We start from the raw sequence: 72,089 nt of genomic DNA, 5'->3' as shown, positions 1-72,089 counted from the left end.
ACCTCACGGTTAAATGCTATCTGAGGTTTGGCTTTATCAAAACATGTTGTGTAAGGTGTCATACGCTTTGGAATACTACCCCCTCGCCAGTCCTGGTGACGGGGGTAGCATTCCACCCTTCTAGAGGGAGAAGACATGTTACTTTCCTTAAACGCGGTTAAAATCAACCTGAGCCTTAGCATCATAAAATGGATGCTGCTGCCACAGACACAAGTCTGGCCTCCTGCTGCTGACCGAAACTCAAGCAGGGGAGGCCTGGACAAAAGGTTTCCTATCACAGGTAGGTGCTAGCACCACCCCAGACAGGAGATAGTGGATTGGGGCAGGGAGGCCTGAATGAAACTAGACACTGCCTGGGGCACACAAGGTGTCCCATGCATAGCCCAGTTCAAACCGTTGCTGGGGCGCTCCAGCCCCAGCTCTGGTGCGAAGCTGGACAAAGGGAAAGGGGTGTAACCACCCCCTTCCTGGGTCCCACCCATAGGATTGACCTAACAGGTGATCCAGCCCCTTGATTTGGAATAAAGGTAGGCGCTGTGCCCTTAGACTTTAGATCATCCTGACTGAAACTTTGATACAAAACTCTGGACCCTTCGACATCCTACTTGACGTAGAAGACTAAAGAATCTCCCTGGTGGTCAAGGAGTGACCACCCTGCACAAGCAGGCACCATCAGCGCTCAAAGGCTTTCTTTGTTGTTGCTCCTGCCAGAGCTCGAACGAAAGAGACCAACAAGAACTGGACTCCCAGACATCCAACACTCCGTTCCACAGCCCCAGCAAAGCTGAGACCCGTGGAGGCGACGTGAGACGTGGGACCGGCCATCTTGGAAAGCCAGCAAAGTGCATCCTGTACAGCTCCAGAGGCACCCTCGAAGCTGTGCATAGGGGATTGAGAAGCTCCAGCCCGAGCAGCTTTTGCACTGAAGATCACCTCTCCATACTCACCGAGTGCTGCGTGGGGCCCTTTTGCATTTTTCTGCTTGACACGTCTGTCCGGTCACTTGCCCATTGGCTAGTGGCCTCTGTGACGACAAACCTATATATTTTCACTGCTAGTCTGGTTGCTCCAGACTGGCCCTTTCTCCCCTGAAAAGGAGCATCCCATCAGACCTTGCTGGTCTAATCCAGAAGCCATCTCCGATTCCTGCATGGGTTGCATTTGCCAAGGCCTGTTGACTCCGATTTGAGAACCGACACCGCCAACAGCGAGAGCCTTTATGAGACAGTCCATGTCCACCTCCTGGTTGTCGTCGATACTTCCTGGTCCAAGTGGCAGCGGAGACAAACTTCACAACATCACCTGATTGCAACCCAACATCCCCTGGTTCCTTCCTGGTTCCTTCCTGGTCACTGGCTAGTGACCCAGACTCTGTCCTCTCTGCTTTCAGGTACTCTACATCTTCGATCCACCCTTGGATCCAACGGACTCTTCTCTCCTGGTCACCTGCAGCATCTTTTCACCAAGGCTCCATAGAACTCCATTACGAAATCCAATGCACTTTGACACCTATGCACCCGCTTCCTGTGGGTGAGGTAATGAGAGTACTATGGTGCTCCTGTAGAGATTTACATCCCTAGTGTCCTAGCTTTAGGTGGTTAAGTTCTAGTCCAGTCGGAAGACTTCCAAATCTGCAACTTTCTAACTTTTACGCACCATTGACTTCTATTGGTGCACGCATGTGCCTATAGACACTGCAATCGCATCCTGTGGGCCTCCCCCGTCCTAACTTCTGTTATTCCAGTGTAGCCCCAGTGATTCTCAAGGCCCTAGGCCTTACCATTGTTCGTGACGAGGTTCTTATAACACTACTTTAGTATATGGTTTGAGTGACCACCAGGGCCTATCCATATTTGTGCAACTTTTGTATGTTATATGAAGTTCTTTGTTTAACGCTTGTGCTTCTGCCCTCATAAAGAGTACAGAGGATTATTCTAGTAATAAATACATATATTTTATAATATATAACTTGTGTGGTGTCCTTACATTTGGTATTAAAAGGATTGCATATGGTAAAACAGCTGGCTTCACATGCCCTTTTGAGTTTAGCCTAAGACTGCTTTTGTCCATGCTACCAATAGGATAGCTGGTCTATAAGGTTGACTTACAACCAATCACCATAGGGGTTGTTTGGACTGGTGCAAGGTGCTCACTAGAATAGTCTATACTGATGCTTGGTTAACAAAAAGATTTGCCACCAGAGCAAAGAAGATTTATCAAAGCTAGGATGTGCTTATAAGTAGGCTTTTATTCGAATATCTTAGTCAAAAACACAAGGGTATATTTGTATCAATCATATACAATTTGAACAAAAGCAACATACACTAAAGAAATTGTGGACAAAAAAACTCAATGGAATGTTAAAATTCAACATACATTCTAAACCCAGTCATATCACAATCATACCTTGTCAGTCATACACAAAACACATATGAAAACAAATACACCCACGGCTAGATAGAAATAAATAGTCGTGTGATGTATTAGGTCTGCTACAATCTATACAGTTCTATATATACAATTATATTTACAAGTGTAACTCAAAAAATAAATCAACAGAGTTAAATGTCAAATCAACAACACTATATACATCGATTTTTTGTAAGCCAGTAATGTGTCACTCTATTCACACTACAGGACAACACAAATGTGAAAGAAGCAGACACTGAACATGGGACGGCCTACGCGTTTCGAATCCCCAGGGTTTGACAGGGATTTTCGTCAGGGCCAAAAGTTTCTAAAGAAAGAGAGAGAAAAAGAAATTTCTGTCGTGTGACTTTAAAAACTATATGTAATAAAAAATCAAGATGCTCCAAAGCATTACCACCCAATAAGCCTTTAGCTTACCACTATGGAGAATATCCGAAGAAAGGAACAGCCTGTGTGATGAAAAAACAACATACAAAGTGCTACATAAGTAAGGTGAATAAATCAAACAGGGGGGGTTTTGCTGGCCACTGTCCAGGGTTAAATTTACCTTAATAATGTCTGTAAGGGTTGCGTGTTCAAGTAAGAATGGAGTGGCGAGCCTGTAAGAGAACAGCGTCTATTAAGTATGCTGGCGAGACCGGGGTTGATGATAAAGCATGGGCATAGGGCGTAGGGTCTCTTACCAGATGGTCGTGCCACAGTGCGTCTTTAGACAGGAACGGAGATGTAAGGAAAAAGATCCAACACACTTTTTTTAGGAAACAGCCTCTGTTGAACAAAAACGGGTAGAAGGCTTGTTTAACCCAAGTGCCTAACGTTTAAAGGCATGTATAACAAAACATACAGGTCCTCCCCGCGCTTACTCGTTTTGGGCTCCGCTGGTTTCAATGGGTCGGCGTCCCCGCTTGCACTAATCTCCCGCGTATGCGTGGAGTGTGATGTAGCTGGCAGGCTCCTCAGTAAATAGAATTATAGTGCGCATGCGTCACACATAGACAGGCCACGGAAAGGCTCCCTTGGCTTGATTCCGAACGGGCGTCTGTACTGATCTACCGCGCATGTGTGGTGTATGATGTAACTTACAAGCTCTTCAGTAAATAGAGCTCTAGTGCACTAGCGCGTCTGTCACATTAAACACCACAATTGTGTAACCAGGTGGCATAATGAAAGGCAGGCAACTTTCCTGAATTAAAGTTTATAACTTTCCGATATCTCGTTTAATCCTTTGACTGCTGTATCAAATTTTACAATTAGGTAGGCTTCTCTTTTGGATAATTTCTGATCCATATCTCCACCTCGGGCGTCCTTTTCGACACGCGAGATCACAGTCCATTTGAGATCACTTAGCAAGTGGTTACAGCGTTTCCAGTGATTAACCAGTGGGGCGGTGTCAATCCCATTTTTTATTCTGGATTTATGTTGGGTAATTCGCGTCCGAATTTCCTGGTTGGTTTTTCCGATGTAGAGTAACCCACACGGGCAGGTAATGCCATAGACGACATATTTGGTTCTGCAATTACTAAAACTGTCATGTTTCCATGAGATTCCATGGTGCTGAAAAAGTGATCCCTCGATAGTTAGTTCGCAGCATAGACAAGTGCCACATTTGTGGTGGCCTGTGACGGGTGGTAATCCCATCATCTGTCTTAGCGATGGCTGTTTGTCTTTTTTTATTCCTGCTCTTATCACATGATTAGCCACGCTGCTTTCCTTTTTGAATGCGAATAACGGTGGAACTTGCAAGCTGTTATCCAAGTTTTTCACGAGATGCCAATTTTGTAGGATGATTTTTTTGAGATTATTGGCATTAGGACAGTAGGTGGTTACTGTCCTAATCGGAGGGGGACCCCACATCAATTAGGGCAGGTCGATGGGGAAAGCAACAATCAAAAACTGGGAGGGGACCTGCCCGCAGTATTTTTAGTAAATGGCCTTGGAGAGGTCCTTTGTATTATAAAAATTGCCCTGAACCCAAGCACATCATATAACACATTGGATTTTATCAAAATTTATTTTTTTATTTTTATGAATTCATTTTCATTGTATATGGATATAAATAGTTTAGCATCAAAATAAATAAGCATCTTCACAACAATTAAATAGTGGTTCTAACTCCATACTTGCATACCCTTAACACTCATACAAAAAAACATTCACACTTCATACATCATACAACACTAGGCAGAGATGAATTTAGATGACAAGGGGACCGATGATCAAATGTCCGGGTTGGTTCAGTGGGTTCCTAAATAGGAACAGACGCCAACGCGCGTTTCGGTGTGTAGCCCCGTCCGGGGCAGCACCTTCATCAGGGCAAAGTGGGGTAGAGAAGGAGGAACCACAAGTGTACAAAAATTCTGTATGGGGAAACATATTAAAAACATATATTTTAGAAAGCATACTTGCGTGGGTTCAAGGCATAATAAGGCATAATTACTTAGATACTCATACAAATAATGACACACAGTTTGTCCCGACTTGACTAGGCCCAGAGACAACAATTATACAGTGAGAGCACCACATCAATATATAGACCTTTTAGATGAAAAAGGAAAAGGACAAACACTTAAACGCATGAAAGGGGATATCGACAAGAGGCACCTCCAATGGATAAGTACAAAAAGAATTTAGCCCGACATAACAGTTGTGCTGTATTGAATTTTACCTATTAGTAGCAAATGAGGCTGGTGTAAGATAAACGCAGTAGATGGCGATTTGATAGTGCCAAGAGGAGATCGCGTTGCCTTAGGAAGTATCTGATCCCAGTTGTACGTGGCGGAATCCACCCCGAGGGGGGTAGCGCATGGATGGTTAAAAATGAGTATCCCTGAGGTGGAAAAAAGGCACATCAGTATACTTATCTTGCCAGGGACTAGTCTTGCCTAAGGGTGGAAGGGCAGGGTAAAGGATCACAGTTTTAGAGGGCATACCTTCAGATCAAGGGGGAGATACCATAGAGGACTCTAGATCGATGCTGACCTTGTTTGTTATCAGTACAAAATGAATAAACCTGAAACGTAGGAAATAGCGGCTTAGTTAAGCGGTAGCTGCAAGTATCGTCCTGACTCAGTACAAAAATACATTATAATAACATAGGGAATTATTCCGGGGGTACCTTTTCAATGGTGGAGAGAGAGCCACGATTGGATTCTGATCAGTGCTGGGGCCGCCGGCTGGGGGTATAAGTGATGCTAATCTACAACGGGAAAAAGAGGGGTGATAGGATGAATGGAAGTTTAGGCTGTAGAAAAAGCCGGCTAAAAGAGAACATCAAGAAGGGGAACTTCCTACCAATGAAGATGTCTTTGGTAGATTGGTCAGTTCTGCCGTTGTGTAGTTTTCAAATTTGGTAGGGTCCCTCCTGGAAGGAACCTAGTGGGCGACAGACGTACATTACCGAAATGCGGGAAACGTGCAGAAATGGTAGTTATAGGCTAGAAATGAGAGGGCTCGATTTAGTCTGCAGAGTTGGCTTACCTGGCGTATTAGGAGGGAGCAGTCTCCAGTCGGCGGTCCGGCTCGCACGCACGGGAACAGGCAATGCGTACTGTGTTAGAACCGTCTATATATCTTGAAAGCGGGTGCTATTATTAGATTCAGGTGTGGAGGCGCGGGGGAATCCTAGCGTCTAAGCGACATAAAAGACGGGTTTCAAAAGGTGCTAATCTCTGCATTGAAATAGCGGCGGCCATCTTATAATGGGGACCCATCATTGAACAACAAAGGTTAGAGGTGGGATCTCATAGAGAATAACGAGACTTAATGAGATGGTCGTCCAGGGGTACGATAATCAAACTAAGGGTATTATTTCTAAGTAGAATCCAGCTATTAGCATAAAGATACGGTCAAAAGATACGGCCGCGTCCCGAATTACTGTAAGTGGTGGCAATGGTATACTTAACCTGCGCTGTATATGGAGATAGAGCCCCCCTGCGATATGTTAATAGTGGAAGGGCAGGGCAAATATTAAAAGCGGAGAGGGGAAAATGAATAAAAGGGAAAATAGAAAGATGAAATAATAAAGAATTTTGAATGCTTTAAAGCGATCGGCAGACCAGAAGGGTACAAAGGGCAGAGAGCGGGGCTCAACGTTACCGAAATTTACAATAAGGCATTAGCCCATGGGCATTCCTCATTCAGGCCCTTCTCCATGCTGTTGAGAAAGAAGATCCAGAAGACCTCACGTTTTTTTCTCAGCGATGTGGGATCAGTGCCTGCCGGGGTTTGAATCTTTTCCAATATGGACCATCTGAGGTCGATTTCGGAATGCCCCTTAGATACCCAATGCTCAACTAGAGGGGCTCCTCTTTTGCCAGTGCGGATGTTTGATTTATGCTCTCCAATGCGCAGCCTAATCTCCCTTCCTGTTTCACCAACATATGGTATTTTGCATGGGCATATGATGATGTAAATACAGTTGGAGGACCTACAGTTGCTCATTTTAGAGAGGTAGATGGTACGGGTAGGAGTCACTATTTCCTTTCCCACTATTGCATTCGGGCATGCCTGGCATTTCCCGCATTTATGGTTGCCCGTCACCGGACCCGTCCCAGTGATGGAGCTCTGTATTAAGGGTTCCGGTCCTCGCATTTTACCTCTCACTAAGTGATTTTTGAGATTTTTGTTGCGTTTAAATGCAAAGATGGGTTTAGGTAGTGCACTTTGGTCCTGGTTCAAGTTGAGCAAAAACCAGCTGGAGTTGATGGCTTGTCTTAGTTGGTTGTTGATGGTCGAGTGTCGGGTGATACAGACAATGGATTCTCTGGGGTTGGGATCCCTAGGTTCGAACATGGCTTCTCGGTTATAATAACGGGCCCGCTTGAAGCTATCCTTAACCAGCCGGTAAGGGTACCCCCGTTGCAGCAACTTCTCCTTAAGTATATCTCCCTCAGTTAAGAAGTCTTTGATATCTGTGCAGTTCCTTCTAATTCTAAGGAATTGACTGAAGGGGATGTTGTCACGTTGGCAACGGGGGTGGTAACTTCCATATTGCAGTATGGTGTTTCGGGCAGTAGGTTTAGTAAAAAGAGACACAGTGATCTCCTGGTTGCTATGTTCGACCCATAGGTCCAAGAATTCAATCTTGTCTTGATTGAAATGGCTAGTGAACCTCAAATTGGGGTCCGCTAAATTGAGCCAAGCAATGTATTCAGTTAGGGTGATGTCATCCCCCTCCCAAATGAAGAAAACGTCGTCGATGAAACGAGACCAAGCTCGTACGTTCTCATAGAATGGCGACATCTCGTTGTAGATATTGATGCGTTCGAATTCGCCCATGTACAGGCAGGCAATGCTAGGGGCGCAGGCGGCGCCCATGCTTACTCCGCCTACCTGGTGGTAAAAGTTGTTGTTGAACTCGAAATAGTTCTCCTTCAGCACTATTTTTAGGCAGTCCATGATAAAATTGGAATTTTGTATCTGGGGGTTAGATGTTAGGATGTCTTGCACTACCGATAGGGCACCTTCCTGGGGGATGTTGGAGTACAAGGACTCCACATCCAAAGTCACCAGGAGTTCCCTGTTGTGATGGTATGGGGTTCCCTCAACCTTAGAAATGAAATGGCCGGTATCTTTGATAAAGGAGTCTAGAGCTCCGACCAGAGGTTGGAGAAATTGGTCAATATATTTTGATAGGGGCTCCAAGGCTGATCCTATCATGGATACAATGGGCCTTAGGGGTGGATCAAGTTGGTTTTTATGGGTTTTAGGGACCCCATAGATGATCGGTATCCTGGTAAATGAAGGAGTAAGAAACTCAGCTTCCTGTTCACAGATGTCGCCATTAATGACTCCTCTTTCGGTCATTTGCAGGATGCGACGTTTGAGGGCGGGTTCCGGATTTCTGGTGATTTTGACATAGTATTCATGGGCAGACAGAAGGATGTTCATCTTCTCTATGTAGGTGGGTGTGTCAAAAATGACGATGCCCCCACCCTTATCACAGGGTTTTATAGTGAGGGAGTCGTTTGTTTCAAGGGACTTTAGGGTTTCTTCCTCTATGCTACTTAGATTTCTGGGTCCCTTAGGGACAAATTTCAGAATTTTGTTAATTTTGAGAGTAACCGTTTTTTCAAATGTTCCTACCTCATGGCCAATTTCTTCCAAGCTAGGGGTGAACGTAGATGGGGGTTTGAGACCTGATTTGTTATCGGAGTCAACCAAAATTGGACGACTTGAAAAAAAATTTTTGAGGCGTATTTTTCTAAAGAAAGAATATAGGTCCCTCAGAAATTCAAATTTATTGAAGTGAGTAGTAGGCACAAAGGATAGACCCCTGGTGAGTAGTCCCACTGTCTCAGGGGTCATGTGCTTATTGGACAGGTTAAATACCGGAATGGTTTTCACCTTGTCCAGTATTGTTGATGTCGGGTTTGTACATATGGCTGAGGAGGACCCTGATGGTAATTCCCTCTGTGGGGGTTCCGATTTCTCGGTCTGTAATTCCCCCGGCGGTTCCCTAAAAAACGATTGGGTCGTGGGGTTCGATCTGTATTGTCCTGTCTACTTGTCTGAGGGTAGTTGGTGTCATAATTGGGGTCATAGTTGGAGTTATGTCCGTCGTCACCATCGGAATCCGTGGTGTCGGAAAAAGTGGTTATTCGTTGATTGCCCCATCTTTGATAACCGCTCTGCTGGTCGGTGCTGCTTTGAGTGTTGTAGAAATTGCTGGTAAGGAACGGATAAGCTCTCTCTTGGGTGAATAAACGGATGTCCTTGCGGAACTTATCCGTTTTCCTTTTTAATAAATACTCAGAGAATGAGTCCAATTCTGCTTCAATCTCCTCAAGTTTCTTTTTTCCTAGGTCTACGGCATCTTCAGATTTTAATTTAGCTTCCAATGTCTCGATTTCTTTGGCCAGGAGATCTAAAACCTGCCGGGCGGTCTCTATGATGAGCATCATCCAGTCCCTGGAGCAACGGTTCGAGATAAGAGCCCATTTCTCCAGGAACTGTCTGATCTCAACAAAGAGACCCGGGATATTTCTTACTCTCAGGCCAATGGGGATTGTGCCTGCCTTGAGGTAGTCTAGGATGAACTTGGCATGCAATTCTGTGCGTTTGGATTTTTTACGGAGATTGAGGAGTTTAGACCAATCCCCTTGTAATCCTTTGGGTAAGGGGAACGCAGATTCGTTACTAGATGTGGCTCCGACCATTTTGGCGAAGTCCTCGTCAGAGAAGCCAAAAGATTTGATACTTTCCATCTTGGAGTATCTGAGAAGGAGTAACTGGGTAATGAAAGAACAGAGATCCAAAAGATTAGAAATAAAAGAGTGAAATTAAATATGAATTAGGCAAAGACCTTGAAGGTAAGAGAGACACAAGGTCTAAACAAAAGCTGAATATTCAGAAGGCCTAGACAGGGAGTCGGATACAATACTGAGGTCATACATCAACAATAAAACAAACAAACCCCCACAGCAAAGGCTGTGAAGAAACTTCAAATCGGAGGGGGACCCCACATCAATTAGGGCAGGTCGATGGGGAAAGCAACAATCAAAAACTGGGAGGGGACCTGCCCGCAGTATTTTTAGTAAATGGCCTTGGAGAGGTCCTTTGTATTATAAAAATTGCCCTGAACCCAAGCACATCATATAACACATTGGATTTTATCAAAATTTATTTTTTTATTTTTATGAATTCATTTTCATTGTATATGGATATAAATAGTTTAGCATCAAAATAAATAAGCATCTTCACAACAATTAAATAGTGGTTCTAACTCCATACTTGCATACCCTTAACACTCATACAAAAAAACATTCACACTTCATACATCATACAACACTAGGCAGAGATGAATTTAGATGACAAGGGGACCGATGATCAAATGTCCGGGTTGGTTCAGTGGGTACCTAAATAGGAACAGACGCCAACGCGCGTTTCGGTGTGTAGCCCCGTCCGGGGCAGCACCTTCATCAGGGCAAAGTGGGGTAGAGAAGGAGGAACCACAAGTGTACAAAAATTCTGTATGGGGAAACATATTAAAAACATATATTTTAGAAAGCATACTTGCGTGGGTTCAAGGCATAATTACTTAGATACTCATACAAATAATGACACACAGTTTGTCCCGACTTGACTAGGCCCAGAGACAACAATTATACAGTGAGAGCACCACATCAATATATAGACCTTTTAGATGAAAAAGGAAAAGGACAAACACTTAAACGCATGAAAGGGGATATCGACAAGAGGCACCTCCAATGGATAAGTACAAAAAGAATTTAGCCCGACATAACAGTTGTGCTGTATTGAATTTTACCTATTAGTAGCAAATGAGGCTGGTGTAAGATAAACGCAGTAGATGGCGATTTGATAGTGCCAAGAGGAGATCGCGTTGCCTTAGGAAGTATCTGATCCCAGTTGTACGTGGCGGAATCCACCCCGAGGGGGGTAGCGCATGGATGGTTAAAAATGAGTATCCCTGAGGTGGAAAAAAGGCACATCAGTATACTTATCTTGCCAGGGACTAGTCTTGCCTAAGGGTGGAAGGGCAGGGTAAAGGATCACAGTTTTAGAGGGCATACCTTCAGATCAAGGGGGAGATACCATAGAGGACTCTAGATCGATGCTGACCTTGTTTGTTATCAGTACAAAATGAATAAACCTGAAACGTAGGAAATAGCGGCTTAGTTAAGCGGTAGCTGCAAGTATCGTCCTGACTCAGTACAAAAATACATTATAATAACATAGGGAATTATTCCGGGGGTACCTTTTCAATGGTGGAGAGAGAGCCACGATTGGATTCTGATCAGTGCTGGGGCCGCCGGCTGGGGGTATAAGTGATGCTAATCTACAACGGGAAAAAGAGGGGTGATAGGATGAATGGAAGTTTAGGCTGTAGAAAAAGCCGGCTAAAAGAGAACATCAAGAAGGGGAACTTCCTACCAATGAAGATGTCTTTGGTAGATTGGTCAGTTCTGCCGTTGTGTAGTTTTCAAATTTGGTAGGGTCCCTCCTGGAAGGAACCTAGTGGGCGACAGACGTACATTACCGAAATGCGGGAAACGTGCAGAAATGGTAGTTATAGGCTAGAAATGAGAGGGCTCGATTTAGTCTGCAGAGTTGGCTTACCTGGCGTATTAGGAGGGAGCAGTCTCCAGTCGGCGGTCCGGCTCGCACGCACGGGAACAGGCAATGCGTACTGTGTTAGAACCGTCTATATATCTTGAAAGCGGGTGCTATTATTAGATTCAGGTGTGGAGGCGCGGGGGAATCCTAGCGTCTAAGCGACATAAAAGACGGGTTTCAAAAGGTGCTAATCTCTGCATTGAAATAGCGGCGGCCATCTTATAATGGGGACCCATCATTGAACAACAAAGGTTAGAGGTGGGATCTCATAGAGAATAACGAGACTTAATGAGATGGTCGTCCAGGGGTACGATAATCAAACTAAGGGTATTATTTCTAAGTAGAATCCAGCTATTAGCATAAAGATACGGTCAAAAGATACGGCCGCGTCCCGAATTACTGTAAGTGGTGGCAATGGTATACTTAACCTGCGCTGTATATGGAGATAGAGCCCCCCTGCGATATGTTAATAGTGGAAGGGCAGGGCAAATATTAAAAGCGGAGAGGGGAAAATGAATAAAAGGGAAAATAGAAAGATGAAATAATAAAGAATTTTGAATGCTTTAAAGCGATCGGCAGACCAGAAGGGTACAAAGGGCAGAGAGCGGGGCTCAACGTTACCGAAATTTACAATAAGGCATTAGCCCATGGGCATTCCTCATTCAGGCCCTTCTCCATGCTGTTGAGAAAGAAGATCCAGAAGACCTCACGTTTTTTTCTCAGCGATGTGGGATCAGTGCCTGCCGGGGTTTGAATCTTTTCCAATATGGACCATCTGAGGTCGATTTCGGAATGCCCCTTAGATACCCAATGCTCAACTAGAGGGGCTCCTCTTTTGCCAGTGCGGATGTTTGATTTATGCTCTCCAATGCGCAGCCTAATCTCCCTTCCTGTTTCACCAACATATGGTATTTTGCATGGGCATATGATGATGTAAATACAGTTGGAGGACCTACAGTTGCTCATTTTAGAGAGGTAGATGGTACGGGTAGGAGTCACTATTTCCTTTCCCACTATTGCATTCGGGCATGCCTGGCATTTCCCGCATTTATGGTTGCCCGTCACCGGACCCGTCCCAGTGATGGAGCTCTGTATTAAGGGTTCCGGTCCTCGCATTTTACCTCTCACTAAGTGATTTTTGAGATTTTTGTTGCGTTTAAATGCAAAGATGGGTTTAGGTAGTGCACTTTGGTCCTGGTTCAAGTTGAGCAAAAACCAGCTGGAGTTGATGGCTTGTCTTAGTTGGTTGTTGATGGTCGAGTGTCGGGTGATACAGACAATGGATTCTCTGGGGTTGGGATCCCTAGGTTCGAACATGGCTTCTCGGTTATAATAACGGGCCCGCTTGAAGCTATCCTTAACCAGCCGGTAAGGGTACCCCGTTAGCATCACTTATACCCCCAGCCTTCGGCCCCAGCACTGATCAGAATCCAATCGTGGCTCTCTCTCCACCATTGAAAAGGTACCCCCGGAATAATTCCCTATGTTATTATAATGTATTTTTGTACTGAGTCAGGACGATACTTGCAGCTACCGCTTAACTAAGCCGCTATTTCCTACGTTTCAGGTTTATTCATTTTGTACTGATAACAAACAAGGTCAGCATCGATCTAGAGTCCTCTATGGTATCTCCCCCTTGATCTGAAGGTATGCCCTCTAAAACTGTGATCCTTTACCCTGCCCTTCCACCCTTAGGCAAGACTAGTCCCTGGCAAGATAAGTATACTGATGTGCCTTTTTTCCACCTCAGGGATACTCATTTTTAACCATCCATGCGCTACCCCCCTCGGGGTGGATTCCGCCACGTACAACTGGGATCAGATACTTCCTAAGGCAACGCGATCTCCTCTTGGCACTATCAAATCGCCATCTACTGCGTTTATCTTACACCAGCCTCATTTGCTACTAATAGGTAAAATTCAATACAGCACAACTGTTATGTCGGGCTAAATTCTTTTTGTACTTATCCATTGGAGGTGCCTCTTGTCGATATCCCCTTTCATGCGTTTAAGTGTTTGTCCTTTTCCTTTTTCATCTAAAAGGTCTATATATTGATGTGGTGCTCTCACTGTATAATTGTTGTCTCTGGGCCTAGTCAAGTCGGGACAAACTGTGTGTCATTATTTGTATGAGTATCTAAGTAATTATGCCTTATTATGCCTTGAACCCACGCAAGTATGCTTTCTAAAATATATGTTTTTAATATGTTTCCCCATACAGAATTTTTGTACACTTGTGGTTCCTCCTTCTCTACCCCACTTTGCCCTGATGAAGGTGCTGCCCCGGACGGGGCTACACACCGAAACGCGCGTTGGCGTCTGTTCCTATTTAGGAACCCACTGAACCAACCCGGACATTTGATCATCGGTCCCCTTGTCATCTAAATTCATCTCTGCCTAGTGTTGTATGATGTATGAAGTGTGAATGTTTTTTTGTATGAGTGTTAAGGGTATGCAAGTATGGAGTTAGAACCACTATTTAATTGTTGTGAAGATGCTTATTTATTTTGATGCTAAACTATTTATATCCATATACAATGAAAATGAATTCATAAAAATAAAAAAATAAATTTTGATAAAATCCAATGTGTTATATGATGTGCTTGGGTTCAGGGCAATTTTTATAATACAAAGGACCTCTCCAAGGCCATTTACTAAAAATACTGCGGGCAGGTCCCCTCCCAGTTTTTGATGGTTACTGTCCTAATGCCAAGGATCACTTTTTCAGCACCATGGAATCTCATGGAAACATGACAGTTTTAGTAATTGCAGAACCAAATATGTCGTCTATGGCATTACCTGCCCGTGTGGGTTACTCTACATCGGAAAAACCAACCAGGAAATTCGGACGCGAATTACCCAACATAAATCCAGAATAAAAAATGGGATTGACACCGCCCCACTGGTTAATCACTGGAAACGCTGTAACCACTTGCTAAGTGATCTCAAATGGACTGTGATCTCGCGTGTCGAAAAGGACGCCCGAGGTGGAGATATGGATCAGAAATTATCCAAAAGAGAAGCCTACCTAATTGTAAAATTTGATACAGCAGTCAAAGGATTAAACGAGATATCGGAAATTTATAAACTTTAATTCAGGAAAGTTGCCTGCCTTTCATTATGCCACCTGGTTACACAATTGTGGTGTTTAATGTGACAGACGCGCTAGTGCACTAGAGCTCTATTTACTGAAGAGCTTGTAAGTTACATCATACACCACGCATGCGCGGGAGATCAGTACAGACGCCCGTTCGGAATCAAGCCAAGGGAGCCTTTCCGTGGCCTGTCTATGTGTGACGCATGCGCACTATAATTCTATTTACTGAGGAGCCTGCCAGCTACATCACACTCCACGCATGCGCGGGAGATAAGTGCAAGCGGGGACGCCGACCCATTGAAACCAGCGGAGCCCAAAACGAGTAAGCGCAGGGAGGACCTGTATGTTTTGTTATACATGCCTTTAAACGTTAGGCACTTGGGTTAAACAAGCCTTCTACCCGTTTTTGTTCAACAGAGGCTGTTTCCTAAAAAAAGTGTGTTGGATCTTTTTCCTTACATCTCCATTCCTGTCTAAAGACGCACTGTGGCACGACCATCTGGTAAGAGACCCTACGCCCTATGCCCATGCTTTATCATCGACCCCGGTCTCGCCAGCATACTTAATAGACGCTGTTCTCTTACAGGCTCGCCACTCCATTCTTACTTGAACACGCAACCCTTACAGACATTATTAAGGTAAATTTAACCCTGGACAGTGGCCAGCAACCCCCCCCTGTTTGATTTATTCACCTTACTTATGTAGCACTTTGTATGTTGTTTTTTCATCACACAGGCTCTTCCTTTCTTCGGATATTCTCCATAGTGGTAAGCTAAAGGCTTATTGGGTGGTAATGCTTTGGAGCATCTTGATTTTTTATTACATATAGTTTTTAAAGTCACACGACAGAAATTTCTTTTTCTCTCTCTTTCTTTAGAAACTTTTGGCCCTGACGAAAATCCCTGTCAAACCCTGGGGATTCGAAACGCGTAGGCCGTCCCATGTTCAGTGTCTGCTTCTTTCACATTTGTGTTGTCCTGTAGTGTGAATAGAGTGACACATTACTGGCTTACAAAAAATCGATGTATATAGTGTTGTTGATTTGACATTTAACTCTGTTGATTTATTTTTTTGAGTTACACTTGTAAATATAATTGTATATATAGAACTGTATAGATTGTAGCAGACCTAATACATCACACGACTATTTATTTCTATCTAGCCGTGGGTGTATTTGTTTTCATATGTGTTTTGTGTATGACTGACAAGGTATGATTGTGATATGACTGGGTTTAGAATGTATGTTGAATTTTAACATTCCATTGAGTTTTTTTGTCCACAATTTCTTTAGTGTATGTTGCTTTTGTTCAAATTGTATATGATTGATACAAATATACCCTTGTGTTTTTGACTAAGATATTCGAATAAAAGGCTACTTATAAGCACATCCTAGCTTTGATAAATCTTCTTTGCTCTGGTGGCAAATCTTTTTGTTAACCAAACATCAGTATAGGCAATTCTCTTTGTTGTTATAGAATTGTGGCTTAGCCTTGCTGATTAAGAGCCGACCCTAGTTGTTCTTAGGCACTAGAATAGTCAACATCTTATACCAGGCCAACTTCTCACAGTCACCCCCCCCCCCGGGGCTAAAAAAAAGAAATGGTGGGCGGAGGGGTCCAAGGTCCCCAAAGCCGCCGGGACCACCACCCCTGGGGCTTTATGTATTGTGGGAGGGGGACTGTGTGGCCCCCCTCCTGGAGCACTTGAGGGCCGGTCATCCCAGGGGGGTTGCAAGGTCTCCAAAGCCCCGGGGAACACCACTTTATGTATTGTGGGAGGGCCGGCTCCTGCAGTTAACCGGGGTGTCCATCCTGCCGTCCCATAGCAAGGAAATCTGTTCTCTCTTTTAAATTCTAAATCAGATTGCTTTTTCACATGGTGAGCTGCATGGTAGTAGCTCCCCATGTGGAAAAGCAATGCCGGCTCCCAAATGCTTAAAAGTTGTCCACCAAAGGTGCTGGAGTCATGTACCCTACAGATTATGAGTCGTGCATCCAGTGCGTGCACACCAGGGGACCGCACTGAGCGCTGCGCTGGGTTTGCGACTCTTTAATTTTACCATAAAAAAATAGCCCCGCCGTGGGGGGAGCCACAATGCCCCCACGTTCCCGCTGGCTCCCCGTGTCTTTCGGGAGCCAGCATTGCTTTTCCACATGGGGAGATGCTAACTTGTATGTGGAAAAGCCATCTGGTTTGGATTTTGAAAGTGACAACAGATTTCACTGCTCTGTGTTTTAAAATCCAAACCAAGGGGCATATTATCAAGCAGGGCGATAAAAATTATCGCAGTTTTAAAGGGCTTTATAATATGGCCTTGTGAATTCCAATAGAAACCCATGTTCTGGTGTGAACATGGGCTTCTATTGGAAAGTGTTGCAAGGATGTTGTAAATCTGGTTTGGATTTTGAAAGAGAGAGCAGGGTGCATCTGTAGGGTAAGTGCAGGTTAGTGTAGGGGTAACAATTAGTATTCTAACTCCATGGGGGTGCATCTGTAGGGTAAGTGCATGTTAGTGTAGGGGTAACAATTACTATTCTAACTCCTGGGGTGCATCTGTACGGTATGTGCTGGATAGTGTATCAGTAAAAAAAATATATTACAACCCCAAGGTGGTGCATCTGTAGGGTATGTGCTGGATAGTGTATGAGTAACAATTACTATTGCAAATCCAGGGGGTTGCATCTGTGGGGTATTTGATGGATAGTGTATGAGTAACAATTATTATGAAAAAGAAAGGAGTTAAAGAAGAAGGAGACACGCACTTTCATGGTCAACCTGGACGAACAGAAAGTGACGAGAGATGATTTCCGACGTGTTTAGCCTTGAGAGCCTGGTTAATCATTAAATGGGGTCTGGCACATAAGTGCGTACTTATTCTGAAAGAAGCCTTTCTGGGTCTTGCGGAAGCAAGACATCCTAAATAATTTGCATCACATTACACTTGTTATGAAAATGTCTCACATGTTCTTTTTAACTTTGCAAGTAAAGTAAGGAGCGGCAGACAGTGGTGAAACGTAAGTCATGTGATTGATTGCTAATGCAGCGATAATGTTAACGCCATGACTGACAATTTTCCCGTTCATTTTTTAAAGATTGTTGATTATACTTCACCTCGTAAACTTTATTTAATCAAACACGCGTGTGTTTTATTCCAAAGCGTTCTTTTAAACCACCCTTTTTTATTGTTATTATTTATTGTAAGCAACAATTGCCTCCCCCTGCATGCACTTGCAAGGTCATCTGATTTGCTCGTATGTTAAAAACTGAACCTTTCTACACCTCTTTTTCATTGGTTGTTAAGCATTGTAAGAAGACGTATTACCACCCAATCCCTTTCCTTGCGCAGATTTCCCAAAACATTTGATTGGCTGTTGAGTGGTTAACTCTACCTTCCTGATCCTAATGTTGATTGGCTTGGTTTTTCTATGTGACGTTACAATACCCTCACCATGTACATAGCCCATTTTGTGACGCACTTTATTTTACAATGCGTTTCAAAAACTAGTTGTGGCAGGGTGTTTTTAAGTTAAACTGTGTACTCTGCTTACGAGTTTGTTGACTTTAAACGTATTTCAAAATAGTATTCTATTTTCTATCCTATCATAATTGTGCTGACTTTTCTCCTTTAGCGTAGAGTACTTTGTCCTTTCATTAAATGTATAATTCTTCAAACCATCCTTGAATGAAAAATGCACAAGTTTTCAAAATATTTTATTGAGTCTTTTATATTCATCACATAGGTGAAATGCAAAATCTTTTTTTCATTCACTGGTATCACGCGTTGGACCACATTTTTCAAATGTTATCATAAGCACTCATTTCTTATGTTTACATTATATAAGTGTTGCCCCATCATCTTTATTTAAATGTTTAGGGTTTTTTTTACTTTCAGATAAAGTAGAATAGAAGTGTTATGACAAACACTCCCTCACTACTTCATCCTTCTTTTTTTATATACACTTCATGTCATTATTACATTTTACAATCATATTTAAAAATTGAAAGCATTATTAATTAATATTTGAAGACACAATTATATATTATTATATTTTTTTTAAGTGCTTGCGATGATAATCCTCCTGTTCTTCACGAGTGAAAATTGGAAAAAGCACTACTCAATATAAATACTTCTAACCCATTTTCACTCTAGAAGATAAAGAGTATTCTCCTTTATTCCAAAGTATTTCTTTTTTGCGTCAATAGTTTATTATATACTATATTTTTCAATCATTAAGAAATACTTCCATACTAAAAAAAATATTATTTATTATTCTTTTAAATTCTCTGTTGAAAGTCATCCAACTCCACTTGAAGGATCATAAAGTTCAATGTAAATTAAAATATACATAAACAATATGATCCCTCTGTGGAAATGAAAGATAAACTCAAGATGATACCTTTGCTCCTAATCATTACCTTGCACGTAGTAATTCCTTAATTAACTTATATTTCTTGTAATGGTTCTTTCACCAACTCGTTATTACATTCTATTTAAACTTAAACATACTACATTCTATAATCATTTAAATATTTTTGCTTTCTTTTTTGAAAATATCAAACATATACCCATTCACATAATTTACCTGTCTTCGATATTCTTTCCTTCCTCCATCGAAATTCATCCAACCTCTCTGGCAGAGACATAGTGTTTTATGTATTTTTAAATATTCATTCACAATACGTTCCCTCTGAGGAAATGAAAGATATTCTCAAGATGCTTCTGCAGCCCCGAATCATTACCTTGCTCGTAGTTTCTTCGCCCGTATTGATTCTCTGAAATGAAACTAATCATCCCATGGGTGTGGTTTATAAACTTTTCGGTTACTTAACACTCTATGTGATCAATGTATTGCTACTCCCACTTTTAACTCACGTTTTTCAGTTGACAGGTGTTCTCATTTCCACTGTTTTAGTACGTCACGTGTTTATGTAAACGTGCCTCTTTCCATACTTTTTAACTTTTGTATAATTTCTAAAATGCTTTATTTAAACTTGTTTTTCTTATTAAAGCATTTCTATGGGTTACTTTTTTTAAATACGAGTATTAACATTCATTCCCCTTTTTTTCGACTCATTATTCTAGTAACTTCCCTTTTTAAAAAACTTTTTTTCATGCAGTGAGCAAGGATTTAGGGCACAGAGTGCTTCAAACTCCTATGCATTATGCATGTAGTGGTGAAACCACTTTCACATTTGTGCTTCAGGCCAACAATTTCCCAGTCACTATCCATATACTCCTGCAAACACAGTGTGACTGATGTTGCAATCCCATAGTGACTCTTTCAGTACCATGTAGTAATTCATTCACTAAAGTAAAAGTCAACCAATTAAGAATTCAAACAGTGTGTTTCCTTATATTACTGTAATCATTCAGTCAGTAAGCATGTACTCATGCAGTGAGCCAGTCTTTAGGGAATGGAGTGCTTCAAAGTGCTATGCATTATGCATGTAGTGGTGTGATGACCTTCACATTTGTGCTTCAGGACTACAATTCCCCACTCACTATCCACATAGGGGTCTCCAACCAGTAGCTCGGGAGGTACTGGTAGCTCACCAGCACCCTGAAAGTAGCTCTCAGAGGTGAAGCCAAACCAAGCCAATCTCAGATATTCTGTGTATATTAAAGAAGGCAGCACTGCTCATTTCACTACCTTAAGAGTTAAAGACAGCCAAACCAATGGCAGGGCCTGTTGATAACACTCAAACACACACTGTGGTGGCTTATCAATCAATCAATCAGGGATGTGTAGAGCGCACTACTCACCTGTGAGGGTCTCCAGGCGATGTAGGAGAAGGGTGTGCCTCCTGTCTGGTTCTGTGGATGCAGAGGATTCCGGCCAAGGCCTGGTCAGCGGAGTGGAGGTTTCTTTTGGGGGTGTAGAAGGAGATTGAGGTATTGGAGTTCGGTGTTGTGGAGGGCTTTATAGGTGTGTGTGAGCAGCTTGGAGGTCACTCTTTTTCGACGGGGAGCAAGTGGAGTGCTCGCTTATGCTGGGTAATGTGGTCTTGTTGTGGATGCTGAGGATGAGTCTGACTGCGGCGTTATGGACAGTCTAAAGTTTGTGGAGTAGAGATTTGTTGATTCCTGCATAGAGGGCGTTCCTGTAGTCCAGCCTGCTGGTGATGAGTGCATGGGTGACGGTCTTCCATGATTCAGAGGGTGGGTCCATTTAAAGGTCTTGCTGAGTATGTGGAGGGTGTTGAAGCATGTGGAAGCTGCAGCGTTGGCCTATTGGTCTGTCACATGAAACATGTTTATCCACTTTAAATCTGAGTTTGGGAGACTTCCTGCTGTGGTAATTTTGTTTGTGGCACACTGCATCTGATGATGTGAATTTTACTTGATTGCAAGCATTTAATATTGATAAACGTTTTCGTAGCATTCTGCTGATAACTTCACCTGGAATTTTTTGGTGGTTACTACTGATAATTGTGCTTAGGGTGGTCATAGTGTAATGTTAATACATACCCCCAGCACAACCCCTACACTTCACAAACACCACTACACTACCCTAAACCCTAAAACACTACCCCCAGCACAACCCCTACACTACACAAACACCACTACACTGCCCTAAACCTTAAAGCACTACTCCCAGCACGACCCCATGCACTACCCAAATACCTCTGTACTATCCTAAATCCTAAAACATTACCCCAGCACAACCCCCTACACTACATAAACACCACTGCACTACCCTAAACCCTAAAACCCACCCCAGGACGACCCCCTACACTACAAAAAAAACATTGCACCACCCTAAACCTTAAATCTAAACCAGCATGACCTCCTAGACTACCCAAACACCACCGCACTACCCTAAACCCTAAAAGACTACCCCCTACACTACACAAACACCAATGCACTACCCTACAACACTACATGCATAATGCCTAGGAGTTTGAAGCACTGCATTCCCTGGGGTAGCGTTTTAGGGTTTAAAAATCACTATTACAAGTATACAGTTATCCAGACAGTCACTCATGCAATCCCTGAGTCTTATGTATACTTCTTTATATACAACAAATGTCACATACACTGCCTTTTATTTTTCATGTACCATTTGGAGATATATTTGCTCATCACCACACCCATAAAGATATTTACTCACCCAAACAATTGTTATAACACGTAGTCTTAACGTCATATAGCTACTGAATCAACTATTCACACATCTTTGGGCAGTCACAAACCCCCCACCGAACCACACACATTCACTCTCCCATAGAAATACTCAGTTAACTAATCAATAACTAATATAGACTTTCACATAGCTAGTAGCCAACTGGTGCAGCAGTTTACACAACAACTGACAAAGTAATACAGATATTCACACAGTTTAGTAACTATCCAATATATTTAGTGAGACACCATAAATTACTCAAGTAAACAATCAATTACACTGCTACTGAATCCTCTAGCCAGATTTTTTATATCCACTCATTCTTCAATGCATTGTACTTTCCCAATCATGGTTCTACTGCATACTTCATATATGCCTGGTTGCCTCCTCTCCCCACATTCAGCTATTGTGTGGCTGAGGTGCCATGCCGTTAATTGGTCATGTTCACGGCTAGCCCAGGTTACCATTGTAAGTTGTTCTGTTGTGTCTGGTGGATTGGCATGTTGTTGTGCATCTTGGTTGTGATTTTGTGACATATCACGATCAGCTGGGGCCCCCACTACTGGCCGTCAACAATGGGATCTCCTCCCTCCCCCTCTCTCTCGGTGAAAATCCTTGGAATCACCATTAACTCTGATCTCTCTCTTAAAGGCCAGGTGGGAGCTGTGATTTCTTCCAGCTTCCATCAACTGCGCAAAATCAGAAAAATCGCTCATTTACTTACGCACTCTGCGCTCATTCAAGTGGTACTCGCCCTGGTCTTGTCCTGATTAGACTTTTCTAATTCTATTTACTTAGGCCTCCCCTTGTTTTTGTCTAATTGCTTGCAAATTGTGCAAAACCAAGCTGCCAGATTGATCTTCAAGCACCGCAGTGGGAGTTCAGCGAAACCATTGCTGGCTACTCTCCACTGGTTACCCATAGCCCAACGGGTAATATTTAAAGTAGGATGTCTGGCTTTTAAGGCTCTTCACGGGAAAAGCCCCATGGTCATCAATAACCTAATCATCAAGCATGAGCCTACTCGCAATCTTCGTTCTGCCCATCTGTCCCTTCTTACCCTACCCTCCTTCAAACGGAAGCGCCAGGGCGGGTGTCGATTTGCTTTTCTTGCCCCAAAGCTGTGGAACTCTTTCCCTCTGTTGCTCAGGAAATGTACTAATCTTATGGAGTTTCGGGGAGCCTTGAAGACCTGGCTATTCAAGTAAGCTTCTGGATAGGTTACCTGCTTTTCAATCTTTCCTCACTGCTAGCGCCACGAAACCCCTGGGTGCCCGGGCGCTTAAAAAATTTAGAATAACATAACATAACAGAACATGCATTGCCAGAGTTGTGGATTGCATGGTTGTGGAGTTGAGGTGAGTGGGGGGTTAATTTGGAACTTGCTAACACGCTGTGCATTTCCCTTGGTGCTATCCTGGGAACGCTGGTTGCTGATGGACTGTCGGAGGTTGAAGGAATTATGTATACTGGCTGTGTATTTGAAGCGACATTGGTGAAGGTCCCATGGTGTTCTGATGTTGCCTGCACATTGATGTGTGATATGTGCGTCCTGTTGCGGTGATTGTGTGCTGCGTCACCAGGGGGTACAGGTTGGACATGTGTGAAGTTGATTGCCCCAACACGTGCATGCTTCCGGTTATGGGATATGGTTCTTGCTTGGTCTCCAGTGGTTGTAAATTGTAAATTGATACTTGTATAGCGCACTACTCACCCGCAAGGGTCTCAAGGCGCTTGTACAAATACCGCTGTGGAACCCATCCTGACTTTCCCTGTGAGGCGTCCACTCCTGGGCACCCCCAAGGTGGAGGCCAGGCATCCTTAGCGTTGTGGGGGCCGTTGTGGAGATTAAGCAAGCTATTGCCCAGAGTTGCAGGGTGGGACTCCATGATTGGAATAGGCACAGAGGCGAGAATTATCAGGTCCGTGGAATTTTGAGCCCAAGACCCGCCCAAGACCTGCTGAGGAGGGGAATTGAACCCTGGTCCCGGGCTAGATCTGGGTTTAATCCATCACGTTCTTTAGCCCACTCTGCCACCCCAGTTCAGACATGGCCATATGCAAATCCGTCTGACCCTGTGCCTCGTGGGAACAGTCCAGCCCGAACTGCCAAGTCATGCCCTCCCTGGACCAGAAATAAGCTTCCTACGACCAGTTTCTGGCATTTTAGCCGTCTTCAGCCAGGCTTGCTTGAATCCAGTGGCAAAGTGAGCAAGGGACTCACGTCTGAGCATACCCTGCCAACTTATGGCGAACAAAGCAGTACAAAAAGGGGTGGTGATGGACGGAGAATCTGAGCCAATCAAACACTCACACCCAGTCAACAGATCTGGGTTTAATCCATCACCGTTCTTTAGCCCACTCTGCCATCCCAGTTCAGACTTGACCATATCAAATCAGTCTGACCCTGTGCCTCATGGGAACAGCCCAGCACGAACTGCCAAGCCATGCCTTCCCTGGACCGGAAACAAGCTTCCTACGACCGGTTTCTGGCATTCCAGCCGTCTTTAGCCAGGCTTGCTTGAATCCAGTGGCAAAGTGAGCGAAGCAAGGAATTAAGCTATCCAGGCTAATGAGGGCTGAAAGCCCGAAACCGGTCCTTGGATGCTTGCTTCCAGTCCGGGGAGGACCTTGCTTGGCAGTTCAGGCTGGACTGTTCCCATGGGGCACAGGGTCAAGACTGTTTTGCATATGGCTGGGTTCAAACTGGAATGGCATGGTGACCAAAAGAACGATGAATTTAGGCCCAAATCCCAGTACTTGGGTGAATGTATGACATTGTTCTGCATTCTGTCCATCAACTGTTGTTTTTGCATTTGTCACCCCGAGTGGGACGGGTATGCTCAGACGTGAGTCTCGTGCTCTCCATGGCACTGGAATTAAGCTGTCCAGGTTGATGGGGGCTGAAAGCTCGAAACCGGTCCTTGGATGCTTGTTTCCAGTCCAGGGAGGACCTGGCTTGGCAGTTCGGGCTGGACTGTTCCCATGGGGCACAGGGTCAAGACAGATTTTCATATGGATGGGTTCAAACTGGAATGGCATGGTGAGCAAATTTTCAATGGATTTGGGCCCAGATCGCAGTACTGGGGTGAATGTATGACATTGTTCTGAATTCTGTCCATCAACTGTTGTTTTTGCATTTGTCACCCCGAGTGGGGCAGGTATGCTCAGACGTAAGTCCCGTGCTCTCAATGCCACTGGAATTAAGCTATCCAGGCTGATGAGGGCTGAAAGCCCAAAACCGGTCCTTGGATGCTTGTTTCCAGTCCAGGGAGGGCCTGGCTTGGCAGTTCGGGCTGGACTGTTCCCATTGGGCACAGTGTCAAGACTGATTTGCATATGGCTGGGTTCAAACTGGAATGGCATGGTGAGCAAAAAAACGATGGATTTAGGCCAAGATCTCAGTACTGGGGTGAATGTATAACATTGTTTTGCATTCTGTCCATCAACTTGTTTTTGCAGGGGCCAACAGGTGCAGCACAGCCAGCAGCATAGTGTGGGGTGGGATGTTGGTTGTCCGCTGTGTTGGTGCCGTTGGCCTGTTAGGCGATGACAATGATGGTCAGGATGCATATTATCGTTGTCACTTTCAGCCTTTACTGGACAGTGACATTGTGAGATGTTGGGCCTATGAAGCAGGTTCGTTTCCTAGGGGGCTGCTGCCTTTGTCTGTGCTGCCTCTGTGGTGGTCCGGGGGGGGGGGGGGGGGGGGGTGCCGGGTGGGTGTTGTGGCCCTCTTTGGTGTCAGGGCTGCATTTATGCCCTTGAGACTCAGGTACCCCTCTGAGAGAGTCCACAGTGTTAAGGGATTCACACACAGCAGAGGTTTGGGATTGTTCCCATTATCGCTGGTAACTCAGCACCCCACACCGTGATAGGCGCTCTCTTTGAAACCTTTTTGATGACCTCCCTAAGGCTGATAAGTTAACCCTCTGATGTACCTTGGCGACCGAGCAACCTTTGGCCGATGACCAGTGGAGTTGCCCTACGCAACTATTGAGGAGTTTGGCTCTGGTTCCCACCCCCTGGCCGGCACCTACCCCCCTGATTGTCAGACACTGTTTCTTTTCTTGTCGCCCTGTAGTGTTCCCTTCCCCCTCCATCACTCTTTATTCTTCCTCTTCTATCCCTTCCCTCCCTCCCCAAATCTCTCTCCCCCTGACTGCTTTTTCTTCCACACCTGATCCATTCCTTTGTTACTCATGTATCCCCAGTAACTACATACCTGAAACTGTTGAACTGTTGTTGTATGTTTTGAAGCAATCCCACCTACTCATGTAAAGCGCTCTGATACCTCTGGGTGTAGCCAGCGCTATATAAAATTTTTCAAATAAATAAATAAACAAATAAATAATTAAAAATGATGAGTGGCACCATGGCATCCGTTGCCCTTCTAACGACGCCCTGGGCTGGGCTCCCTTTTGTGGTGCACGCTGCCTTCCGACTTTACACCAGGACAGAGAAGGTGTCAATTTCCTGCTGCTCACGCGACCTATCACATGTTTTGTGTTCTTATCGCAGATCTGGCTGGTCGTTGTGAATGTTGAGGTGTCATGTTTTCGCTGATTTTTGCACTTGAATGCCTACTCTGCATATCTCATTAGCAATAGTTGTGGAGGTCCTCTGTGGCGATGTTTTTCTTTTTGGAAACAGATTTACAATGCAGATCTCTGAGTCCCAGAGACAGCTGCATTCTGTCCATCAACTGTTATTTTTGCATTTGTCACCCCGAGTGGGACGGGTATGCCCAGACGTGAGTCCCGTGCTCTCCATGCCACTGGAATTAAGCTATCCAGGTTGATGAGGTCTGAAAGCCCGAAACCGGTCCTTGGATGCTTGTTTCCAGTCCAGGGAGGACCTGGCTTGGCAGTTCGGGCTGGACTGTTCCCATGAGGCACAGGGTCAAGACTTATTTGCATATGGCTGGGTTAAAATTGGAATGGCAAGTTGAGCAAAAAAACTATGGATTTAGGCCCAGATCTCAGTACTGGGGTAAAAAATTATTTTGCACATTTATGAACACGAGAATTTGAAAGGCTAAAAGAACTAAAATCAATCCCTGTAAAACAACCAACATCCCCCCTCCCTCCCCTCCCCCCAGCGCACTGTCTCCTTATTCCGGAACAACATATTACAGACTCGGACTGCCATTCATCTACACAAAGGCTTTACGTTCATGACACCATTTCTCACTGAGGAACTGCGAACAGCACAGGGAAATAATGTAAGGTTCGGAAGAGGCCAACAAGTTGCTCTGGGTCTCGGCCCGGCCCCCTTGCAGCGGCTCCAGCTCAAGATCCCGATAATCTGCCCAGCGCCTCCATATCTTATAGTGTTTCCGGGGGCACCCTCTAGCTTCAAAGATGGGGAGTTCGAGGCCCATACAGAATTCCAGCAAATTTTTCCAAGTCAAAACTGAAGGGGCAACAACCGTCCTTACAGGCTCTAGCTATATCCCTCTTCGCTAAAGTAAAGCCTAGGAGCATTAGATGTCACTTATAGATATTACCCCCGATCCCTTCCATCACATGTAGGAGGACAAGCTGCAGCGAGCTAGGGAGCTCCCATCCCAATATCTCAGAGAGACAAGCCAAAACTCCCCTCCAGAATCATGCCAGCGCTGTGCAGTGCCATATGGTGTGTAACAGAGTCCCCTCCTCTTTCCCACAATGGACGTAGGCACACCGGGGAAGACACCAAGCCCGCCCTCAAGAGCCTAATCATGGTAAAATAGACCCGGTGTAGGTATATGAATTGAATCAACCACAGGCTCATTGCAATAGCTGCCCCTCGCGGGGAAGCCAAGGCATCTGTCCAGTTCATTTTCTCCATCTGACCTACATCTCCCTCCCAGGGCTCCCGCAAATGCTGCAATGAGGGGGATCAGTGCATGACCAAGGACTGATAGACTTTAGAGATCTTATGGTCTAGGAGGTCCCCCATAAATACCTTTGCCTCTACTGGGCTGAACTCCGGCAGCGAGTCCATGCCCTCCAAGCTGGAGGAGATAGCATGCCTAAATTGCAGATTTTTGAAGAATTTTGTCTTTGGCATCTGGTAATCCCTCTAGATATCTTGAAAGGATTTTAAAATTGTGCCCCGTGATGGAGCGGGTTAATGAACAATATTTTGTTCAGGCTTGTGAAGTCAGACTTCCATAATGTTTTAATAAAACTAATATGTTTGCTGCATGTTATTAAATCAACCTAGAATAGACTGTGCAACATGAACATATGAAACTAATATTATGCTTATTTGTGCAAAATGCAAAAGAAATAATACAATAATTGTTGTCTATTGTCTTTGTCATATATTAACTGCTGCTGTCAAAAATAATAGTATATACTTTTTAAATGTTCTTTTTGTCATGTCTTTTCTGTGACAAATGCAGTTCCAGATCGGATTGGTACATCAAATGTAATATATGCTGCTTAAATCTTCTTTTGCCAGGTAACATAATTAATGGGTTAACGTTTAGCAAAGGGGGTCGGTTACAGAACAAATGTCAATTCTTTAATTAATTGCTGTTTTATGTTTGTTTAAATAATAGTTTACTGAAAGAAGCATAGAGTTGGCTGCAGAAAAATAATGCATTCTGAAAAAGTGACGCAAGCTAAAAGTGGCGCAGTGACGCAAGCTAAAGTGGCGCAGAAAATTGACGCTTTCTGAAAGAGGCCTGCTGATGTAAAGCCACACGAGAAAAACTTATTTTGAAAAAGATGAGAAGTCTATAAACTTTTATTGTGAAAAGGTTTTGAAAAGAACTGCAAAAGGCGACTCTGTGGAGAGGTTTGCTAATGTGCCACGAGAAGCTCAGAACGACAGGCTCAAGGCCAGGAATGTGAGTCGCTGCATTTTTGTGCACTACATGAACATCTTTGCTACAAAATGTAGCAGCCTAAGGAAGTGCCGCCAGGACTCTGTGCATGAACAATGGCTTTGTGTAAAAGCCCGGACCTGAGGTGGAAGATGTCACAATTTACTGTGGCATGAGGTGGTTCAGCCAATGGGGAGCCAGAATTTGGCTGATGGAATGTGAAAATAGTTAGTTTAGCCTTAGTTTTAGGGTATAAGAATAGGCTCTAGGAGCAGACTTTGGCCTACGCTTCTTGATTCCAGAGGGTCGTGTTCTGCTGTCCGATGAATTCACGTAAGGAAAGAAGATTTTTAAAAGACTTTGTTTTCCGGCGATGAGGGTAGAGACAGAGAATTAGTTAGGGTTTGGAAATGCTCTTTTTCACTTATTCCTGTTAATGATTAATATTTTCTTGAATTAAGCTCTCTTTATAAATGCTGAATAAAACTTTCTTTATGACTTTTCCGAATACTTGTTTAATAAAGTTCCAAAGCCTAAGTTTTCTTGAATATGTTTGAATAAACTTTTAAAATGACAAGCTGGTCTTGTTTAAGGCAGATGGTTTAAACAACATATTAGATTCATTCACCTCATGATTCAGCTGCTCTGTTATTTTTATGGGCCTGGTATTGATTGGTAAGTTTGGTGGTAGATGGTGACATCATTTATGCAGAATTTTAGTAGGAGCTCTGGATCAGCTTTCATAACATCTCCCAATGTAGTCCCAATCGCGAAACCCGGAGAGATTCAGCAATTGCGGAAAGCGGCCATTGTGCCATAATGGGGTCTCCAGAGTCAATTTATTCCACCAACCCATCCTCCGTAACACCTGCCACCAGAGCTGAAAAGCAATCCGCGTGGCAGACGGAATGGCATGCCTCAACGGAGCAGAGTAAAGAAGAGTATGGAGGGACAGTTCACCCATGGAGCGCCGTTCCACTACATATGCCGGGTCCGCTCTGTCCCCATACCACCACTCATTTAAGACAAGTAGATGTGATGGTACATATAAAGACGAATATCGGAGGTTGCCAGCCACCGCAATACGTGGAGAAGAAATACGTCCGGATCGCCACCCTCACCTTGCCACCATTCCAAATGAACTGTCCTAGGACAGAATTCACCTGCTGGAACAACCGCGTGGAAATCGGGTAGGGATGATTTTGTAATTGATACAACAGTCAGGGGAGCGCTACATCTTAAAGATGGCTAACCGTCCATAGAAGGACAGGTGCATGTGGGACCAGGTCTTAATATCCTCACGTACCCGCTCCAATGCAGGAGCAAGGTTCTGCTCCCAAGCCGCGGTGGGGGAATCTGACAAATAGACCCCCAAATATTTCATGCCCACACTTACTACCTGTACCGATGCGCCCAAGAACCTAGCTTGCCCCGACTTCCCAATACCCACAGAGTGGATTTCCGAGGGTTCATATAAAGGCCTGATGTTTCCCCAAAGATATGCATGATACACAACAACCGGGGGCCAGGTCGCTCCAAGTTGGTAAGAAAAAACAAAACATCATCTGCATAAAGTGCGATGAGATCGGAGAGACCGTGCACCCATTTAAAACAGGACACCTGACCGTCCATCCGCACCCAAGCAGCCAAGGGTTCCATTGCTAGAGCAAAAAGATATGGGAACAGAGGACACCCCTGCATGGTGCCCTGTCTGATAGAGAATGCAGAAGAGATGAAGCCCTCGACCCGCACTAATGCTGTCAGGTCAGTGTATAACAGGGTTAGGTAGGACAAGAAACGCGGTCCGAGGTTTAAACGCCACAGGAGCGTGAATAGATAGACCCAACTCAAGGAAACGAATGCCCCATCCATATCTGCAAGCAAGAGCGCTGCCCGTCCCCCCAACCCCTGAACCGTCACGACAGCCACATGTGCCCGCCTAATATTATGACGTGTTGCACGCTGGGGCATAAACCCAGCCTAGTCCAGATGAACAAATAAGGCTATGTGGGGGCGGAGACGGTTCGCCAATGCCTTAGCTAAGATCTTGGCCTCCAGGTTCAGGAGGGAGATAGGGCGATACGATGCGTGCTGTTCCGTCGGTCTACAGGGGCTTATGAAGAACCATTATTTCCGCATGTCTCCAGTCACTGGGCAGACACCCCTGGTCCCTGGCTTTCTCCACCGCCCTATGGTAGTGGGGCCCCAACTGACGAAAATATATTTTTTTTTAATTGCATGGAAAGCCATTAGGCCAAGCTCCCTGCCCGTGTTCAGATCTCCTAGGGCAGCCCCCAGCTCCTCTTCAGTAAACGGACCCTCCAGTTCTTCCCTAACTTCATCCGGCAATGCCTTCGGCGGGAGATCGGCCAAAAAACGGTCAAAGACTTCTGGCAAGAGGCATTTCGTGAGGGCATATAATTAAGCGTATTACTCTGCACAGCTACGTGCAATAGCCTACGCGCCTCACAAAGGGAGCCCATCTAAATGCAGAAGCGAACCCTGACACAATCGATGTAACATTTTACCAGATTTGTTGCCCGATTGATAGATCCTACTACAAGTAGCCAGCCACGCCTGGTGTGCCTCGTCTAAGAGGATATTTGAGTATCTTGCTGCACTAACAATAACTGATGCTGAGCCAGCGGTCCCCCCTCTTCCCTGCCGCGCGTCTCTAACTCGACAATAGTAGCTTCCGCATGAACCAAGGCCTCTCTATTCAGTCTTCAGGCAGCAGCGCAAAAAGAGATGTCCACTTCAAAGACTCCCAAAGAGTCTCCACCTCTGAGACTGAACCCAAATTAATAAGCAAATATTGATCAATGGCATCCTCCAGTCGTTCCCTATAGTCCTCCTTCTGGAGATTCCAGACGGATAAGCGCCATCAGAATGGCCCCCGCTCATATAGTAACCTACAGTTTCCTTATTTGCGATTAGCAAATTGCTAATCGCAAATAAGGGATAACTCCCCATTCATTCCTATGCCCTAAAGGCCCATAGGAATGAATGGGGAGTTAATCGCAAATAAGGATGCGATTTCAAGGGTGCCAGGGGGGTCCAAAGGACACCCTGTAGCACCCCTGAAATGAAAATGTAGACTGATGTTGCGCACACACAAGTCCAAAGGACATGTGTGTGTGTAACATACAACTGAGAAAAATGCACAAAAGTGCATTTTCTCAGTTTTCGCTATTTACCATGAAGTCAGACTTCGCGGTAAGTAGCGGCAAAAAATAGCGAAATCGCAATTTTTCAAAGGTTCATGAATAGCATTTAAGGAATCTCAAATTGAGATTCCTTAAATGCGATCGCAATTTGAAAAATCGCAATTATTTGCGATTTTTCAAATTGCGAGTTCATGACCCATTGATGAATTCCAAATGCCATTTTTGCGGGCTCAAACGGACGAATTTAGCGATTCGCACCGTTTGCTTGATGAATCTAGCTGATAGTGCCACCGGTGAGTGGTTGGAATGTCCCCGCGGGAGGATATCCGCCGCTACCACCCTGCTGTCAAAGACCCGTGGAATAAACAGATAATCCAGGTGGGAAAAAGAACCATGAACCGCTGAGAGATAAGTGTAGCCATGTGTGTTACCATGTATCATGTGCCAGGGGTAGACCCAGTCGAGGTTCATCACTAAGGAGTATAATTTAGTAGGGTGGCCGACCTCAGACAGACCCCCCGATTTCCCTCTGTCCCTGGCCACATCCATCACATTGTTCCAGTCCCCTTCAATAACTGCCAGGTCCTCTGTTATATCCACCACATGATCTTTTCTGCCAGCCCCAGGAAAGAGGCAGGGGCATAGACACTCCCCAGAACCAAGGTCTCCCCACCCACTGTGCCCTGCACAAACACATACCTGCCCTGAATATCCCCCAGGTCTTAACATGTCTATATGCAACTTTACAGTGAATTAAAATAGCAACCCCTCGGGAACCCCTCACAAATCCGGAGGGAAAGACCTGTGTAAATCCAAAGCGATGGAAACATAATGCCTTAGTCCCCATGAGGTGGGTCTCCTGCAACAACAGTACATCTGCGCGAGCGCGCTTGGCTGACTTCAGGATGGCCCCCCGTCTGATCTTGTTGTGTGCCCCTCTAACATTCCAACCAAGGACTCATAAGACCAGAGGCCTCCCATGTGGTAACCGACATTCCTACACCATGCAGTTCCTATAAAGAACAATGGCAGCATCAATAATCTTGCGCATAACACATCAGAGTCCAGAACCCCGGTAGATAGTACAGCAACCCCATAAAGCCCCCTCCAAAAAAAACTCCCCCACCTTGTACTTCCAAAACAGTGAAGTACCAGTTTTGGCAAGCAGAGCAGTCTGACCCCAACAGGAGGTCCCACCCCTTACCCGCCACAGGATCTCCAAAACATGGCCTCCTCTCCTTCTGTGGAGCCCCACAGAGAGACCGGCCTGTACACATGCTTCTCTAGTCTATAGGGAATGTTCAGGTTCGGAAAAGTACATGGTCATCCTGGTTCAGTACGCCAATACACGTGGCAAAGAAACTGACCCCTCCTGAGCCATTGCACCCGCAGACTGCAAGCGAGACCTAGACTTTGAGCGACTTCCCCCTCTCCACCTCGGCCTGTGCTGATTCCGGGCAAGCCCACCCGAAGAGGAGTCAGATTCCCTTCCCAGGGGGAGGGTGAGGACGCAGCCACACAGTTTCATTTGCCCAGTAGAATACCTCCTCTGGTGTATCAAAGAAGTGGGTGCGGGACCGATACACCACCCGCAGCCTGGCCAGATAAAGTAAAGCGTAGGGGAGCTTAAGTTTACAGAGGTGGGCCTTAAAGGCTAGGAAAGACTGTTGCCACTGCTGTACTAGCTTAGTGTAGTCCGGAAAGATCAAGATGCGTGAGTTGTCAAACAGTAGTGGTTGTAATCAACAAAAGAGCGCCCTGAACACTATAACCATGAAGAACCCTATTCTTCTGTGCAAACAAGGTGAAAAACCTATCCTAAAAGTGAGTGGTCAGTTGGTACACAAATGTATATATGAAGGAAAAAAGGGGAAAATTAATTATTTTCTAAAAGAACCCTCACTCACCCTAGAGGTGACATGCTTCATCATTGGGTTTGTTCACAGGGGGGGCTGACTATCCCCTCCTGTGTGCTACCACGCCTGCAAGTGCAGCGGAGCAGGTATGTGTGAAAGTGGTGATCAGTGCAAAAAGTGTGTGGATAAAAGATCACAACCGTGCCTCAACAGACTTTATTCGGGGCCAGTTGTTTCACATTAAAATTGGTATGATCACTGGATGTTTTGATTTTTGTCCAGGGATACCAATAGGTGACTGGTCAACATGTTTCTGCTGTAAAAAGCTAAAGTCACCTCAGCTTTCTTCAGGACCAAACTAAAAATAAAAATAAAACAATCCTACGGGGGTCCAAGCACGCTAAGGCCTGCCCACACCGTTAGGAAATGAAAAGTGAGGTAAGATAACAATTTGTACTATCCTCAGGATGGCGTTCCGGGCCATTGGGAGCAACCGAGTAGGTTGAGAGGCGGCGAGTCTCGCGGTCTGCAATTCTGACAGCGAGTGAAGATCTGCTGATCCCTCTGAGCCCATGTAGCGGTTCATAAAAACTAGCACTATACAACGCCTGATGACTAACAGGAGTTGGATGGGTAAACCGTGAGTTATCCTGAGGATAGTACAAATCGTCACTTTCACACATACCTGCTCCGCTGCACTTGCAGGCGTGGTAGCACACAGGAGGGGATAGTCAGCCCCCCCTGTGAACAAACCCAATGATGAAGCATGTTACCTCTAGGGTGAGTGAGGGTTCTTTTAGAAAATAATTAATTTTCCCCTTTTTTCCTTCATATATACATTTGTGTACCAACTGACCACTCACTTTTAGGATAGGTTTTTCACCTTGTTTGCACAGAAGAATAGGGTTCTTCATGGTTATAGTGTTCAGGGCGCTCTTTTGTTGATTACAGTCATTTATATTAAGGGGTAGGAGAGTAGCCGTCTTTCCCTTTCTCTCTTGTTGTAGATACAAACAGTAGTGGTTCCCTAGCCCAGGCCTGTTTCAGGATTGTGTCCCTGCCGTGATAATTAAGGAGCTTGGCGATGATAGCTTTGGCCGGGCCACCGGGGGGGGGGGTTCTACATCAGGGCCCTATGAGCACGCTCCACCACAAAGCAAGCCGACAATCCCCAGGAGGGAGCCAGCCCCCAAGCCAGTCTGTAAGTAATCTCTCATTATTCCCCTTTTTGGACTCTTCCGGTAAACCAACAAAATGCAGGTTTTTGCATTGAGCCCACCCCTCTGCGTCCTCCAATCTCGATGCCAGGCCCTGTTGTGTAGTTGTGTAGTCTCAAGGGACGATACTTTCTATTGCAGCATCGCGACCACATCCTCTGTAGGAGAGTAGGGTCTGCAATCCTATGATCACCCCAGATTTTTGCATTTTGCTTCACCGGTTTACGACTTCCCTGGCTGCGGGCCTGCTAATCAGACCCACAGACTAGCTGTTCTCTCACTAAATTGACACGTGTACCTTAGGTGCATTTACCAATTGGTACTGGGCCACCTTATCAGACCCTGTAACTCAGGGCATAGGTGTACCCAGGGCCTACCAGGGGCTGCAGCATGTATTATGCCACCCCTGGCTAGCCATCTAAATCTGACGCAACTGGCTGCACGACAGCTGGGGCAAGGTGGTGTAATCACCCTTTGCTGTAGATATAGTATACCTATATCTAACCCTAAAATGGACACATAGATTCCTATCAGTCACTCCTATGGCAGGCCTTAACAATCCCGAAGGCAGAGTGCTTGGAATCATGTGAGATGGTGCTCTGGCATGAGCTGAGCCCGTTTGCAGCTTGGGGAACCAAGTCCTAATAGCTGTTCCATGTGTCGTAATTTGACAATGACAGGGTTAGCGCTTAGCTTTGCTACACGTTATTATTATCCTTAACTTGGCCTTACTCAAAAACGCCATTTTGTATATTCCGGCGGCCATTTTAGGGAATGAGCGGCCTCGTGGTCAGCATGCCCTTTAGTCCGTTGTCTGTACCACTGACCACTCGAGTTTGCCCAGCAACAGGCTATTTTTAGCAACGGTCAAGCCTGTACATGCGCAGTTCCAACTGACCAGCCACCCCTCAGGAATGTGCCGCCAAACTGACCAGTGGGGTTGTAACCCCTCCCATGAGTTGGCTGTGCTCCAAAAATGATCATATATGTACATAAACTCTGTAACCTTGTACCGCCTATCTTTTTATTGCTTGTAAAGTGTATAAAAGAAGGACTCACACCAACGTTTGGTGTGATACTTCTTGCATTGCTGAAGGGTGCTGTAGGAATGTACCACCACCCCATGGGGTCTTAATAAACTTGTCCTTTGTACTTTTCAGTTTCCGTGCCAACAGTTCTTTCGGTGTAAGTGGGTTATCTGCGGAGCATGTAGGCCTTGGGAACCCGATACCACAAATTGGCGACCACGAAGGGACTCATCGGCGACTCGGATGCCCGAAGGAGAGGTCGTGACGAAGGATTGGAAACTCGCCATGGACGCGTACGCTGCCACTGAGTGACCCGAGTCTTGGCACCCACGGTGTTTTCTTCCTTTCCTTCTGATCTGACCTTCCAGGTGGCGCCGGTCTCTGACTGAGATCTTGATCGTCTGCGTTGCTGTACAGTGCCTGTTTGGCTGATTCGATTAAAGACCTTGGCAGTTGGAATCTGGATATTTGAGATTGGGTAAGATTTGCGATCGGTAAGGTAGTCTACGGACGCTTACTGAAGTTCTAAGATTTGTGATCGGTAAGGTAGTCTACGGACGCTTACTGAAGTTCTATGATTGTGACTATGATTTGAGTTAGCTAACATTTTGACTTTGTGAACTTTGAATATATGTGTAGTGCACTTCACATAGGCAGGCATGTAGAGATGTTTCTCTAACTTTGTTTTGTATTTTGAGCGGCACATTGTGTGAAGTACTGTAAGTGCCATTTGTATGGTATCACGCTTTCGTGGTACTTTTCGAACATGCCTGTTTTAAGCACGCTCCGAGGGATGTGCTGTTTTGGAAATGGTACCACAATTAGGTTAGCGGAATCTCAGCCGGCTCCCCCAGAAGGAACTCCAAACCATGAGATGTATGTCAAATTCGGCCTTCCCCCTATACTGTACAATAAATTATGGCATAAATATACTAGGATTGATCCCGAGTTGCAATGGCCACTACATGGGTCGTTTGATTTGCGAAAGGTTCAATTTGTGGAGCAATGTTTGTTTCAGCGCAGGTCTAGACAGAATATGTTCGATTGTGTGCGAATGTGGGAGAAAGCGGTGCGTGAACGTATGAAGCGTGAAGTTGCCTTGGCGGACAAAGAGCAGCGTAAGGCTGCTCGAGATAAAGCTTTACAGCTTGAGGAAAAGGAAGCGCAGGAAAAGAAAGAGAGGGAGGAACGGGAACGTAATTTGCAAACGACCGGTCAATTTCCTATTCGACGACCGCTTTATCCTGTCCTTAATAATGAAACTGATGATTTTTCGTTACTAGATCGATCTCCGCCTCCGTACGTTCCTCCTACGGCTCCGACTGAGGATTCCGGTGATGAAGAGCAGGATAAGTCGGAGAAGGCGGATAAGTCGAGTGTCAGGTTATCGGCGGAAAGAGCCGCGGAGTTGCGTAGTCGTGCTCGAAAATTACATTTAAATCATATAACTGTGTCAGACATTGTCTCCGAAAGGAGTCAATGGACAGAACGAGAATTGATGTGTTTTTTGCATACTTTTGCAGATGAAGTTGTTACTCGGTTTCGTAAATATTCAGAGACTTTAGAACCTAAGGCTGTGTCGGTTCATCGTGAGAATTTGGATAAAGGTTTATTTGTCCTTTCAGATGTCGATACCTTTTTCAAGCAACTGATCCAGCTGCGGGATGAGACGTCCAGATTGCGGGAAGAACAGAAAAAGAATAAGGAGTCCGTGCCGGGGTCCACTGAGCAGTCTAAGGAGTGTTCTCTCCGGGGTTCAGATAAGAATTCTAAAGTGCATGTTATGCCTATGCGTGAAGCTGCACCTTTGTATGTTCCCCCTAAGGGGGATGGCACAGATGAGGATAAAATGTCGAAAGATGCGAAGGGGTATTTTATATATAATTGGGTGTATACGCCTTGGAATAGAGCAGATGTTATGGCATTAAAAAATTCTTTGCCTGATCTTCGGAAAAATCCAGCCGCATTCTATGAAGGGGTGGAGGGGGCCATTTCCTCTTGTGTTATGACTCTTGTGGATATAGATCTCTTTTTTGGGTTAATTCTCCCGCCTGATATGTGGAGGTCGATTCGGAAGACTAATGATCAAACGATGTTTGGGGGAACTTGGAAAGAGATAAATCAGGCTGACTTAGATAGGGAGCCTGCATGCAAACCATGTGACATGATTTTAGACCTCCCAGCGGCTATTTTGACTAAACTAAAAACGCTTGTTCCTTCTAAAAAGATCGATTGGACTATGTTAGCCTCGTGCAAACAAAAGTTAGACGAATCGGTATCAGATTTCTTTACACGTTTCGAAGAAGCGTTTCATGATTATAGTGGTCAATCATTAACAGATGATACGGGTAGGCATCTGTTTGTTGATAAGTACGTGGCTAATCTCCTACCGGAGATTGCGAAGCGGCTAAAAACAAGTGAAAGTTCCTGGACCACGGCGACCCCTGTGTCTTTGTTAACAATGGCTCAGTATTACGAACGGCAGGAATTAGAGGCTAAAGAAAGTGCAGATAAGAAAATGAAGGAATTGAAAACGAAGGTGATGTTGGCGCAGGTCCGCGGGATGCAGTCTAGAGGGAATGAGAGAGGTAGGCGAGGAGGGAGTAATGCGTCGTACAGTCGTACTGATATAGCGGAGGACCAGTGTGCATATTGTAAAGAGTTTGGGCATTGGGCTGACGATTGTCCGGTACTTCGTGAACAGCGTAGTCAGCGTGGTCGAGGAGGTGGTAGGGCGAGGAATAATTATTCAGGAGCAAGAGGTGGCGGAAGTGATCGTGGTGGGTTTGAGACGAGGGGCCGTGGTCAGGATGAACGAAATACTTTTGATAGACGAAACCAATATCAGATCTCGGAGGGTGAGAATGTGGAGCATCAGGATTATGTGCACGCATAGGATTGCGTAGGATGGGGTACGGAATCAGTTGAAGTGCCAGTAGATCAAAGAGGTCCATATGTATCAGCGGGCATTTTGGGTTCTACTGATCAGTTTTTAGTTGACACAAGAGCTACTCGTAGTGCTTTGTCCAAAAACTTGGTTCCAAGGGCTCCCCTGTCTGGCGAAACGATAACATGTATAGGGTTTGATGGCACACCCTCTCCTAGCCCATTATCACAACCTCTTGCACTTTGCATAGACAAATTTTTTAGTTTTGGTCCATTTTTGTTGTCACCTCACACCCCAGATAAATTTATGGGCATTGATTTGCTTAAATACTTTCGAGCAACGATACGCTGCGCCCCCGAAGGAGTGCGGGTTATTTTGAATGACAATTACCCAGATTCAGACAGATTTTGTACCATGAAGGAAATTGAAGCATTAGCCTCTCTCCCTCACACGTTGTGGGCGCCCTCAGATACGGATGTGGGACAGATGCTTATTCCACCTATTCGAATTACTGTCAAGGAGGGAGTACTTTTGCCACGTGTACCACAGTATAAGATTTCTAGGGAAGGTGAAATTGCCCTGACACACATCGTTCAGGATTTGATCGTTGCAGGAGTAGTGGAGGAAGTTCCTTACAATGTTTGTAACAGTCCTATTCTTCCGATCCTTAAGAAAGATACTGACGACAAAGTCTATCGATTTATTATTGATTTGAGGGAAATTAACAAAATTGTCGTTCCCCAATATCCGGTGGTGTCTGATATCACGACATTGCTTACATTGGTCCCCCCAACAGCGACGACCTTCACTGTAATTGATTTAAAAAATGCATTCTTTTCCATTCCCATCCATCCTGACAGGAGATATTTATTTGGCTTTACGTTAAATAATAAATCGTATAGATTTTGTTGTGTTCCTCAAGGTTACACAGAAAGTCCTAGCATCTATAGCCAGGCTTTAAAAAGACAGCTTGATTCTTTCGAATTGCAATCTGGTGTAGCCCTTATACAGTATGTTGACGACCTCCTGTTGGCTGCAGACACGTATGCACAATGTGAGGAGAGTACACTGGCTTTACTTTCCTTTCTCGCTCAGAACAACCATAAAGTCTCTAGGTAAAAGCTTCAATATTGTAGACCCAAGGTGACCTACCTCGGTCATCTTTTGTCTAAGGAGGGGCGTGCATTAACACCAGATCGAATTCAAGCAATTCTAGACACACCAGTCCCCCGTACTCAGGGAGATGTACGCGCCTTCATAGGATTAACGTCCTTTTGTAGACAGTGGATCATGGGCTTTTCGCACATTATAAAACCTTTGTTAGCGTTACTGTCCAAAACTACACCGATGCCCCTCGAATGGACAGATGAATGTCAAAATGCTTTTGAACAATTGAGACAGGCCCTTTGCTCTGCACCCGTGTTAGGTACACCAGATTACACAAAGATCTTCACATTGTACGTGCACGAGAAAGATGGGTGCGCGTTATCAGTGTTAGTGCAAGCACACGGGGACAAGCAGAGGCCATGCGCGTATTTTTCAGCCATTCTTGATCCTGTAGCACGAGGGTTACCTGGGTGTTTTTGAGCAGTTGCAGCAACAGCAGTAGCTATACGGCAGAGTGAGGGAATAGTGTTATCGCACAAACTGTTGGTGCTAGTTCCCCATGCAGTAGATGCCCTGTTAAATCAGACAAAGACTCAATATCTTACCAGTGCACGTTTAACAGGATATGAGCTCACACTTTAGGCGCCACATATCACACTGAAAAGATGTGCTACTCTGAACCCTGCCACTTTATTGCCTTATCCGGTTGAAGAGGGGCAGGAAGACAAACATCATGATTGTGTTTTCCTGACTGAGGAACAGACAAAGGGTCGTGTCGACTTACAGGATATGCCACTTCCAGATGTGGATGGGGAACTGTGGGTTGATGGATCGTGTTTAAGGCTGCCAGATGGCACGACTTCCGCAGCATATGCGATCACGACACTTAAGACAGTGGTAGAAACAGCACGAATACCACAGAAATCGGCTCAAGCAGCAGAGCTGATAGCCTTGACAAGAGCCTGCGAACTGAGTGCTGGCCTATGTGTGAACATCTACACAGACAGCCGGTACGCCTTCGGAGTAGCGCATGACTTCGGGTTACTTTGGAGAGAACGTGGGTTTTTGACCTCTCTTGGAGTGCACATTATGCACGGAGAACTGGTGCGTGATCTCCTAAATGCGTTGCTTTGCCCAAAGAAAGTAGCGATAATTAAATGCAGTGCACATAAAAAGATCACTGATGAAGTAGGACAGGGCAATGCTTTTGCAGACAGTATAGCAAGACAAACAGCTATGTCTCGAAATGACTCCCCCATGTACGCAGTGAAGTCGCAGGCCGAGCGATGGCACGATGCTTGAACAGAGATACCAGATATCCAAAAATCAGCGACTGAAGCAGAACTTGTAACATGGGCAGCCGAAGGGATACTGGATGACGAGGGTTGTTGGAGGAGTAAGGACATGGAGAGATGAAAATTGCCGGCAGCTTACTTGCAGACGATGGTCCAGATGACACACTGGTTAGTGCATGTGGGAGCTCTCGCAATTACTCGATTGTTAACGCGAGTTTGGGAGCATCCTGAGATTGCCAATACTGCTAAGAGAGTAGTGCAGACCTGTTTGATATGTTTACAACACAATCCTGCAATAGGGACGCATACTCCGAAAGGAGGTTTCGTTCCACCCTCTGCACCATTCGAGGTACTTCAAATGGATTATATCCAGCTGAAGCGCTGCAATAACCTTAAGTATGTCCTAGTGGTGGTGTGTGCCTTTAGCAAATGGGTCGAGGCCTTCCCCACGAAAGATAATATGGCTTTGACAACAGCTAAGGTTTTGCTCAAAGAGTACTTCCCTCGATTTGGAGTTTGCAAATTTTTGTGGAGCGATAATGGTCCCCATTTTGTTGGGAAAATTGTGAAGTATGTACTGAAGGGGCTGGGGATCCAGCAGAAGTTTCATGCTGTGTTCCACCCTCAGTCAGCAGGTCTTGTCGAGCGGTACAATGCTACGTTGAAGTTGAAACTGGCTAATATTGTGGCGTCCACGTCATTGAAGTGGCCGGATGCCTTGCCGCTAACATTGCTTTCTCTTAGATCAGTGCCCCACTCTCGAACTGGCCTCACACCGTATGAAGTATTATTTGGAAGGCCTATGAACATATGGGGAGTTCCTAAGCCGCGATTGATACATGATGTGCCTTGTACAATGATGAACGATTATTTGGCACGATTAACAAATGATTTGCTTTCTATTCATCAACAGGTTCGAGAAGCGCTCCCTGACAATTCCATTGGAGAGGCTCACAATCTTCGTCCTGGCGACTTCGTGATGGTGAAGTCGTTTGAGAGGGCAAATAGCTTGGAACCGAGGTGGCGTGGCCCCGAGCAAGTCCTCCTGGCAACTCGAACGGCTGTGCGAGTGACCAACAGAAAGCGGTGGGTGCATTCAACTCACTGCCGTCGCATCTCTCCGGACCTGGTGAATCCTACGGTGCTGTCCGACTACAAAGAAATTTTGGATAAAGAAAAGAGCCCAGCTGTGACATTGGCCGAATCTGAGGGAGCCTTCCCTGACCACACTGTTTCTGGATGACAGCGCTACGATCTGCGGCCAAGATAGGAAGAAGATTTTTGTGTGAGACTGGTTGGTTACCGCTCTGGGGTTTGTGAAACGGAAGCCGGGAATCTCAAGGGGGGGGGATCAGTTCTGCCAAGAGTAGCGACACCCGTCTTGACCCCGGAGAAGAAAACAACGGCTACCTCGGAGCTCAGCACCGCTGTTTTGTTTTTAATTTTTGTAGTTGTATATTCGAGACTATTTGAGACATTGTGAACTTTGAACTATGGCTTCTTCTACATCACGAGACAAGAGAATTCTTGGTGCCATTTTGTTCGTACTGACAATTGTGGTGATAGCAGTAATAGCCTGGGTAGTAGAACTTGTGGTGCCGGTACGAGAACATTTGCTGCCGACTACCCCGGCTCCATCTGAACATTTTCACTTCACCTTACCCTACCATGAAGAGCGGCACCGACAGACTTACTTGAACAATAGCTTCATTCAAATATTGCATCATACTCACAATATGACGAACACTTCTAACTGTTGGGTGTGTGGGATGTTGCCTGGTCATCAGAAAAAAGGGGGCACCCCGCTCATCCCACTCCCATTCTCACACAATGGTTCCTGCAACGCCTGGTATACTCTTCTATTCACTTTACGATGGCCAACGAAAGGGGGGGTGCTTTTCCGTTTAAACAAGATATGTTATCATGACCGGGATGGGTATCCACGAGCTGAGGCTACTCGATTTGAATGGGAAGAGTACCGCCCCGATAATGTGTCTGCACCCCGCGTTTACAGTAATCAAAGGAATATTAATATGTCCAGTTCACATGTTATTAATGTCATCAATACTAAGGCTGATCTCTGCATACGTAATAAAGGTACAATCCCGGTGGGGAAAAGTGAATGTAACACCACACTTACATTTGACAGTCCGAATGGCATATCATTTGTGGCATCTCGAAATACATACTTTATCTGTGGTAATAAAGGTTATCATCAGCTCCCTCTAGGATGGTTAGGCACATGTTATGTATCTTTTGTATTGCCCCCTGTATTCATTGCCCCACCAATGTACCATAATGATTATGTGCTCTACCATGATCGAGTTAAACGTGCTGTGGTCTTGGATGACATTGACCAGACCAATACTGCCTCACAAGAGTATGTAGATTTTAATCTGGGATTGTTCTCTTTTGTGGGGGCTGCTTTGAATAGTCGGAAAATACGACGATTAACTCGTGTAATTGAGGCTGTAGCTAATGACACTGCAATTGCCCTAGGGAATATCACAGAAGAACTGCAAATTTCTAGAATTGTTACGCTTCAAAATCGCATGGTTCTTGATGTGGTTCTGGCTGAGCTGGGGAAAGTCCGGCATGGGAGAGGGGTGTAACCAACCCCCTTCCTGGTCCCACCCATGGGCAGGACCTAGTCTTGTACCAGCCCTTTTCCTTAGTATAAAGATAGGAGTGGTCCCCCTTCCCAAATTAGATAATTCCGAATCTTGATGACTTTCCATGAAAGAACTCTTGAACCTTTCAGAAGACTCTCCCTTGTGGCTAAGGAGTAGCCACCCTGCCCAGCAGGCACCACCCAAGCGCATCGCGGTTTGCTGTAAGTCTCTCCTCCGGATCAAGACTGCCCAGCTCGACGAGACCCGGCTTCCCTGGCACCTCTGACCTCTACCTGCATCATCAGCCCAGCTGAGATTCGTGGGTGTGACGAGACCTCGAGGGACTGGCCATCTTCAAGACTGCACAACGCTTGCCCAGCACGACCGCCGAGGGATCCTCGAGTGAGTGCTTTGGGGTTTGAGAAGCCCTAACCCTGAGCAGCTCCAGCACCGAAGTCCAGCCCCCCAGCATCCACCAGATCTGCGTGGGGCCCTTCTGCTCTTTGCTGCTCACCGCATTGTCCAGCTACTTGCCTGCTGGCTTGTGGCCTTCCTGACGACGACATTTCCAATGCTGGTCTGGTTGCTCCAGACTGGCCCTTGCTCCCCTCCAACGGAGGAGCACCCCGGACCCTCCTGGTCCACTCCAGACGCCATTTTAAGTCCACCACGTGGGCTTGCATTTGCCAAGAGTTCTTGCCCCAATCCTGGGTCCAGCGACGTCGACAGCAGATACCTTCGTGGGACAGCTCGCACCTCCATCCTGGTAGCTGACAACGTCTCCTGGTCCAAGAGACTGTAGAGCCCAGTGTCGCCCACTCACCTGGTCGAGGTGACTTCGTCCGGTGCCATCTTGGTGCCCATCTAATCACTGGCTAGTGATTCAGAACTTGGTCCACTCTGCTTACAGGTATCCTCCATCACTGATCCAGGCTTAGATCACATCGATCTTCAACACTGGTCGCCTGCCAGCAACTTCTTCTTTCAGGCTCCATAGACTGCAACGAGGATTCCCGACGTCTTTTCAGACCTATGCAGCCGCAGCCCCTGGGCTAGGTAACCTGAGCATTTCGGTGCTCCAGCATCGCTTAACTATCCAAGGGTTCAGATCTTTTTTCGTTTCAGCTCTACCTAGTCGGATTCGTCCAATAACACTAACTTTACGAAATCTAGCATCCATAGACTTTGTCCCGCATCCCGCGTGAGAGTGCACACTCTGCACCCGATCTCCCTAGGCCTCCTGCTAGTAATCTGAAGGTTCAGTAGTCCAGTCCTAGCAATCCTAAAGCCTCTGAGATTAGTTACTTACCTGCTAGTATTTCGCATTCCACTTTTAGAGTATATGGTTTTTCCTCGGGCATTTGTGTAACTTGTGCGACTTAAAGTATTTTCATAAGAGCTTTGTATTGTGCTTAGCGCCCTGTCCTCATAAAGAGTCCAGGGCTGTTGTGTTCTAAATAAATATCCTTTTATTTTCATAACAACTTGTGTGGTGTCCTTTCACTTGGTGTTCAAGGGGTATATGTGATGGTATAACAGCTGGCTTAACACGCCCTCTAGAGTCTAGCCTAAAGACTGCTCTTGTCCATGCTACTAGGAAAGCTGGTCTACGGTTGACTTACAACCAATCATCAATAAGGGTCATTTGGACTGATACATAGTGATCACTAGAGTAGTGAGCATTGCATATCAGGCTAATTTCTCACATCCTCCACGCCCGAAATGCTTATCTCCGTCTCTGTGATGAGGGCAACCGCATTCCTTAAGTCCTGGTGCAGGAGCAACACGTCGGAGCCGACGGCCACGATCCTGGCCTCCAGGGCATCTCTGGAATGAGTAATGACGGCTATGAGGGCTGTATTGTCAGGTACAGCATTTTGCGACCCCCCCGGGCAGCGCCGCTGGAGCCCCCTGGCCCGTGAACTTGTCCATAGTGCTCTGTTTAGTGGAGCCACCACCAGGCTTGCCTCTGGCCATGGTGGCCCAATCGCTGTCCCCAGTCCTAACTGAGAAACCCCCAGGGGGTGGATATGCAGTTGCTCCCACGGAGGTCGGGGTCCCACACCCGATGATGTTTAGATGGAGGCAGGCCACCCCACAGGCTTCCCCCCGTCTGGCCAGCCCAGTGAGCCCCGATGAGGCCCCCTCTATATGTGGCCACCACCTGGCGGCCTGACACAAGCACCGAATCCCTGCTGACACCTCCTACGAAGAGATTGGGGAGGGCAGGAGGTAGGGGGAAGAGAAGAGGAACACGGAGGCCCAGCGATGGACCCTGGGGGCTGCTCCCCACCAAGACCCGACTCGGCCACCGAAGTCCCTGGTTTTCCCTACCCGCAGTGCCGGATATTTGCCACCAACTAGGTCTCTTGCACTATCCGGCTGATAGCTGGTCGAGATGGCTAGACAGTCTGTGGGGGCCAAATGAGGGAGCCCAGTGGATCGCTCCAACCTTGTGAGCCCGCCCGGGCGCTGCTGCTCAGAGTCCTCCTTCCATTAATTCTGCTCACGACGGGTCACCATAGAGCTGCATGCTCCAGGCTCCCCCCATGTGGCCCGACAAGACCACCGGACCCCCAGTGGGCACTAACACACTGAGCAGGGGGGAGAGAGATAAGATGGGGCAGGCAGCGCTGCCGTACTCACGCACTGAGAGCCCAAGCCGGAGATGCTCCGGTGGTCCCGGGGTCCCTCTGTCCACCGGGAGCCCTGCGGGCCACCGCTGGGACGAATTTGCGGCACCAAGATGGCGGCCAGCCGGCCACGCCACGCGCTCCCAACTCCTCCGCCTGTACTGCACCGCAGCTCGGTCAAGCTTCTGACTATTTCTGCACCCCAGTGGGGGACTGGAGGTCAGCCAATATATCGGGGTAAGCCCCGCTCAGCACATCTCGGTCGCGGATCGGTCAAGCCGCCGACTATGTGTGTCCGCACTCCCTCGGGGGACTGGAGGGCCGCCAATATTTCAGGGTGAGCCCCGCTCAGCACATCTCGGCCGCGGCCCGCATCGCAACCCACAAGAGGCATACCTCCTCTGTCGCCGCTGTGGCGGTGTCAGGGTTCAAGGGAGGTTTCCTCCTCGCAGCCCTGTTGTGGGTCTTACTTCTGCCCCCTCTCTGCAACAGAATCGTCCCAGGGCTCATTATGCTTGGAGTTGGCGAGTGTGCTGGAGGCGCTGGACATCCAAGATGGCCGTCATCCCACCCGTCGTTTAGCGGTCTAGTGGTTAGCCTCTACTGTTTAGAACTCCAGGTGAGGCGCGCACCAACATTCTACTGCGCACTTCACCGAGAGTCTCACCAGGTTCGGATCTATTCCAGATTCGTCGTGTGTAGATAGTTAGGAGGCGTCGTATCAAGCGCCAGTTCTTCAGCGTCGTTTCCCTGTTCGAAGAAGAAACCCGAAGGTATAGTTCTACGCGCATGCTCATGATAATTAGGATTTATGCGCAGGTCGTGAGGAGTAGCGTTCTTGGTTGCTTGTTTATGCGTATGTCCCTAGAGAGTCAGGAGCAGTGTGCAGGTACTGAGGTGAAGAGATTTTGGTTTTCTAATGTTCATAGTTCAGCAAGATGTACAAGAACTACTGTTCCATTTCTTAGTTATTTAGCGAGGCAAATAAGAAGCAGTTGTTAATCTACCTTGTGCGAAGGCTTATCAGTCAAACATAGGTAGAGAATTGCATCATAAATTTAGTTAGAACAAGGTGAGGTCCATGAGCATAAACCTTATATCAGTTTTAAAGTAGAAATCTTTCGTTTGAGCAACCGCAAAGAAACCCCAAAAATTACATGTTCAGAACCGTAGATTTAGAACACAACAGGAAGAAGTTATAAGAGAAGACAAGAGTATTCAAAAGTAAGTCTTGAGAAGGGTAGCCAAGAAATACTAGAAAAGAAGTATATGTAAAACACCTACCATATGTTGTCTACTAAATTAGTGAAAGAACTCCGCAAGCAGCAGAAAACAAAGAAAAGAAAAGATAATTGCTACACCACATTAGCAGCACTCAAAATAGAAGAGAAGCAAGCCATAAAAAGCTTTCTGGTAAGAAATGCAATTGTTATTGTGTGAAATATTGTATTAAAATTAAAATGGATATATTAAAAGGTTAACTTAGAGAATTAAGGATAAGGTATTTGCTTGCAGCCTGTAAGAAGAAAGAAGAAAACGAGGCAGAGAACTAAGAAGAATACGGGCAGATTCTTCTCTCTCCCAGTCCCCTTTTACCCCCTTGATACCTACCTGTGAAGGTTGTAGTAAAAGCCTAGCAGAAGGGTACGGAGAGGTGAGTTGGGAAAAGGCATCATTCTGCTCCTTTGTGGGTACAAGAGTACTTAGCCCTGACAGGTGGCCAGGCAATGCGGCAAGCAGCTACGCAACACCACGGCTCAGGATGTGGCCGCATCCCAGGCAGGCCACAGATGTCGTCAGCTGCCACACCTCCGCCAGTAAACCGTCTGCGGCGCCCACAACCGGGTCCAAGTGCAGCCCTCAGCAATCGCTGGTGGCGAGACAGACCAGGAACCACACAGAACTCCAGAAAGGCAGGATAAATTGAGGATTATGGTATAGGCTGGACGGAGCGCGCTCAGCTCATGTCCGCCATGCTGGCCCACAAAGCCACACCCCTCCATGGTGATGTTTTTTGTGGCTGCTATCACGGGTTAACTGGTGCTGTGTGCTGTTAACACCAGCTAGTGAATGGGTAGGTACATTTATCACAACTTTGGCTGCGATGAAGTGCTGTTAATTAGGCGATAGCTCCTTGTGAATATGCCCTTAAGTGTTGGTTCCCAAATTGTTTAAGTGCCTAATGCAAACGCTCCCACGTACTGTGATAGTTGAATAGTAAGGGTGTCTAGTTTTGATGCCGCTTCATAACTCTTTATCCCACCACCCTAATATCCCTGTTAATTTATCCCACTTTTGCATGATCCTTTTCATCCCTGGTATCTCCTTCTGCTGCAAACCTGTTTTTCACTTGCTCCTAGTCTTTTCCTTTTCTGCTTATTCGCTCTTTCTCTGATGATGAATAATAATAAGCCCAGTCCACAAAGATGAGTGCGGGCGCCCACCACTGCAATCACTGTCAAACAAAGCACTGCAGTGGTTACCCTTGGTCTAAGAGGTGAGGAAGGCAGGCGCAGGAACAGAAAATAAACAGGGCTTTAGTATTCATGTTTGTTTGCTCTCTGCGGGCTTTACAACTTCCACTACCTCTAGTACATAAGTGGCAATGGAGAATTCACGGTCAAAATAATGGGTCGTGGATGTGCCGTAATCAGGGGTAAAACACATGCTGCCACTACGGTTACTACTGGCATTTCGGCGAATAACACTCAACGTGCAAATAAAATAAAAATAAAAATATTTCAGAAAGTTAAGAGTAGCCTTCTTCAACTAGATTATGCATTTATTTTAAAGCTACCAAAAATGTTAAAAGGACCAACCCATTTAGACAAATAATATACACAGAATTGTTTATGATGCTATTTTTACAAAATAAGAATGTTTCAATTGCTGAATGTTCTTGCTTCATGGAAACAGGAAAACAAAGAATGGATACTGCAATTTTGTGGATCTTTTCATTAACATGAAGTGTGCGAGATCAATATTTGCTTTATATTTTTCATGAGGACATTTTGAGGTGTGGCATTAAGAAGGCTTTGGGCAATGGAAGAAAGCAGAGCTGTAGTTTCGATGCATTACATTATCCATACAATCTTCAAAGTACATTGGAACATATATTTTCAAAGTGAACATGCATTCCCATGTGACTTGATGATAATACACGAGATTAACGAGTGCTTAAGAAATATCGATTCTTTTCTGACAGATCAATCATTAACTCGCAGTGTCTCTCGAATTAGCCTAATGAGTTTATACACCCGGAAATAATTTTTCTTTTCTCATGTTATGTTATGTTATGTTATGTTATGTTATGTTAAGGGGGTGCTTATAAAGCGCACTGTCACCGTGAGTTTCCTGGCGCTGATTGGATGCTGAAAGGAACAGAGGGACTTTCATTTTAAAATTCTGAGAATTCCTAGTTTTCGAAAGAGGACCCACTTCATCCCTAAAAAAATGCCTATTGATTTCTCTCGACAATGGTGCTGTGACGGGCACTGGCATACTTTAATACATGTATTGCCAATATTTGCTGATATATTACACAAGCTAGGCATATGCACGTTGGCCGGGTGATATGGTCATACTGCAGAAGTTTCACCGGAGCTAATCCTGCCGATTGTGAATTTACCACATCCATCAGAAATTGACGACTTTTGTGTAAGGGAAAATTCCCAAATTATGCCGGTTAGACTCCACATCAGACACTGGCCTTGTACTCCCAACACACGCATTATGTCTGCACAGTCTCCGAAAAGTCGTGGTTTCCGACTCACAGTTTCAGGGTGCCCTCGGGGAGTTCCTACTTTCATTCTCTGCTTTCTGCTTCGTTCCTACAAGTTCTTGCCCACGGCTTCTACTCACACACTATTGATGATCCTTTATGTAAGACCCGCTTCACATCCCATCCCTCAGGTTTACTGCGCCACTCTTTTTTGCCTCCCGGTACCCCACCCTGCTCCACTAGTCCATCACAGATCTATATATACCCCCTCACTGTAGAGTTATTTTCTAACTAGGTTCAAATATATGTCTCATACATACATTGTAACTTGCAAACTCCTAACATAGTGAGTTCTTTTGCAAAGATTTGGGCTAATTTACAAGCCAAGGGGCATATTTACAAGCCCAGTTCAACGCCGGAACATCTCTTTTCTTGGTGTTTCAAAGGCACACAGTGAAGACCCATCCACGAGGCCATGGAAAGCCATCCTGCATGGCTTTTTATGGCCTCGTAGATATGGTGCAAGGCGAAGCAGCACAAGTCACTTTATTGCTTCACACTGCGTTGGGGAGGTGTGTCATTGGGGGTTGCGGTTGTAAAATTGTAAATTGATACTTGTATAGAGCACTACTCACCCGCATGGGTCTCAAGGCGCTTGTACAAATACCGCTGTGGAACCCATCCTGCCTTTCCCTGTGAGGCGTCCACTCCTGGGCACCGGCAAGGTGGAGGCCAGGCATCCTTAGCGTTGTGGGGGCCATTGTGGAGATTAAGCAAGCTATTGCCCAGAGTTGCACTCCATGATTGGAATAGGCACCGAGGTGAGAATTATCAGGTCCGTGGAATTTTTGAGCCCAAGATCCACCGAAGTGGGGAATTGAACCCTGGTCCCGGGCCAGACCTCTGCATCAGGGTCTGCCGCTCTAACCATTAAGCCACACTTCTCCACCACAGTTGGTGTTCCCACTCAACGCCCATGGCTTTTGACACATTCCCAGATTTACAGCATAGCGTAAATCTAGGAATGCATCAAAACCCAGTGCCTCCCAGGGTGGTGTAACAGTTGCTTTTGTGAAGGAAGGCGTTCCTTGTTGAACAAAAACAACTGATTTCAATGCAGGAACGCTTGCGCCATGGTGCAAGGGTTCCAGTGTTGGTGCTAGGCAGCCATTTGTGCGCCAGCACAGTGCAAAAGGACAGGAATGTGTAGTATCTCATAGATACAGTGAATTGCTGTCTTTTTGTTTTGATGCAGGCCAGCACAGCAAAGTGGTGTGCAGCGCTTCCCTGTGTCATATTGCTGTAAATGAGTCCCATGGGATTTTTCCAAAACATCAAACTTTATCAACAGGTAAGAAAATTATCAATCACTGGTGTTTTCAACATATATGAATTAAATCGAAGCTTCCCCTCATCTTCACATTGAGACACGTATAAGAGAGAAATTCCAAACATAAAAAAATGCAAAAAAAAGTAAATACAGTAGATAATTTACCAATAATTTTTATGTGGAGTAAGCCAAAGAGGTAATAATATGAGGTGTAAACCAGGATAGTACACTAGAACCAACCAGAAGAAAAGATACAATGCTAATTATTTGTTAGGGGTCTACCCTGAGCCCTACCCTATTCAATCTATATGTCACCCATTGGCTGAGATTGCGCAGGGCTTCAGAGTAGAGGTGGTCTCATATGCCGACGATACTCAGCTGGTGATCTCCCTATCTCGGGCGCCCAAGGTAGCTGCCTCTAACTTCAGGGCATGCATGCAGGAGCTTGCCTCCTAGATGGCAAAGAACTGCCTGAAGCTGAATGGCAGCAAAACGGAGGTGCTCGTGGTAGGGGGAAATGCATCAGGCTGGACGTCGGCTTGGTGGCCTCCTAGTCTGGGCCCCACTCCGGTTCCATGTACCCTGGCTAAAAATCTTGGGGTCTGGTTGGACCCCACTCTCTCCTATGAAACACACACTAGACGTGTAGTGGGGAAATGTTTCGGAGTCCTCAAAAATGTGCGGAAAACAATGGATCTCCTGCCTATAGAAGCAAGGAAGACGCTGGTGCACGCCCTTATTACATCTCGCCTAGATTATGGCAATATCCTCTATCTGGGCGCTACCGTGAAATGCCTGGGGAGATTGCAGGTAGTGCAGAACGCTGCTGCGAGACTGGTACTGGCGCAACCTAGGAGGGCTGCTTCCAATAGAGCCCTTGATGCTTTGCACTGACTTCCAATTAGGAAGCGAGTGATGTTTAAAACATTGTACACATGCCATCGCATTACCCAGGACTCAGGACCCTCCTATCTGAAGGATTTGGTCACCAGCTATGTGTCTGGTAGGTCCTTGAGATCAACTGGGACGGGCCTTATTGATGGTGCCTAAAGTGAAGAAGGCCAGAATGGGAGGCAGATCCTTTCTGGCCTTGGCAGCTCAGAACTGGAATAAACTGCTGATAAATCTCCGGTTGGAGACCTCCGAAGTTAGATTTAGGAAGGCACTTAAAACCCACTTGTTTTCGGTTTAAGATTCTGCTCAGGCCTTGGAGCTGGGTCGATGCCACTCTATCTCACCCTAGCGCGGGGACACGCCGAGATGGCGTAACCATGAGCTTTATATACTTTTTTATTTATTTATTTATCGAAAAACAACCCACTAGAAACAAATCTTTACTGCCAACAATTACATTGCTGGTAACTTGTATGGTAATTTATACACAATCAGGCAGACTGCCATACTACTAGTCTTCATCCCACTGGCAGAAGATTGCCCACTGTTTTGGCAGCAAGGACATTTCTTATAAATGTTGACAATTGATGCTACCTTAAACTTACTTACTTACTTATTTATTTATTTATTTATTTATTTGTAGATCACATACAAGGCTTTGGTTCACCCTCTCAGTTAGACTGTCTGTTTGAGGGTGGTGACTAGATGAGAGACGGAAATCCATGTGTAAAAAGGTGCACAACCCTTTCCAGAATTTAGACACAAATTGGCCACCCCGATCACAAACCACAACAGAAGAAAGACCATAGAAATGCCCAATAGGTTACAGAAATACAGTGGACAATTCCGTGGACGTAGGTATTTCTTTTATAAGAATAAAATGAAACATCTTGGTCAACATATCCACCACCACTAGTATTACTGTGGACCCTGGCTCAGTTTTTGATAACTCTACAATGAAGTCCATGGATATAGAATGCCAAGAAGCACGACGAGTGGACATAGGACTCAATAAACAAGCAGGCACCTGAACAGCACTTTTGCTCTGAATGCATATATGACATTTTTGTACATATTGTGTAGCATCAGACACCATTGTGGGCACCAGAACAACCTGCAAAGGAGTTTTACAGTCTTTTTGTACCCTGAATGCCTCATGAGGAAATGAAGCTGTAGGAATGACTGAGCCCCCCTGTATGCACGGAAGATTCAGTACTCTTAATCCCTTGTGTTTCTGTTCAGGCTCTAATTTTATTAGATTGCTGAGCTTTGTGCACTTACTTAGTGAACAGTTCTCCTAAATACACAGCTCCTAATATGGGATCTTTAGCTATGATGGGAGGATAGTCAGTAGGTCTCTCAATAGCCTCATAAGCCAACAGTGATAAAGCATCTGCTCTTCTATGTTTCCTTCCTGCTTGAAAGTGAATTACAAAAACAAATTCACAGAAGTACTTGGTCCAGCACAATTGTCTCATAGACAATGCACGTGCCAATTTTAAGAACTGAAGATTCCTGTGGTCTGTAAGAACCGTGACAGTATGTAATGCTCCTAAAACAAATATTTAGTCAATTCTTCAAAAGCACTTTTTGTGGAAAGCAATTCTCTGTCCCCCACTGAATAGTGTTGTTCCGCAGGACTGGGTTTATGGAAATAGAAGGCAACAGGGTGTTAAGAACCTGATAATTTACCACTATGGGAGAGGACCCCCCAATGGCTACCTGAGAAGCACCAGCCTCCACAATTAATGGCTTAGAAGGATCTGGGTGTTTCATTATGATTGCTCTAGTAAACCCTCCTTTTAGTTCCTGAAAAGCCACTTCTGCCTTAGGAGTACATAAAAGCTTAGCGATTGGAGAAGCTAAGGTAAAAAAAATATCAATGAAGGGCTTGTAAAAATTAGCAAAATCCAAGAAGCTTTGCACTTCTTTTACTGACTGATGTGACTTCCAAAGTGTATTGGCTGATATTTTTCATGGGTCTATGCTCACTACTTCAGGAGACAACAAAAATCCCAATACATTGACTCTAGATGTGTTGGATTCAGATTTGTCTAACTTAATGTGCTGCTTATTGCCTTTTAGTTTCAACAATACTGCTCTAAGATGCTTGGTATGCTCGCCCATACACGATGAATAGATTGAAATACCATCTATAGAAGCAATTGTACATACATTTAGCAATTCTCTCAGGACTTCATAGATAAAAAAACTGAAAAGCAGCAGGAGCCTTACAAAGCCCACAGGGCATCACTAGATATTCGTACAGCCCAAACTTTATGTGCAATGCTGATTTCCATTCATCCCCGTCCTGAACCCTCACAATATGGTACGCTCCTCTCAGATCAGGCCCTGCAAAGATTTTTGTGTCTTTAAATTGGTGAAGCAAGGATTGTATTAATGGCAAATTGTATCTGTTTTTAACACTGATGTTATTCAGTGATCTGTTTGAGCGGAGAGAGTGGGTGTTTCATTGCACAGCGTCACAGGTAGTGCTTCATTTCCGGGGATCACGCACTACTTCCGGGGATAACTACTTAATTCTATGACAATCCGGATGCGCAGTGGACACGCGCAGTGGGCGTGCCAAAAGCAAGCCTGTTTGCGCGTGTACGCACCCAGATCGCGCTGAGGGTCGTAACAACTGCCCATTTTAATCCAGGTACAATACCCCCCTATATTCCACACTAATGCTGAACTTCAGGCAAATGGGTCTATAGGTAAACACCAAAGTTGTTCCATATTGGAACCAGATTACGACTTGAATCTCTCAACTTGCCCTGGTTGCGAGTTATCGCTTGCTAAGATTCCTATTAGGTATTACGAAACTAAGAAAGCTGAGAAAGAAAATTACTTGCACAACATTAAGTCATTTAAATGCTCTCTAATTAATGTAACATCTCTTGTTAAAAATAGACATAAATTGGTGCTACATGTTGATGCCTACACTACTGATAACATTTTTATCACTGAAACATGGGCACACGAAACTTCTGGCCCAGACCTGATTGAAGCCATACTCTCTGGATATAAAATGGTGCAGGTGGCAAGGAAATCAAAGAGAGGAGGTGGATTATCTATCATCATTAGAGACAGTATCAATATAAAGCACACTGCAGGAACAAATACTGCAAGTTGTGAAAATATCTTTTTTCAAATTGAATTAACAAAAAACTACTTACTTAATGGGATACTTTTATATCGCCCCGGGTAATAGAGAAACATTTCTCGCTAATGTGAATATTCTAATCAAGCACTCTGTCACAAGCTCTGATTATTTAGTGTGTGTCTGTCTGTGTCTTGTAAAGCGCACTGCTGCCCTGAGGCATCGTGGCACTGTAGACCGCTGGGGAACCGTCCTAGCTATCCCTGTGAGATGGTCCCTCCTGGGTATCTCCAAGGTGAAAACAGGCATCCCCGGCGAATGTGGGGGCCGTTGTGGAGATGAGGCAAGCTAATGCCCAGAGTTGCCGAGTGTGATCCCTGGTTAGAGTAGGCACTGAGGCGAGAATTATCGAGTCCGCTGGCCCTGGTCCACGACCCTGCCACGTCGGGAATTGAACCCTGGTCCCGGGCCGTCCTCTGCTTCCGGGTCTGCCGCCTCTAACCAGTGAGCCACACCACTCCACTAGTTTTATGATCCTTTTCACAATCTCTAACAAGATGCTATCCCCCCCCCCCAAATTCATCAAACAGAAGAAATTGACCAGAAATGTCCATCTTATTACCCCAGGGCGAACTTGAGTCTAAAGTCACAGCGCAACTTCGACTTTCTCCTCTTTCCCTAAATGCTAATGACCTCACCGAGTACTTTAATAATTCCATCACGGTTGTCCTTGACCAAATTGCTCCAGCCAAACTTAAACTTCAGAGAAACACCACCTCCAAATCCTGGTTTTATACGGATCTCAACAACGAGAGGCGCGCCCTTAGGTCGACTGAACACATTTGGAGAGAAAACCCATCCCTTCCAAATCTCGCCCTCCTCAGAGGCACCAGGTTCAATTACAAAAAGCATATCCTTAATACTAAAGCAGCCTTCTTCCACTCACAACTGGACTGGGCTAAAAATAGACCCAGGTAACTATTAAGCATTATTAAAAACCAAACCACTTCCAGCCCCCTCCCCGGCCACTATTAAGAGAAGTGAAGAGATTGCTAACTACTTCTCAGAAAAAAATTCCAAAATTGATCACTCCTTTGTCTTAACTCCCCTTCCCCACTGCTCTCTACCCCCACTAGATTTTTCCTCCAATTCTCCAGCCCTCTTAACTCTTCCTCACGACCCTTCATCTGTGCCTTTAGTCATGTCTCTTCCTGAATCCAACCCCACCAAACTTGAGAAAAAAAACAATGCTTCCTGGCACAGCTCCATCCAGTGACTGAGCTCGAAGTCCTCAACATCATTGCCAGGCTTAAAACATCCTCTCACGCCAGAGACCCTATCCCTGCCAACCTTGTCCAAGATCTAAAACACATCATTGCCCCTTTCTTGACCTCTATCATCAACTCCTCCTTTGCCACAGGATGTTTCCCTCCAACTTGGACATATCACTTCTATCCTCAAAAATCCTGCTGCCGACCCTAATGACCTAAATAATCTTCGGCCTATCTCTAACCTTCCTCTTCTCTCTAAAGCCCTTGAAAAATGTGCCCTGCGCCAATTAGACACACAGATCGACACATTCAATTTGTTGGCCTCTTTGCAATCAGGTTTCAGAAAGGGCTGTATTACGGAAACGGCCATGCTCAATATAATGGATGACATCCATCACTCCCTCGACAAGGGCAAGTCCTTCCTTCTCATTCTCCTTGATCTCTCTTCTGCTTTCGATACCGTGAACCACTCTACTTTACTTAACACTCTAAAGATCGTATTGGCCTCAACGGTTCAGTTCTCAAATGGTTCTCCTCTTTTTTCCAACACAGAACCCAGCAAATTAAAATACACGACTGCCTTTCTAAACCAGTGCCTGTCTCGCTGGGTATCCCTCAGGGCTCTATTCTCTCTCCCTCTCTTTTCAACCTCTTTATGGAACCCCTCACCCTTATTCCTAAGCAGGCGGGAATCAAGTATCACCTCTACGCCGATGACACTCAATTTTATCATAGGATTCAATCCCGCTCTGGCATGCTACACCTCAATGATGCCTTGAATAAGATTCAATCCTGGTTCCACTACATCCACCTCAAACTCAACCGAAAAAAACTGAAATAATTTTTCTCTCCCCTAAAAACAGCTCGCTCCCTATCCAATCCTGGATCTCGGACCTTACAGCTCTCAACTGCTCTTTCACCTTATCCAATTCAGTTAAATCCCTCGGAATTAACATTGACCAGAACCTTTCTCTTATCTCCCACATAAAAAACTCGGTCAAAAGTGCTCTCTTCACTCTCTATCACGTCAAGAAACTAAAACCCTTCATTCCTGCTGATGACTTTAGATCAGCTGTCCAATCACTGGTCCTATCTAAAATCAACTATGGTAACGCTATTCTATCTGGAACACCTAAGCCCCAGTCAAATTTATTCTTAACATAGCTGCTAGGCTCATAACTGACCTCAAACAGTTCAATCACATCTCCCCTACCCTTAAAGACCTCAATCGGCTTCCCATTGAAGGCAGTTCTACCTATAAGACGGCCTGCATTACGCACAAAGCCCTGAATCAACACACCCTGCTGTACCTCACAGATAAACTCATCAAAGCGGGCTGTTCTTGAACACTGAGGAGCTCAAATACACTCATTCTTGTCCCTCCTCTGTTAAACAAGAAATCCACTCAATCACGCTCCTTCTCCGGAAATGCACCTACCATCTGGAGTGCACTCCCTAAAGAACTTCGGTGCAACCACTCCTACTTCAGCTTCAAAAAAGACCTCAAACTACACCTCTGTAAATTTTGGGGCCCTTAAGCACTTCTCTGGGTTCTTATCCCAACCCGGTTGCCCACTGTTTAGGATCCCCCCTTCAGATCTCCTGATGCCCTTTCTCCACCCCCTTTTCCACTTCCTTCTTTTCTTCTCCCTCTATCTCACTAATCCCTTTCATAGGCCCTTCCTGATAGACTTGATTTTTCCTTACCACCCTCACAGCCACTCACCATTCTTACATCCTGCCCCCCTCTTTTCTATCCCCCATTTCTCCATGACAACCTCTCTTCTCTTGACTTGCTGTTGAATTTCGCACTTTGTTTTAACCAGATCGTATACATTGCGCTGTTATCTATTGTTTTAATTGGACTTGTATGCTACTTCATTGTATTTTTTTTGCTATTTTTATATCTACTCATGTGATCCTTGTAAAGCGCTCTGATACCCTTGGGTCCAGCCAGCACTATATAAAACCTTTAATATAAATAAGAATAAATAAATAGTTGATTTTAATTTTCACCTAGAAAATGACAATGACCGGATATCATCCATCAGAACTCATGAAGACCATAGGCCTTGACCAAAGAATTGAAGCCCCCACACACTCAGCGGGCCACACACTGGATGGGATTTTTTCAAATATTCCCTCTCTAGCACTCACGGATATTCTTCCCCTAGCATTGTCTAATGATAAGGCTATATTTTTTTCTATTAGCCCCCCCAGTCACAAAAAATGACCAGAGAATCACCTTCAGAGATCCTCAATTCAAGATCATGGAGTAAGATTAGTTTACAGTACCTCAATACTATTTTGTTAGACATGCGGCCCACAATGCATATTGTGGATGACGATGTGGAGATAGCCGCTTATGAATACAAAATCTGGATAAAGTACGCCATCGACCTCCTAGCACTGGAAAAACAACAGAAACTCAGGTGCGGCACCACGTCTGAACCCTGGTTCTTCGAAGACTTTAAGGTCACAGAAACAAACCTGTAAGAGACTGGAGTGGAATTGGAGAACCAATTACTACTTTGGAGACAGATAGCCTGATTCATCAAGCCGAAATGGGCTCGCAAAGGGCCAGATTCTGAGAATCTGGCCCTTTGCGAGCTCTATTTTTGCATTTGGGATTCATCATCCCAAATGCAAAAATTGGTAATAGCGATTTCGCTATTTTGCGATGAATTACATTTAAGGAATCTCAATTTGAGATTCCTTAAATGCAATTCATCATCCATTTTAAAATTGCGAATTCGCAATTTCTGCCCGCTATTTACCGCGAGGTCAAACCTCGTGGTAAATAGCGAAAACTTGGAAAAACGCTTTTAAAAGCATTTTTCTAAGTTGCATGTTGCACACACACACGTCCTTTGGACATGTGTGTGCGCAACACCTGTTCATATTTACAGTTAAGGGGTGCTACAGGGTGTCCTTTGAACACCCCTGGCACCCTTTAAATCGCAATCTTATTTGCGATTAGCAAATTGCTAATCGCAAATAAGGAATACTCCCCATTCATTCCTATGGGCCTTTTGGCCCACAGGAATGAATGGGGAGTTATTCCTTATTTGGGATTAGCAATTTGCTGATCGCAAATAAGGAATATGTAGGAATCGCTTTTGTTTTTGCAATTCCTACATGAATGCCGTTTTGTGAGTCTGAAATAGCGATTCCTTATGATTCGCTATTTCAAACTCGCAAAACGGCACTATGATGAATAAATAGCGAATCATAAAGAATCGCTATTTCAGACTCGCAAAACGGCATTCATGTAGGAATCGCAAAAACAAAAGCGATTCCTACATATTCCTTATTTGCGATTAGCAAATTGCTAATCGCAAATAAGGAATAACTCCCCATTCATTCCTATGGGCCAAAAGGCCCATAGGAATGAATAGGGAGTATTCCTTATTTGCGATTAGCAATTTGCTAATCGCAAATAAGATTGCGATTTAAAGGGTGCCAGGTGTGTCCAAAGGACACCCTGTAGCACCCCTTAACAGTAAATACGAACAGGTGTTGCGCACACACATGTCCAAAGGACATGTGTGTGTGCAACATGCAACTTAGAAAAATACTTTTAAAAGCATTTTTCCAAGTTTTCGCTATTTACCACGAGGTTTGACCTCGCGGTAAATAGCGGGCCGAAATTGCGAATTCGCAATTTTAAAATGGATGATGAATTGCATTTAAGGAATCCCAAATTGAGATTCCTTAAATGTAATTAATCGCAAAATAGCGAAATCGCTATTACCGATTTTTGCATTTGGGATGATGAATCCCAAATGCAAAAATAGAGCTCGCAAAGGGCCAGATTCTCAGAATCTGGCCCTTTGCGCGCCCATTTCGGCTTGATGAATCAGGCTGAAAATACTTTACTGAAAAGATTCAGTTGGCTGAAAATTTGGCCAAGGACTTTTTTAAAACAATAACTTTGATAAAAATGGCAACAAATAATTTTAGCACGTCAAATCAAACTCTCTGTGACGCCAATGCCAGCTTCTTTCAAGATAAAGTCACGGAGGTTTTCGATTCATTTAAACAAAACCATAAGGAAGCATCCATTTCCCCTGTGAATAACTCTCCCACAATCCTTGACAGGTGCTCCCCTCTTCATAGAGAGAAAGTTATGAAATTCATTATAACTTGCAAATCAGGGTCCCCACTAGACCCCTGTCCCCCTAAAATCATATGTCTAGCTCCTAAAATGTTCAAGAAACAACTCACACAAATTCTAAAAAAAAGTGCTCAACACAGGACGCATTCCTACTGATTGGAAAATGGCTTCAATTCTCCCCTTTTGTAAAAAAGTATCTTGGATCCCCTGGAACCCAGTAGTTATAGACCCATCTCCAGGCTTCCCTTTCCAGCCAAAATACTTGAAAAGGTACTAAACACTGAGTTGATGACCTGTACTGATAATAATAATTATTGGATTCCTTTCAATACGGTTTCAGAAAGGCGCATTGCACAGAAACTGCTTTGCTTGCCGCCTCCGAAGAGATCAGATGGGCCTTGGATAAAGGCGATCATGCCGTCCTGATATCACTTGATCTCTCTGTGGCATTTGACACGGTTAACCATACTATATTTATTAACCGTCTAAGGGACATGGGAATTAGAGGCACAGCCTTGACCCTATTACAAGATTTCTTAACAAACAGAAGAAATCATGTGGCACTGGACAACTGTACATCTGAGCAATTTAGTTTGCCATGTGGGGTGTTGCATGATTCTTCACTGAGCCCCACCCTTTTCAACTTGTACATCGCTCCCCCTAGTGAAACAGATAAAGTCCCTGGGGTTCTCGGTAATATCTTATGCAGACGACACACAAATTGTGGTGTCTATCCCCAAAGACTCAAAAGAGACGGACCATAGGTTCAGCTCTTGTATGAAGCAAGTTAATCATTGGATGAAAACTAATTGCTTAAAGCTAAACCTGGCAAAACAGAGGTGCTAGTTTTCGGTAATGATAGATCTATCTGGTCTCCCACCTAATGGCCCCAGAATATGGGACCCCTGCCTACTCCAGTCCAAAAAGAAAGAAACTTGGGAGTTATTTTTCATGATAAGCTCTTTTTTAATCATCAGGTAAAAGTTTAATCTTTCTCAGTGTTTTACACACTGAAACTGATAAGGAAGATCAGACCTTTTATTCCAAATGAACTTCAAAGATTTGTTGTCACCGCTCTTGTCCTGACCAAGCTAGATTATGGAAATTCGCTATTTATTGGTATCCACAAGACATCTCTACAGAATCTACAAACATTACAAAACACGGCAGTGAGACTTTTCGCTGGAATTCCCAAACATAAGTCTGTAGCTCAAACTTTGATCAACCTTCACTGGCTACCCAAAGCAAAACCTCTAGAGTTTAAAACACAATGCATAACATTTAAAGCACTGCATAACTCTGAAGCTAGCTATTTGTGTAGTAAATTAGTCTGGTACTCACCAAGCAGAAAGCTCAGATCCTCGAAAGCGAGGCTACTATCTATCCCTAGATCAAAGCTCATGGCCTGGGGCAGCCGGAGTTTCTTGTTGAAGGCAGTCACACTGTGGAATGCTCTACCTTTATCCATCGAACGGTGACCTGACACTTCTGACTTTTCAGAAGCAAGTTAAAAGTTGGCTTTTCTCTCACTGATAATTTAAAAATGACCTCCGTCCCGGTCTCACATCCCCTGTCTGCTTCAGCGCCAAGACTCCCCCGGGCTTTCGAGCAGTATATAAACCCTAAAATCAAATCTGTAGTCAATGCAAAACCTAAGATCGCCTTCCTGTTTTGGGATGAAAAAAAAGAGGAGAGGTAGCAGAGGAGTGAGAAGGTCTAATGAATCCAATTTGTAACATCTCATCTAAGTATTCACCAAGATATAGTTTTTCCTTTTCATTCAATGCATAGATCCTACTGCAAGGTATATGCACTCCAGCAAGTATGTCAATGCGACAATCATAAGGGCGATGGGGTGGAAGGATAGAAGCTTTTTTTGATCAAACTCTTCAGCCAGATCCTGAAAGCACAAAGGCAATCCAGGCATGTCTGTATCACATATGACAGCAATTTATTTCTCAATTCTTTGAGAACAATGCTTGTAACAGAAGGCAGAATGGCAGGACAAAGAGTGCCCACTCCAGTCAATATCAGGGTTGTGTTTTACCAACAATGGAATACCCAATATGAAGTGAAACTGTGGCTATTGGATTAGATCAAAACATACATGCTCTCTGTGTGACCGACATTGTAAGGCTACATTTTTGATTGGCATGAGTTATAGGGCCTGATTGTATATTACTGCCATCTATGGTTTTAACTTCATTGACAACACCCTTGGTCACAAAAGGGATCTTCATTTGCTGATCCCATTCTATGTCCATAAAATTGCCAGTTGCTCCTGAATCAACAAAAAACTGAACTTTAGCTGACTGTTTCTCCCAAACAAGATGGATACTCACAAAGAAATGTTGATGCGAAAACAAAGAGTCCTTGAAAACAAAGAGTCCTTTGATGCAGCAGTGTGTGAGGCCAGTAAACCAGAACTACCTGAAGCCCTGTAACGACCGGATTTTCGGACCAAATAGGATCAGCTCACCAAGACACCACCAACCCAGCCGAAACGTAACCACCTCCCTCCTCAGGACCCATTTATCCAGGCACCTGGGTACCTACCTGAGGATGGGGAATTAGCAATATACAAGCTCATATCATCAAAAACACCACTAAATCTATAGGGTTACTAGGAATACTCACTGATTACTAAGGACGTCGATGCTCTACACCACACTCATACAATATAGTCTCGCGACCACATGGGCCCAGACTAATCTACGCTGGAGCAGTTCTGATTACTTACCATTACACACTGGCTACAACCAGTGCTCTCGCAAGCCACAATCCTGTGGGTATGCACACTGGGTCCTCCCAGTGCTCTCACTATTACACAAGCCACAATCCTGTGGGTATACACACCAGTTTCCCCCCTGGTGCTCTCACTATTACACAAGCTGCAATCCTGTGGGTATACACACCAGTTTCCCCCCTGGTGCTCTCGCTATTACGCAAGCCACAATCCTGTGGGTATACACACCAGTTTCCCCCCTGGTGCTCTCGCTATTACACAAGCCACAATCCTGTGGGTATACACACCAGTTTCCCCCCTGGTGCTCTCATTAACTCCGCCTTACAACGACGATCACTTTCCTATGAATACCTTTATCTCTCTCTCTCTTTGTTGGGAAGTTTCTCTCATACATCTAATACCTACTGGGAATGTCTCATATATTTTATGTGGTACACAGGATGGCCAAATTACACGGTGTATGACTTATTATCTAATACAAGTTTTCCTCTCCCCCTCATTATTCAGTTACCATTTACCTAGACGGGAGTCACATCCGTACACATAACAGCATCTGACTAGAAGAAAGGTTAACCTTATCATAAAACAATAAAACATACACACTGGTTCACTAAGAACTGGGGTTACTTTATTACAACAATATTAACAATATAATACTGCACTATAACACATAGCCTGAAAAGTAAAAGGGGAATAGACACATACACAGATCTGCGGGGTCTCTTTATTATAATGGAAAGCTTTATTACTATAACACATCCACATGTAATTGACAGGGACTGTAGAAAGCTAAAGAGGGAATGGATTATACTGCACACCACTGAAAGTAAAAGGATTAGCAATACAGTAGGGACAAGGTTAATGTTTAAGTGTAAAGCAAACTAATATAACAGGACAGATATCACCTGATTAGTATGAAGTCTTGCTCTAGCTGTCATCTGGGTCCCTCTCTCGTCTGTGCCTCGGCTCGTCTCAGATTCTTCCCTGCACTCTTGGACACGCATCTGCGTTGATCACTCTGCACTGGATTCCTCTCCCCCACGAACTGTCTTCACTTTCAAACTTCAGTCTAATGATATAGTTTCTGCCGCTCTGATAACTGTTCGCTCCACTAGCTTCTTCACTCTGTCTGATTATCCCAGCTCCAATGTCCAACTCACTCCAGCTGCTCCCACAGACTAATCCACGATATAACTTCAGTCTCTTCCAAAAGGCATCACTCCAGACTCCAGCTGATCACAACTCCTTCTGATAAGTAACTGCTTCTGACTGCTTTCTTCAGCTCCAACCATCATCTGCCTTCTCTCTCCAGCTCCAAACACCATCTGCTCACAACTGCTTCTGATAACTCCAGCCACCAACTGACTGCTCTCTCTCTCTCTGTTCCAAACATCAACTGACTTCTCTCTGTTCCAAACACCAACTCACTTCTCTCTCCAGCTTCCACTGACTGCTCCGCCTCTTCTGCACTTCACTAATATTGAATGCTCTCTCCTCATGGAAAGTTCCAGTCATCAGCCTGCCACCCATCAGATCCCTGCACCACTCCGCGTCAAGGACACACACCCAGCCGGCCGGCCTTTTGTGGTGTCTTCGACACAAAGAATAATACAGTCTACCGATAAGGGCCGGCTTAGGCCGGTTCTCTCCAAGTGAACAACATCTCATAACTAAAACATCCCCTTTACTCTGGAAGCATCTCAGTCTGCAGGGACAGAAAGCAAAATGGAGTCTCTCTAGTTCTGGGCCTTGTAGGCCCGAAAAGGATGAAATAACACTTAGCTCTGTCAGAGTACATACACAAACCATACCAATATGTAATATAAAGTCAAGACTACAGGATCCACCCTCTACTATAGGTAGGATGATGAATGGACACATAATTATGTCAAAGCAAACAGGCAATAGATGGATTAGAGTCAAGAATAAGGGATCTATCATCATATAAAGCAGCTATCCTCTAGTTTATGCTTCTAGTACTGGAAAAAGGCCTGAAAAGGACCAACACAAGCCAAGAATAGGGATTCAGGATGGAAGCAAGCTTAAAGTCACCATCACTCCGAAATAGAGCCAAAAACACGGTCACAACAAGCCCTTATCCCAACAGGTTTCAGGCTTTTTGTAGTTTCATGAGTCACTACGTCTATTGGGTTTAACAACACAATCCAGCAAGAAATCTCCCTACTTCCTGCAGTATACGCGTAACTTCTTATCTCTATGTCTTTGACGCTCTTCCTCAGTGAAATGGCCCCTAATGCTCACTATCTGCTTTGGTTTAGGTTCTTCAAGAGTTTTTTTCAGTGTCAGTTCTTTTCCCTTTATAAAACAGGATGCTAGTCACCATGCCTACTCGGGAACAGGAAACGGCCCAAGACATGCAAGGCACAGCTGAAACTTATAGACCTGGCACTAGTGCTGGCGATCAGGGTGCTTACCATGCGATGGAAGTCGCCCAGGGCCCCACAAATAGAAATATGGCGCAGCGACTTACTGAAATGGGGCAAAGCAGAATCCGCGGCGCTGCGAGAAGAGGAGAGCAAGGGCCTGCGCAAATATCCCATAGCTCAGGAATGGGACGTAATGCTGCTGGAGCTGGAAGAGGCAGAACCAGATAGTCCGGGAAGCCCGGCGGAGTGACCTCACATGGACAATGGGAGGGGGACGGGAACCACGAGCACCATTCCGACTCACAAGGGCGAGATCAGACCTAGAGCTTTTACCCATCACAAATGGACAGAGCCATTATGACCCTGGATAGGGGATGCACGAGTGAGAACGACCAGGAGACAGCGGGTGGGTGGGCGGGTGGGAAGGGAGGGACAGTTGGGGTGTGACACTTATACAAGACACGATTCTGGAGTTTACAGAGTATATATGGGATGTATCCGGGGAGCTCTCTGACAAGCAACTTATATCTGTAATGTACTGCTCCCACAAATTAATGGTTATGAAAACGGAAAAGACTGATGTACGCTGAGATAAGAAAATGTACAGAAATGTATGGTATCCTGTGACAGTCACGAATAAAGAGTTTTCAAAAAAAACAAAAAAAAAACAGGATGCTAGTCTCAAAACGACTTTTCTCTCTGTGTCTTTTGCTTAATCTATGGTCTAGCTTAACTACTAAATCAATAAGAGCATTACATTACAAGAATCAGGAAGGTCTACTACTTGAGCTAACATAGTTCGTCGTTGAGTCCTCATTAAAGTAGAGCAGTATGTTTGGCCTCAAGCCAACCTACTTCTGCAACCAATCTATTACATTTTTATGTATAAGTCGTGAGGTCTTTGGTACCTTGTTTTAGGTTTAGCAATTGAGGGGATAGTCTGAAGAACGTGTGATAATAATCAGCAAAATTGCTTATCGCAATGTCTCATATCGCTGTCTAGCCCAGGAAAATAACTCTGTGTTAACATCCTATTCACAACACAGCGATAACATGTGATATTTTCCCGATCACGAGTCAAATGTCCACGAAAAAGTCTTCGGGACGGAGATAAAAATCTAAACCCCAACATGAATAAAGTTGCGATGGGCCCAACCGAGATAAAAAATCAGCGCTAAGGCCTGCAAATCACACACCTCAGGCGAGAAAAATCACTATAAAAATCGTTAAAAAAACCTAACAAAAGCAAAACAACAGCGAAGGACAATGGAGGTAGCCGGAGCAAGTACAGAGGGCAACCAGAACCCCACAGGCCCCCGGAGGATCAGTCTGGGACCTCGGGGTCAGGGAAGGGCAAGGACAAGAAGAAGAGGAAGGTGGTAGTACACCATCAACTACTGTTCGTCACCTCCACTGTGTCATTGGCAACAAAAAATGGAATATGGCATTCCATTGTGGACAAGGTGAACACAGTCGGAATGCTGAAGAGGACAATGGAAGAGGTTAAGAGGCGCTGGAATGATGTGAAGCGCAAAACCAAGCAGAAACTCGTCAACAACCAGAAGGCAGCAATGCAGACTGGAGGTGGGAGTCTAGCACCACAGGAGGAGCTGGACTAGATGAAGGAAATGGTGTCTACACTCATCAGTCGGGAGACGGTGGCAGGAATTGGGGGACCGGACACTGCTCAACATGACCTGACAGAACAGCACCAGGATGAGTAACAACCAGGGACTGGGGGGACAGGGAGAGATGGGCACAAAGGCACACATAACCCATTGAGTAGAGCACATCTGTGGACAAACCATGCCCCAGACCCCCAAATCCCACCAAGAGACCAATGTACTCAAGTATGCAACATCTCAGCACTGTAGAAGCACAGAAGTCAAAAGCACACCGCATGAAAGGGATAAGGGGCAGCAAAATCTGAGATGCAGGGGCATGCAGCACACACACATAACATGCAGAGCACATCATCATTCACAACAATGTGTTACCAACTGCAACATGTCCACAACATAATAGAGGACATAAGTGTTGCCGCTTGTGTGTACAAACTGGCTAATCACATTTGGCATTGTAAGGAAATGTGAGTTGACGATGTACAAGTACAAACACACATCCGTGATGTTGTCGAAATGTCCACTGTCCCACATCAAATAGGCAGTCTGTATGTAAACATGTAAAATGCATCAACATACATGTGGGAACCCCAAAACCTCTCTTCTCTGATGATGAAGAGGACCACCACACCTATGACCCCGATGCCCTCCAAGAGCTCATGGACAGCCTCCGCACCCCACCTCCAGGATCAGGGCAGCCCAGCTGCATTGAGGAATCCCCACCCACTGCATAGACCACACAACAGGCAGCACCCACCACCATGGCTGCCTCCAAGGGCCTCCATGAAGAACACATGGCCTTCCAACGCCGTGTTTTGGGGTGCAAGGAGAAGCTGGCTGAATAGGTGCGGGTAGGGTTCAACCGCATGGCAGCCATACTAGATGCCATATGTGGGTATCTAAGTCCCATCAGGGACCACTCACAGTCCCTAACAGACACCCAAAATCTGCTCCATGCTCTCCAACGATCCATGACTGACATCGCTTGAGTCCTAACTCATATACAAGAATAACTGTCTAGTCAAAGTGGCTCCAGCCATGTCACCCAGGAGTTGGGACACATGCGGAGTAACATGGAGCAGACGCCGGCGGAAAGAACAGCTGCCACGGCTGCACACCAGTGAGAGGTAGCTGGGTTCACCAATACCCTAAAGACCCTTCTCATGGCATTGCTGCCACACGGACTGGGGCTGCTGCTACCACTCCATCCACATCTACGCCCCCTGAAGTGTCAGTGCCACACAGCATGGCAGACATTCCACCTGCTGCCCCTGAGGTATCACTGCCACACAGTGCTGGAGACAGAACACCACCGACCACATGTGAGGCACATGAAACAGCAGAGGACGAAGATGCAGATGAATCTGCCTTCATGGTAAGAAGGATGCAGTAGCATTCATCTCCGCCATTTGACCGGGTTCTGCTTGGTTCAGTTCTCTGCATCATCACCTTCAACTGTCCCTCAATACACTCTGCGACACTTACCTTGGACCCCGACATGGACTGCCATATTCTGTTTGGTCACCAATGACACAGCACTCAGACTGCGGACTCTACTCTTCCTCTTCCAATGAACTTGTCATTCCCTAAAGGACTCTGGCTTGCCCTCCACGGGCCAACACTGTAAAGTGGGGTTTGCATGGCCCTTTACTGCTCCAGCTACAACACTCCACTGAATGTGCATTAAACATTCATATTCACACAGATGTATCATCTCTATGATCTTTCAAGTGTGGCAGTGTGGATGAAGGTAGGGCCAGTGATTCCCCCTTACGTCCATGTTGCTCATGTTGTGGGACTTGGGTCACAGGGTGACACATTGCCGATTGCGGTCCGGGTGGCACCGACACTACAAAAGAGACACACGCATCAGTGACTTCCTTGTCCGACCCAGGACAGAACCAAGCCCAGAGACCCGAGTTCATTGTTTACACCCTCACACTGGACTGGCATACGCTAGGCCAGCCCACTCCGCTTACGCTTACATTGGGGGACGACAACGCTACATGTCCTAGGTCTTCCCTGTAGTGATCTGCTGATCACAGGTCTAGTTGTCAGCATGCCACAGCCACTCCCTCGCGCCTGCTTAACACCCACACCACACCCATCCAGCACACGCAACACAGGACATGTGACTGTGGCAATATAAAGGGCCAGGCACACGTGCTCGACGCCATTTTCACTCTGTATCTCGGGGTGTCTGTGTGGTTATTATTAATGCATGAGGGCCTAGGGTCCTGCCACATCACATTCCCCAGTGCGGGAGGTGACATGATAGCGTCTGCACCACGAGACTTAATCAGAAATGGTAAATGACTTGCAATGCACAGACTTGGTGTCACCGGAAACACTGCGGCCGGCAGAGTAAAACCGCCATGGGGCGGTGACTTTCGGTGTACTGAGGTTGGGGCACCTTAAGTGCAGATAGGGTGTGCAGCCTGTGCTGATACGTCGTACTGGTGGGCCGGACTGGTAAGGATTTTTGTGAGCCCTGCTGGACCGCAGTGTAGGCCTGGGCCAGTGGGCAGTGCAGGCCTACTGCCACGTGGCATTGCCTCACGGGTCACAGAGTTAGTGGCACCTAAAGGACTGAGCGGGTGTGCAGCCTGCAATGATGCACTGTGCACTGATATGATCACTGCCATTGCAAAATCAAGACCCTGAATCAAGTGTGTGGCCTGGTGGCCCACGGTGCAGGGCTGCATGTTGTGGAGGCAGCCAAAGTGGCGGGCCCCGGGCTTGGAGCTTGCACTGGCACATGTTGAGACCTCTTGGAGACACGCCGGTGGCGGAAGGTGAGCAGTGAGGCCTGGATGCGCAGGGGCGGGCAATCACCATTGGGCAGCGGGAGGGGCTGAGGTGCAGCAGCCTGTGTGCGCAGGGGTGGGCAAGCGATGATGTCGTTTGCAACTTTATGGACTCTGCCATTCATGACTCTGGACTCTGTTTTAGATAAGGGACCTGGTGGACTGCAGTGTGTACCGGCACGTGGTTGGAGACACACCAGCTGCAGCAGGTGAGCAGTGAGGCCTGGGTCCACAGTGTCAGCACTCTATCTCCCTCTCCCTCTCTTCTTTTCACTGTCTCTCTTTCTCTCCCTCTCTATCCCGCTCTCTCTCCCTCTCTTTTCCTCTTTCTCTCTCTCTCCGTCTCTTTCCCTCTTTCTCTCTGTCTCCCTCTCTTTGTCTCTCTCACTCTCTTTCCCTCTTTCTCTCTCTCTCCCTCTCTCCCTTTCTTTCTCTCTCTCTCCCCCTCTTTCTCTCTCTCTCCCTCTCTTACTCTCTCTCTCTCTCCATCTCTTTCTCTCTCTGTATCTCTCGCTCTCTCTATCTCTCTTTCTCTTTCGCTCTCTCTCTGTCCTTTGATATGTGCATGAAACACCTTCTCATCTAGGTATTTGCCTTCCAGGTTGTGACTTAGAGATTGTCCTGAGAAGACCTGCCATGACTCTTCAGAATAGTTGTTTGGAGTTTATTTGAATGAAATGTTTTGTTTGGTATTTCAAAGATGAATGGGTGATTCTCCTTTTTATGACCACATATGCATGTTAAGTGTTGTAATTGTGCTACATCAGGCTAATTGTTTTGTTCATGATTTCGTAAAGTTGATGTAACATATCTTTATCCGGGATAGGGCTCTGGGGGGGTGGAGGGGGGGGTTGGCCGTGGGTGTTGTGGCCCTCTTGGGGGTCCGGGCTGTATGATCAGTAGCTCCATGGCATCTGTTGTTCTTCAGGTGTGGCTCTGACCTGGGCTCCTTTTTCTGGTGTAGGTTGTCGTCTGACTTTTCACCAGGCAAGAGCAGGTGTTAAATTCCTGCTGCCTTATTGCCTAGTTTGGGATCTTATTGCCGATCTGGCTTGTCGTGGAGAATGTTGTGGAGTGGTGTTGCTGAGGCTTTTTGCATGGGAACACCTACTCTGCATCTCATTAGCGATTGTTGTCGGTGTCATCTGTGGCAATGTTTTTTGTGCCTGCTATCCCAGGTAAACTGGTGATATTGGATGTTAGCACCAGCTTGTGAATGGGGCAATAAATTTAACACAACTTTGGCTGTGATGATATGCAGATTCATTGACAATAAGTTCTTGAGAATAGGCTCTTATGTGTCTACAGATTACATGAAGGAGTGACGGTCAAAAAGTCTTCTTATCTCATCCTTAAAAACAGTGTGTAGTATCAAGTAGTTGGGCTCTACTAAGGAAATAGACCACATGGCTGTGGTTCCCACCAAATAGGATAAAACAAACTCTACCTTAGCCTTGTACATATAATTCAACTGCAATTGATTTATAAACATAGCAAATGTTTTGGGGTCTCCCATAAAATGCTCAGGAGGTGCCAAAGAAATAGCAGGTGGAGTAGTGGCTTGGATCACTGGATTGCCTCTCCCGGAGGTGGAGGCCGGAGAAAATAAGTTCCCAGCAGCTTCCAAAGTTGTCCTTGTAGCTGTATTAGGGATACCACTCTGCTATAGAGTGTTTACCCTCAGTGTAAGGGCTTGTGTTTCCTTCTGGAAAATTCCCTATCATATGGGCTAGAACTTCGAGGG

Source organism: Lissotriton vulgaris, chromosome 4_1, assembly GCF_964263255.1.
Source record: "Lissotriton vulgaris chromosome 4_1, aLisVul1.2, whole genome shotgun sequence".
NCBI classification, from domain to species: domain Eukaryota; kingdom Metazoa; phylum Chordata; class Amphibia; order Caudata; family Salamandridae; genus Lissotriton; species Lissotriton vulgaris.
Note: the sequence above shows the minus strand (reverse complement) of the source record.